The sequence below is a fragment of the Rhamphochromis longiceps genome, linkage group LG22 (assembly GCF_057381845.1).
Source record: "Rhamphochromis longiceps isolate RC_006_pf linkage group LG22, R_longiceps_female_GT1.1, whole genome shotgun sequence".
Classification (NCBI taxonomy): Eukaryota; Metazoa; Chordata; class Actinopteri; order Cichliformes; family Cichlidae; genus Rhamphochromis; species Rhamphochromis longiceps.
This window is the reverse complement of record NC_140577.1, coordinates 28,867,174-28,939,262: the sequence shown is the minus strand read 5'-3', so window position 1 is coordinate 28,939,262 and position 72,089 is coordinate 28,867,174. Positions and strand designations below refer to the sequence as shown.

Here is a 72,089-nt window from a genome sequence, read left to right as displayed (position 1 = left end):
AAAGTACACATTATGATATTTGCTGTTGGCTGATGCTGATCACTAGTGTGATAACTGTGTGAGTTATCTCAGGCTTGCAGAATATACATGATATTTAATGTTAATTTTATAGATATCAGAGGAGAATTTTATTGATATTTGTATATATATTTGACCATTTCAGCCCTTTGGTACTCCTTCCATTATAGCAGTTAGAGTAAATCATTTAAAGTGCCATTGAATTGGCCTTGGATGTGTACATTAATTCCATTTTTAATTTTAAACTTGAAAGAGTTTATACGTTTTGCAATAGGGTATTATTTTTGTCAATTCTACTTTGTTTACTTGTTGAGTCACTGGATATAAGCTGCTTAGGTGAGGTCTTTATTTTTACAATCATCATCAATCTAATGGCAGCAGCTGTGCTTTGAGGAAAAGAATGTTGACAGAGAAGGTGTGGACGCAACATGTCAGCACATGAACTGTCAGTGGTACAGATAAAAGGTGTGGTATAGAATAGAATAGAATTCAACTTTATTGTCATTGCACATGTCACAGGTACAGGGCAACGGAACGCAGTGTGCATCCATCCAGAAGTGCTTTAGTCATGATATAGATATATTACAATACATATTGTGTGCCGGGTGGCGGCCAGGAGCGGAGGCCCTGGCGGACTGACCCCCGGCTGCCAAGACTGGCAATAGGGACATGGAATGTCACCTCTCTGGTGGGGAAGGAGCCTGAGTTAGTGCGGGAGGTTGAGAGGTACCGGCTAGATATAGTCGGGCTCACCTCTACACATGGCTTGGGCTCTGGAACCAGTCTCCTGGAGAGGGGCTGGACTCTGTCTCAGTCTGGAGTTGCCCCTGGTGAGAGGCGGCGGGCTGGGGTGGGCATCCTAATATCCCCTCGGCTTGCTGCCGGTACGTTGGGGTTTTTCCCGGTGGACGAGAGGGTTTGTTCCCTGCGCCTTAGGGTCGGAGAACGGGTCCTGACTGTCATCTGCGCTTATGCGCCGAGTGGCAGTTCAGAGTACCCAGCCTTCTTAGAGTCCCTGGGGGGGGTGCTGGAGGGTGCTCCACCTGGAGACTCTGTTGTCCTGCTGGGAGACTTCAATGCTCACGTGGGTAACGACAGCGAGACCTGGAGGGGCGTGATTGGGAGGAACGGCCTCCCTGATCTGAACCCGAGCGGTGCTCTGTTATTGGACTTCTGTGCTAATCACAGTTTGGCCATAACGAACACCCTGTTCGAACATAAGAGTGTCCATAAGTGCACGTGGCACCAGGACGCTCTAGGCCGTAGGTCGATGATCGATTTTGTAATCGTATCAGCAGATCTGCGACCATATGTTCTGGACACTCGGGTAAAGAGAGGGGCTGAGCTGTCAACTGATCACCACCTGGTGGTGAGTTGGATCAGGTGGCGGGGGAAGACGCTGGACAGACCTGGTGCACCTAAACGTGTAGTGAGGGTGTGCTGGGAACGTCTAGCAGAGGCCCCAGTCCGCGAGATCTTCAACGCACACCTCCGGCAGAGCTTCAACAGCATTCCGAGGGAGACTGGGGACATTGAGTCCGAATGGACCATGTTCAGCGTCTCCATTGCCGAAGCTGCTGCATTGAGCTGCGGCCGCAAGGTGGTTGGTGCCTGCCGTGGTGGTAATCCCCGAACCAAATGGTGGACACCAGAGGTGAAGGGAGCCACTAGGCTGAAGAAGGAGTCCTATCGGGCTTGGTTAGCCTGTGGGACTCCGGAGGCAGCCGACAGGTATCGACAGGCCAAGCGGAATGCGGCTCGGGCAGTGGCTGAAGCAAAAACTCGGGTGTGGGAGGAGTTCGGAGAGGCCATGGAAAAAGACTTTCGGACTGCCTCGAAGAGATTCTGGCAAACCGTCAGACGTCTCAGGAGGGGAAAGCGGTGCTCTACCTGCACTGTGTATAGTGCTGGCGGAGCGCTGCTGACGTCGACTGAGAAAATTGTCAGGCGGTGGAAGGAATACTTCGAGGACCTCCTTAATCCCACTGACACGTCTTCCGAGGAGGAAGCAGAGTCTGGGGATGAGGGGAATGACCCGCCAATTTCCGGGGGCGAGGTCACTGAGGCAGTTAAACAACTCCTTGGTGGCAGAGCCCCTGGTGTTGATGAGGTCCGCCCCGAGTTCCTGAAGGCTCTGGACGTTGTAGGGCTGTCCTGGTTGACACGCCTCTGCAATGTTGCGTGGAGATCAGGGGCAGTACCTGTGGACTGGCAGACCGGGGTGGTGGTCCCCATCTTTAAGAAAGGGGACCGGAGGGTGTGTTCCAACTACAGGGGGATCACACTCCTCAGCCTCCCTGGGAAAGTCTATGCCAGGGTGCTGGAAAGGAGAGTTTGTCCGTTAGTCGAACCTCGGATACAGGAGGAACAATGCGGTTTTCGTCCTGGTCGCGGAACACTGGACCAGCTCTTTATCCTCTCCAGGATACTTGAGGGTGCATGGGAGTTTGCCCAACCAGTCTACATGTGTTTTGTGGACTTGGAGAAGGCATTCGACCGTGTCCCTCGGGGTGTCCTGTGGGAGGTGTTGCGGGAATATGGGGTGTCTGGCCCATTGCTACGGGCCATTCGATCCCTATACAACCGTTGCAAGAGCTTGGTTCGCATTGCCGGCAATAAGTCGGACTCGTTCCCGGTGGGTGATGGGCTCCGCCAGGGCTGCCCTTTGTCTCCGGTTCTGTTCATAATTTTTATGGACAGGATTTCTAGGCGCAGCCAAGTGGCGGAGGGCTTTCGCTTTGGTGGCCTCAGAATCTCATCTCTGATTTTTGCAGATGATGTGGTTCTGTTGGCTTCATCGGGTGTGGGCCTCCAGCTCGCACTGGAACGGTTCGCAGCCGAGTGTGAAGCAGCGGGAATGAGGATCAGCACCTCCAAATCTGAGGCCATGGTTCTCAGCCGGAAAAGGGTGGAGTGCCCACTCCGGGTCGGGGATGAGTTCCTGCCCCAAGTGGAGGAGTTCAAGTATCTCGGGGTCTTGTTCGCGAGTGATGGGAGAAGGGAGCCGGAGATCGACAGACGGATTGGGGCTGCAGCTGCAGTAATGCGGACGCTGCACCGGTCCGTCGTGGTGAAGAGGGAGCTGAGTGTAAAAGCGAAGCTCTCAATTTACCGGTCGATCTACGTCCCTACCCTCACCTATGGCCACGAGCTGTGGGTAGTGACCGAAAGAACGAGATCGCGGATACAAGCGGCAGAAATGAGCTTCCTCCAAAGGGTGGCTGGCCTCTCCCTTAGAGATAGGGTGAGAAGTTCGGCCATCCGGGAGGGGCTCAGAGTAGAGCAGCTGCTGCTCCACATCGAAAGGAGCCAGCTGAGGTGGTTCGGGCATCTGACAAGGATGCCCCCTGGGCGCCTCCTGGGTGAGGTGTTCCAGGCATGTCCCACCGGGAGGAGGCCCCGGGGCAGACCCAGGACACGCTGGAGAGATTATATCTCTCGGCTGGCCTGGGAACGCCTTGGTATTCCCCCGGATAAGCTGGAGGAGGTGGCTGGGGAGAGGGAGGTCTGGGCCTCTTTGCTTAGGCTGCTGCCCCCGCGACCCGGCCCCGGACAAAGCGGATGAAGATGGATGGATGGATGGACAATACATATTAGCAATAATATAGATATGTAAGTATATTACAGAAATGGGTCTATTACGGTATGTAATATGTACACGGTATGAAGTATGTTATGAATATGCTATAACTATAAGTATGTACAGGCTGTAGTAAGTACAAGCTATGCACAGGCAATGAACAGGATATAAATATGAAAAAACTATACAGAATATGAAGGAAATCCATATATGAGATATACAGCTATACAGAAATGGGAACTATGCAAGTTGTAAACAGTTATAGAATTAAAAATTATCGTATGATTATTTACACAGAACTATACAGTAGTGCAGTTAAGAGGCTATATAAAGTGCTAGTGGTTGTGAGTGGTGGTTCAGTCCATGTTATTATTGTGTGTTTGAGGGTACTGTTGTCCACTGTGTGTGTGTGTAGGCGGTTGTGGGTGTGTGTATGTCCAGTCAATGTGTTAACGTGGGTCAGATGTCAGGAGGCAGAGTTCTCAAAGACCGCTGAGGCCGGAAGTGTGAGGCTTGTGAAATGGGATGGTCTAGCCTCCGTCGCGCTGCCCGGGTTGCCTAGGAACCATGATAGCTGGAAACTTGTGGTTGACAGAAATGAAGGAGAACATATTTTGTTTGTTTGTTTGTTTCTAAATGAGCTTTGTGTGATTTAATACAGTGGGGCAAAAAAGTATTTAGTCAGCCACCGATTGTGCAAGTTCCCCCACCTAAAATGATGACAGAGGTCAGTAATTTGCACCAGAGGTACACTTCAACTGTGAGAGACAGAATGTGAAAAAAAAAAAAAAAAAAAAAAAAAAAAAAAAAAAAAAAAAAAAAAAAAAAAAAAAAAATCCATGAATCCACATGGTAGGATTTGTAAAGAATTTATTCGTAAATCAGGGTGGAAAATAAGTATTTGGTCAATAACAAAAATACAACTCAATACTTTGTAACATAACCTTTGTTGGCAATAACAGAGGTCAAACGTTTACTATAGGTCTTTACTAGGTTTGCACACACAGTAGCTGGTATTTTGGCCCATTCCTGCATGCAGATCTTCTCGAGAGCAGTGATGTTTTGGGGCTGTCGCCGAGCAACACGGACTTTCAACTCCCGCCACAGATTTTCTATGGGGTTGAGGTCTGGAGACTGGCTAGGCCACTCCAGGACTTTCAAATGCTTCTTACGGAGCCACTCCTTTGTTGCCCGGGCGGTGTGTTTTGGGCCAGAGTTGTCTCTATTTTTTGAGGCGACTGAGGTCCTTCAACATCTGCCAGAAAATGCTCAGGATTTTCTATGAGTCTGTTGTGGCCAGTGCAATCCTCTATGCTGTTGCATGCTGGGGGAGCAGGCTGAGGGTCGCAGATGCCAACAGACTTAATAAACTAATCCATAAGGCAAGCAATGTTGTGGGGATGGAGCTGGACTCCCTCAAGGTGGTGTCGGAGAGGCGGATGCTGTCCAAGATAAAGACAATGTTGGATAACACCTCCCACCCACTCCATGACATGCTGGTCAGTCACAGGAGCACGTTCAGTGAGAGACTGAGATTACCGAAAAGCACCACTGAACGACACAGGAAATCTTTCCTGCCTGTGGCCATCTCCCTGTACAACGCATCCACTTAACACACTGTTTGCTACTACAGCTACACATGTTTCTTTTCCAACTATTTATTTATGAGTGACTTAGAATAGTAATATATATATATATATATATATATATATATATATATATATTATACTATTCTTAGTTAGTGTATTGTCCGTCTTGTCTTAATGTTGGTTTAAAATGGAGCACTGTAACAAAAAATAATTTCCCCCAGGGATCAATAAAGTATTCTGATTCTGATATAACTCTACAAAAAGTAATTTCCAGAAACTTAAACAACAAAGTGAGACACAACTTAACTCACAAACTGACCTAATTACAAAGACACATGAGGGTAGCTTTTATAATGATTTGGCCAAACCATTTGAACACAATAGGGGGGAAAAAAACAAAAAGCACACACTAATATTAACTAAGCACAGAATAACCTAACTAAACCTAAAACACCCCTGCTCCTGGTAAGCCCATGGTTGGTCCTGCTGAGCAGCCACGCCTTTTGCCCAGACAGGAAACAGCCACCGCCCAAACCCAGGTAACTCAAAGAAAGAGAAACATAATTAATATAACAAAACATTTTAGAAAAACCACACAATGTTACTATGTGCGCGCCTCATAATACCAGTGTTAGGTTTAACCAAATGATTAATGAAGAAAACTGCAAAGCAAACTAATAAAGTGAAAAATGGACTAATTTACCCCTGTGTGGCTGATGCCATCACACTCCCACAGTTGATTTTTTCACACCAAGCTGCTTGCCTATTGTAGATTCACTCTTCCCAGTCTGGTGCAGGTCTACAATACTTTTCCTGGTGTCCTTCGAAAGCTCTTTGGTCTTGGCCATGGCGGAGTTTGGAGTCTGACTGTTTGAAGCTGTGGACAGGTGTCTTTTGTACAGATGATGAGTTCAAACAGGTGCCATTCATACAGGTAACGAGTGGGGGACAGAAAAGCTTCTTACAGAAGACGTTACAGGTCTGTGAGAGCCAGAGATTTTCCTTGTTTGAGGTGACCAAATACTTATTTTCCACCCTGATTTACGAATAAATTCTTTACAAATCCTACCATGTGAATTCATGGATTTTTTTTTCACATTCTGTCTCTCACAGTTGAAGTGTACCTCTGGTGCAAATTACTGACCTCTGTCATCATTTTAAGTGGGGGAACTTGCACAATCGGTGGCTGACTAAATACTTTTTTGCCCCACTGTAAGTATCTGAGGCTGAGACCACAGGACTGTGGACATGTCCTTCAATGCACATATTAAACAAATATGTAAGACTGCGTTCTTCCATTTGCGCAACATCTCTAAAATTAGAAATATCCTGTCTCAGAGTGACGCTGAAAAACTAGTTCATGCATTTATTACTTCCAGGCTGGACTACTGTAATTCATTATTATCAGGATGTCCAAACAACTCACTGAAAAGCCTTCAGCTAATCCAAAATGCTGCAGCAAGAGTACTGACAGGGACTAGAAAGAGAGAGCATATTTCTCCTGTTTTGGCTTCCCTTCATTGGCTTCCTGTTAAATCCAGAATTGAATTCAAAATCCTGCTCCTCACATACAAGGTCTTAAATAATCAGGCCCCATCTTATCTTAATGACCTTGTAGTACCATATCACCCTATTAGAGCACTTCGCTCTCGCTCTGCAGGCCTACTTGTTGTTCCTAGAGTATTTAAAAGTAGAATGGGAGGGAGAGCCTTCAGTTTTCAGGCCCCTCTTCTGTGGAACCAGCTTCCAGTTTGGATTCGGGAGACAGACACTATCTCTACTTTTAAGATTAGGCTTAAAACTTTCCTTTTTGCTAAAGCATATAGTTAGGGGCTGGACCAGGTGACCCTGAATCCTCCCTTAGTTATGCTGCAATAGACATAGGCTGCCGGGGGATTCCCATGATGCATTGAGTTTTTCCTTTCCAGTCACCTTTCTCACTCACTATGTATTAACATACCTCTCTGCATTGAATCATATCTGTTATTAACCTCTGTCTCTCTTCCACAGCATGTCTTTTATCCTGTCTTCCTTCTCTCACCCCAACCGGTCGCAGCAGATGGCCGCCCCTCCCTGAGCCTGGTTCTGCCGGAGGTTTCTTCCTGTTAAAAGGGAGTTTTTCATTCCCACTGTTGCCAAAGTGCTTGCTCATAGGGGGTCATATGATTGTTGGGTTTTTCTCTGTACCTATGAAGCGCCTTGAGGCGACTTATGTTGTGATTTGGCGCTATATAAATAAAATTGAATTGAACTGAATTGAATTGAATTGAATTGAATTGAATTGAATTGACTGTAAAACATGATTGTTGGGCTTCATATCTGTACTGAACATTCATATAAGATTAGCTAGTAAATAACAAATAGTTAATGTTGTTCATGAGACTAAAGTCAGTGTAAATATGATATGGCCAATATTATAGTTATTATATTAACCATTATTAGTTATTACAGCAGTGAGTTTGAACTCTCAAATCAAATCACTTCTATTGTCACATCACATGTGCAGGTACACTGGTACAGCACATGTGAGGGAAATTCATGTGAGTGAACTCTGTGTCAAATACCGAGCTGCAGTAAAGATTCAAGTTGCAGCTATTTATATGTCCTATCACCTTCACTCAAAGACACTCAAGTATCTTTGACAGTGTAGATGTATTATATATAAGAGACAAATGTTGTTCCTTCAGTATGTTGGCATTACTAAATTTAGCTCAATGCTTACATATATGTATAAAAAGGAAATGTACGAGCTGTGATAACTGTGTCTGATAGAATGAAGAGTAGACTGATATATTAAATATTCCTTTATTGGGTCAGAAAATCATACCATGTCATAACTGCTTTAAGTCATACAGAATAGATATCAGAGCCTTAAACAGGGTGACTCCTGCTAAATGGGTCAAACTGGACAGAAGGTATCCAAACACATAACATCCTTACAGAATATGATGTGACACTATAGATCAACTTACCGCAGAATGTATAAAGCATATAAACAATTACAGCAATATGATGCAACAAACACAGCAGTGCTACTAATCCAAAATACTCAAAGCTTCATAGAACTGAAACAAACATTTATTTTTACTGATTGTGAAGCACTATGGTCAACACTGTTGTTTTAATATGTGCAATATAAATAAATTTTGATTTGATTTGATTTATTTTTAGCTCCATTCTGCTGCTGATACATACTTTAGGTTTCTGAACATGAAACTTGTTGCTGCCTTTCATAGTGTGTAACTTGAAGGCCCTGAGTACTTTCTCCCACACTGAAAACACTGGGATGACAAAATTATTTGAACATTACCTAACAAGACTGATTCAGGACAGACAATTAGTTATGTTAAACTTTTCTAGCAGTCCTTCACACACAGGGAACAGTTTGTCTATTCTCTCCATCTGTCAGCTGCTGCTGGCTCTTCCTCCTCCTCTTCCTCACACACTGCTGAGTTTGTCCTGGTGGATCATCAGGGGTGCAAAGCCTCACAGATGATGTGCAGCAGTGGGTCCCTCAGTCTGTCCTCACTCTGGACACTTGCAGTTGTCACACATGGAAATCAAATGTGTGATAAGCTGCAGGATTCAAACACAAGTGTAACTTATAAATACATGTTCATACTTTTATTCCACTATCAGAGAGAAAGAGAGAGAGAGAGAGAGAGAGAGAGAGAGAGAGAGAGAGAGAGAGAGAGAGAGAGTGCAGGACAGACAGACAGGTGACAGTCTCAGGTGTAGACACTGCTACAAAACAGCACAAGAGAAGGAGGATTTAGTGTTTGTGTTATTACGAGTGCTCAACAAGAAGAGTTCCCAGCTGGTACAGTCGACACATGTGCGACTCCTGTGATTAAAGCATCTTTCTTTCAGCTTAACGAGTGAACCGTCAGCTCGTTCAAACACACGTTAAAGTCCGTTTTGCTCGACACCACCGAACAGAGGCAGCAATATAACATAGCTAACATTAACTGTCCAGTGAATCCTGCTTGTGCCGTGATATTCAGGACTGCAAACTGTCACGGGGTGGAAAGGGACAAGTCATCTAAGTTTGTCTACTGTGCATGTTTTGCTGCGTTTTACCTTTTTAATGTTTTGATATTGTACACTGGTTTGTTTTTATGAGTTTTACTGCATGTTTTAATGGTATTTATTTGGTGACTTGTCCTGGAAAGACTCCGCCCCTACCTGATAATAAACTGATCACACCTGCGAGAGATCCGAGAGAGGCCAATAAGAGGGCCTGACAGACCACAGGAAGGAGTTGGACCGAGAGGCTTGAGAGACGGCCAGGAGTAAGTGGTGCCAGGCGGCGGCGGCGCCTGCAAGCCGAAGGGGCTGGTGGAGCTTGGCGTTCAAGAGGAGGACGGACAGCACCAGCGACTAGGGACGCGGAGCGAACAGGCGGACGGCAGTAGTAACGAGAGCCCAGCTTGTGCACTGCGGGAGAGCAGAGGCGGCGAGACAGCTGGTGCCGATTTGCAGTTTTAAAGAAGCGGCGGGCGGAGTTGAGAGCTCTGCCCACCTGGGGTAAGTCTTCGACTTAGCCCCTTTTATTGAATGAAAATTGCCGAAAAGAATAGTGACTGCCGCTCCCTCCCTTTCTTCAGCGTACCAGGACGCGGAATGCGGGGAGGAAGGCGAGGACTCCGCTGGGTTTCCCTTTTACATCACTTCGCTGGACTTTGTTAGTTCTTTGTGACTTTTATATCGTGGCGGATGCCACTGGACTTTTAATGTTGTGTTTTATTGCTTTTTATTGTGTTACCCCTTTTAATTCATTTTACATTTTTAACTATTTAAATATAATAAATTATATTTTTAATCTTACAGTTTAAATTGTGTGCTTCCCTTGGCAGCTCCACTGCTCTGCCCGTTTTGAGGAAGGTTTCCTTCCTTTTAAAAACACAAAACATCTTGGAAATAAAATCAGCCTTTCCGCTCCGTTACAAAACCAAACAGCATTCACTGACTTTCAGCTTGTTGTGTTTGTGGATATATGCCTGACTTTAATTATCCATAAAATCATCACATTCTCTGTAAGATAAAGGTCAACTATTGAACTGCATATATTTTAAAGTATTTTAAAGCCAATTCCATTTTCCAACAATAGCGGCCACTTTTAAGTTTTAATATTACTCTTATTATTCTTTCTGGGTGACAAAAGAAACTTTTAACATATTTTCAGGCAAGAATGTAGTTGTGCAAACTTCAAGTATCTGCTTGGTTTATCAAGACATTGCATATTTGCAAAAGTGCTCCGACGTTTTCGGAGACGTCTGTTATCTACCAGCTCGATAGCTAGCCGGGAGCTCAAGGTCTACCTCACTCCAGTCTACCTGAAGGTCTACCCGACCTTCTGAGGACCCAGCCCACGTAGACCGCAAAGGATGGGTCCTCAGGAGGATGCAGCCTATGAATTTGGACACCCCTACCCTTCAAATTGGGACAGCCTTCATCACGTCACTGGGACGAAACCGGCCTTAAAATGCTTGATCTCGGGGGTCCGCTAGGGGGCGCGTTATGGAGTAGACGCGCAAACCACGAGATCTCATTTATCTGTTAAATTACTTTATGGTTCACCTATTGTGGCCCAATTCAGAGATTTCTTAAGCTCTATTAAGAAAGTCAGCATTGTTTTAGCTGTTGTTCTTTCCGTCTTTTTGCCTTATCTCTAAGTGAAATGCCTCCTAAGCAGTCTGCTAAAGGAGCGCAGGCTAGCTGCTCAGGGACCGCTAGCAAAACTACCGTTGACCCAGCGACACTGCTAGCTTTCCGCGACATTGTCAAAGAAGTGATTCAAGAGGAAAATGACAACCTACGGGACGAAATTAAACGAGCCATTTCGCCCATCCAAACCACTCTTGACGAATGTACTGAGAAGTTGGGCGAACATGAAGAAGGCTTCAATAATCTGGACAAGCGGCTAGAAGTTATGGAGACATGTTTCGCAGATCTGAGTAACCAATACAAGAAGTTGCTGCTGAAAACGGACGACTTGGAGAAGCGGAGAAGACGATGCAACTTGCGTATATTAGGAGTGCCGGAGGGAGCCGAACAAGGGAATCCCACTAAATTTGTTGCTGATCTGTTGCACGTTGTACTGGGTGGTCCCGGCGGTTTGGAGCAGGCTCCGATCCTGGACAGAGCTCACCGGGCGGCGGTTGCGTTGCCGACGGAGGGAGGACGACCGCAGCCGTTCATTGTTCGCATTCATTACTACCAGGAGAAGGAGCGGATACAGCGCTTAGCCAGACAGAAAGGCTGGCTGGAGTTTCAAGGGAAGCAGATCTTCATCTTTCCTGACTACAGCGCCGACCTGGCCAGACGCCGGGCTGCTTTCAGCGAGGTGAAGGGACTACTACGGAAAAAAGACGGAGTTCGCTATGGTCTTCTTTATCCTGCCCGGCTTCGGATCTCGTTTAATGGAGAAACACAGGTATTCGACTCTCCTAAAGCAGTGAAAGATTTCATTGACTCCAAGTTTGAGTCATCTCCCGAATGACATTTCATAAGAACCACCGGGACTTTCGTACCATCGTGACTATATTTTTGTCAATCAATAAACGGACGATCTTTGGTTTAGCTTAGTTTCATGTTCAATGTTCATTTAGAAATCTCAGATGTTGGTGAGTTTGCCCTTGTTTCCTGGGAGGTTAACTATATTCCAGTACTTGTCACTTAAAAGGGACTCCGGGGTCAGCTTTGATGAGAAGTGAAACAGGTCCGTTTTTCGGTTACGGGTAAATGCGACGTGGGAGTTTTTCTCTTTCCTTCTCTTAATTATTTTACTCTATTATGTTGGACTTTGTGACTTTCTAATTTGAATATATTTTGGACTACATGTGTGATTCATAGTTCAGATGCTTCTGCTCATGTGGGGCTGTGGTTATGAATAAGGTGAATAGGACTCTTAATAGAAGCTGGGGAGCTTTGGGAAATTGGTGTGTGTCGTTTGGGGACAACACTGAACACGGGGAGGTGGGTGGGAGGGACTTATCTACTTCTTTTTTTTCTTTTGTTTTTTTTCTTTTTTGTTGTATATTATTTGCTCAGATTATTGTTAACAACAACATTTCAGTGTGCACCCATGATAGGATTGGTATTTGCGTTTGGAACCGCCTTTTTCATCATGTACTTATATGGTGATGACTTCTGTTGATGACACTTCAACTGCTGTGAGTAATGGCTGCCATGTTAACTTTATTAGTGAAGGGATTGAACCGCCCAGTGAAACGAAATAAGGTACTCTCTCATCTTCTTTATCTTAAAGTACATGTAGCGTTTCTTCAAGAAACACACCTTAAGCATACAGATCATGCCAGATTAAGACGAAATTGGGTTGGACAAATTTTTCATTCCAAATTCAATGGTAAAGCCAGAGGTGCAGCAATTTTGATTAATAAGAATACTCTGTTTATAGTCTCTCACACAATAGCTGACCCAAATGGTCGCTATGTAGTTGTGACAGGGTCCCTGTTTAATACTTCACTTATTTTAGCAAACGTATTGGAATGACTCAACTTTTTTCAATGACTTTCTTAATTCCCTTCCACAGATCAATACACACCAATTGATCCTTGGAGGGGACATGAATACTGTTATGGATCCAGTACTAGATCGCTCCTCAGATAAAAGACTTCCACTCCCTAAATCCTCATTAGTGTTACAGTCATATTTACAAACCTATGGGGCTGTTGATGCGTGGCGATTTCTCTACCCCTCCACTAAACAATATTCCTTTTTTTCTGCAGTGCATCAAACGTATTCTCGTATAGACTACTTTTTTGTTGACAAAAAATTGCTTCCCAATATCAAGACTTGTAAATACAATAGCATAGTAATATCTGATCACAGTCCACTTGTTTTGGAACTCGGCTTCCCGGATGAACCCTTTGTGCACTCCTGGAGACTCAATCCTCTTTCTTTGTCAGATAAGGAGTTTGTGGAATATCTTTCCAAACAAATTGATATCTTTATAAGAACAAACATTACGCCTGGCATGGCCTATATTACGGTTTGGGAAAGCTTAAAAGCATTCTTACGGGGCCATATTATATCATACTGTTCATATACTAGAAAACAGAAACGGAAATGTCTTTCTGAATTGATACACCTTATTTCGCAATTGGATGAGCAACACTCTACAACCCCCTCTCCAGATTTGTATAAAAGACTAACGTTACAGACTGAATTTAATTTAATCTCAACCCAGCAGTCAGAGTCTATGATTCTTAAATCTAGAGGAAGATGGTATGAGCACGGAGAAAAAGCATCTAAAATTTTAGCACATCAGCTTCGTAAATCAGAAGCAACTCGTATAATCCCTGAAATTAGGACTGAATCTGGACATGTCACCACTACACCACAAAAAATAAATGAGAGTTTCAAAATATTCTATTCCAGTCTCTATTATTCTGAATCTTTAAACATGCCTGGACTGTTTGAGGCTTTTTTTTGATGGAATGACAGTTCCGACTTTAACCCCGGCATTCAGAGACCAATTGGAGGAGCAAAATACAGTGGAAGAAATTAAATTGGCGATTAGCTCAATGCAGAATGGCAAATCCCCGGGTCCGGATGGGTATCCGGTTGAATTTTTCAAGACCTTTAAAGACAGTTTATCACCTTTATTACGAGACATGTTCATTGAGTCATTGGTTTCAAAATGTCTTCCCCTAACGCTTCGACAAGCGACCATCTCACTCCTATTGAAGCCAAATAAGGATCCATTAGAGTGTTCATCATATCGTCCTATATCACTCTTAAATGTAGATTTAAAAATACTGTCAAAAACACTTGCTCTCAGGCTAGAGCAATATCTACCATTGTTAATTTCTCCAGATCAGACAGGTTTCGTGAAGGGTAGGCATGGTTTTTTCAACCTGCGCAGGTTTTTAAACATATTACACACCAAGTCAACTACAACCCCTGAAATTGCCTTATTACTCGATGCTGAGAAGGCATTTGACCGGGTGGAGTGGGATTATCTGTTTTATACTCTACATAAATTTGGATTTGGCCCTAATTTCATTTCATGGATTCAGTTACTTTACTCCTCACCTATGGCACGTGTTAGAACAAATTCGTTATTCTCTTCTTATTTCCCACTTCTCCGTGGTACGAGACAAGGTTGTCCCTTATCCCCTCTTCTTTTTGCATTATCAATTGAACCACTGTCGATTAAACTGCGAGCTGACAGTTGCATTAAGGGCATCTTCAGAGGTGACCAGGAGCACAAAATATCCTTATATGCTGATGACCTCCTGCTGTATATGTCAGAGCCTTTATGCTCTCTTCCCTGTGCTCTTGCCATTTTTGAATGTTTTGGTAATATTTCAGGTTACAAGTTGAACCTGCATAAAGTGAACTTCTCTGTGTCAACTCTATAGCCAGAAAGATTTCATTTTCGGATTTTCAATTGAACGTTAAATCAGGGTATGTGACCTATCTGGGGGTTGAGGTTACCCACTCATACAAAGATCTTTATGAAAGAAACTTTGTCCTGCTGCTTAAAAATACTGAGACAGATCTTCAGAGATGGAACAATTTACCACTGTCATTAATTGGCCGCATCAATTCTATCAAAATGAACATACTACCCAAGTTCCTTTATTTATTTCAATGTATCCCATGCTACTTACCCAATAAGTATTTTATAACACTGAATAAGCATATCTCTGCATTTATTTGGAATGGCAAAAGTCCACGAATTCGTAAAGATTTCATGCAGAGGACTAAGCCAATGGGTGGATTAGCCTTGCCAAACTTTCAGTCTTATTATTGGGCAGCAAATATTCGTAATATGCTGTACTGGATGAGTAATGTTACTACAGAGACTCCAGCTTGGCTCCAAATTGAGTCATCCAATTGTGGCGAAATTTGCCTATCAGCTTTGTTGAGTTCAGCTCTCCCATTAGAACTATACACCTATAAACGTAACCCTTTGTTGTATGACTCGCTCAGAATCTGGGTGCAATGTAGGAAAAGGTTGGGGTTACACTTAATGTCAATTAAAGCACCTATCTGCTCAAATCATATGTTCCCACCCTCCATGATGGACTCGGCCTTTAAAATATGGGAAAGTAATGGCCTTAGAAATATCAAAGACCTTTTTGTAGATGGGATTTTTGCCTCATTCACGCAGCTCCTGAAGCAGTTTAATGTTCCTCGGCAACCTTTTTTCCGCTATTTACAAATTCGTCACTTTGTAAAGAGTCGATTTCCTTCATTTCCGGAACTACCTGAGGAAACTTCTTTGGATAAAATTATTAATATAAACGTTCATAAGAGAGGGGCGATTAAAGAAATCTATGCTATACTATTAAATCTTCAATCTCCTTCTCTCTTCATCCTTAAAGCACAGTGGGAGAAAGACCTTGGGATGACTATAACAGATGAGCTCCGGCAATCTTTTCTCCAGAGGGTACACTCTTCTTCGATATGTGCCAGGCATGGGCTCCTTCGATTTAAGGTCCTACACCGATTACATATCTCCAAGGAAAAGTTAGCCAAGTTCTATCCAGGAGCTGACCCTCTGTGTAACAGATGTAAAGCAGAAACAGGTTCGCTCCTTCATACCTTTTGGACATGCCCCAATCTTCATAACTATTGGGTGTCTATATTTAACACTCTGTCAGAGATGTATAACGTTAAATATGATCCTTCTGCTCTAACGGCTATCTTTGGGGTGATACCTCAAGACATCACTTTGCCAAAATGCTATTCGAATTTTATTGCCTTTGCTTCACTTATCGCAAGGCGCCTTATACTTTTAAGATGGAAGCAGGAAGCTCCTCCCACACATGAACAGTGGCTTGCGGAGCTCATGAGGTTTTTACATTTAGAAAAGATGAGATATACACTGGAAGGTTCAACCGCCAAATTTCTTAAGGCATGGCAGCCATTCCTGATGTACATGGAAACATTTAAAATGACCACCTTATCATGACCGGATGCCATATCTCTATATCACTATCATAGTTAACTGTACACTGAATGTCCCTTATACATTTTATTTTTATATTTGTTTGTTGTTGTTTGTTTGTTTTTTGTTGTTTTGTAGGGGTTTCTTTGGTTTGTTTGTTTGTTTTTTCCTTCTCTATTTCTATTATCTTTTGGGGTATTGTAACTACTGAACAGCAAACTACTGTATGTTCAATGTTTTGTTGTTAACATGCTGCTGTGACTGAAAATAAAATTTATAAAAAAAAAATTAAAAAAAATGCTTGATCTCCATTGCTTGATCCTTTGAGGAATTTCCTCTACTCTACCACATGGTATAGTCAATGTAATGTAACACAAGGACCCGTGCAGACAAAACAAGCAATCCCAGCCATAAACTGCTCATAAAGGAATTGAAAAGGTGAAAAGGAAAATAGCAAAAATGATTGTTTTAGATGCCAGACATCAAGTATAAGGTAATAAATGAAGCTTATGCGTAAGTTCAGTGAGGAAGATCTATGGCTACACATCTGTCCACTCCCAAATGCTGCTGGCTAAATCTAAGCTTTATCACTCTGTCAAGCTGTTTGTGTCATCACTGGTCCAATCACCTTCTCCCACACCTCTCCAGGCCAGCATTCATGGCAATACTTTAAATCTCACTGCACATTTGTCATTCTCCATTGCAGATGCCCTTGTGTAACCCATGTTCCCATCTCCATCTCTCTTCACTCCAGCTCCATGCAATCCACCTACATCTCATCGTACACCAACCCACCCAACCAACATCATCGTCAAGTATGCTGATGACACCACCGTGGTTGGGCTCATCTCTGATGGAGATGAGACAGCGTGCAGGGTGGAGGTAGAGAACTTGTCCTGCTGATGCTCAGAAATAACCTGAAGATGAACGTCCTTAAAAAAAACATAATGGTCCACTGTCTGGGCCGGGTGGATTCTGTCTCCACCTTCAGTTCTGGGCAACCCCCTCTCTGCTAATGTCACCCCAACCCACAACACCAACACCCTGGTAATGAAGGCCTAATAGCAGTTGCACTTCCTCTGTGACCTGATGAAGAATCATTTGTACCGGAAGCTGCTGCTGGCCTTCTACCACTCCTCAGTGGAGAGTGTGCCCTTCACATTCCCGGGTGTTTGGTAAGCATGGGCAACTGAGAACTGGAAGACTCTACAGAGGGTAATTAACACTGCCCAGAAAAACACTGGCTGCCCTCTGCCACTGCCTCCTGCCTCAGAAAAACCAGGTCCATCCCAGGTGACCCCACCCACAACCTGTTTGACCTGTTGCCCTTTGGTTGGCACCTCATGTTAATCAGGTCCCACACCTCCAGACTCACAACAGCATCTTCCTTTGGGCCACTCAGACTGTTAACAAACACTATCCCCTCACACCCCACCCACCTCACCTATCTGAGCCATGGTCTAAATAACCCTCAGGCCACTCACATACGGACTCTATACTCAGACTAAGTCCTTTTACACTGTTTCCAAGCACTTTTCCCTCCATAGTGTGCTTTACTCAGGTTATGTATATCTTCCTCTAGACTGTATATATTATAGTTGGCATGGATCACACATAATTTCATTGTACATGCACAATGAAAATAAAGGGCTATTCTGTTCTATTCTACATGGAATTATTCTATATGATATGTATCTTTACATTTAGAGAATCAAATGTCCACAAATTAGATTTTTATTAACATTTAAATTACTAATTAAACTAGAGGCAACAGGCAAGCTGCTTTCACCTTTAAAGAAAGAAAACAACACAAAACCCTAGGAGTTGGTCACTAAACTGAAAAATAAGTTAAAAGGTTAAATCAACAAACAAACAAAAAAGAGCAAGCAGTCATCACACACACAGCTCACTAGCTGCAAACCAACAAGGCTCTTTGCACTTAGGTATTCCATGTTAATTGCTGAGTAGAGTCAGGTGAACAAAAAGTGTGACAATTGAGGCAGGAAAGATGCTGGGACACACTCTCACAAGGTCAAATTCACAGGAGGCCCTGCTACAGCCATAAACAAATGAAATGAATTTTTTTGCAGTACTCTCTCAGTGCTCTCCCAGTGTTATGTTTGAATGTGTTTTGTTGCTTTGTTTTTGTTGTTCTGACCACCTGTTATCCACATAAAGGATAAACCAAACTAGACAGGACCACTTCTTATGCTGGCTCAATTCAATTCAATTCAATTCAATTCAATTCAATTCAATTCAATTCAATTCAATTCAATTCAATTTCTTTATTGTCCCACAAGGGGAAATTAGTTTAGCAGCAGAAGGATAAAAATAAACAGAACAATACTATAAAATAATAATAACAATATTAATGATAGAAAGTTCAAGGACAATTATTTGCCATTAAGGAGACAAGTCGCAGTAGGGATAAAAGAGACCTGGAGTCTTTTGGTCCTCCTCGGAGGTACTCTAAAACGGCGGCCAGAAGGCAAAAACTCAAACTCACTGTGAAGTGGATGGTTCACACAATTAATAATAGAATGAGCCTTTCTAAGCACATTTCTATTGTAAATGGCCAAAAGTCCATCTTGCCAGCGCCCTGAAATTTTGCTAGCAGTTGTGGACAAGAGATATTTTATTTTGTATTCTTATGGTGACAGTTTATAGTCAGAACTATCATTAATCAATCATTTAGCATTGTCGAATCAGTTGACAGAATAATCTTTGATTTATATCTATGTCAATCTGAGCAAGATATTAATGTACACAGATTATCATCACTTTAATCAGTCTATTGTTGTTCTGTATCATTCTTTCTATCTGCTTAAGCTGTTGCACATCATTGTATCCACACCACTCGAGCTGGTGGGTCCAGTAGGGCCTATTCCATTCACTTGCACATATTCAGGCGAATAACAACATGCACATAGTTATGTAAAACAAGCACATTCACACACACACTTATTAAGGACAGGGAGGTCGTCTCAGGACAGTCTCTCTTTGCACATACTTTCACAAAACTGCACAACATAATACACACTTGTTTGTTTCTAAAGTAGCAGTTGATGGCCATATAAGGAGAACTTCTTGAGTTCTGAGAACTGACTGATACTTATCATGTGACTTGACGTCATCATTGCAATAAAAGCCTTGTGACATGGTTGTTCGGGGGAGATCAGCTCTGAAAGGTTTATGATGCTCATCTTCCCCACATATATATGTGTATAATAAAAACCACTATTTTGACATCTACTGAGGACCATGCAGTCGTTTGTCTCCTCCTCAAAAACTCGAACCATGACACAGTTTTTACCAGAAGTCCCAACCGATTCTTATTCTTCACCGTCAGGTTACCAAACCAGGCAGCAATACAAAAAGACATCACAGATTCGATAAAACTTCTATAAAACAAAGACAACATCTCAGATGAGACTTTAAAAGATCTCATTTTCCTTAAAAAGAACAGTCTTTGTTGAACTTTTTTAGTAGTGGCATCAGCATGAGATTCAAAACACAGTTTATGGTCAAGTACCACACCTAGATATGTATAACTCTCAACGATCCCAATATCGGCAGTTTTAATGATAGTAGGTAATGAGCAATAAGAGGACTTCCTAAAATCAATAATCATGTCTTTAGTTTTTGACACATTAAGTGAAAGGAAGGACTCATCACACCAATTCACAAAATCATCTACAACCTGTCCATGGCCTGACTCATCCCCCACTAGAAGACTGACGATTACTGTGTCGTCAGCAAATTTCAGGATGTGTCTGTTTGTGAAATTGCTGCGACACTCATTCGTGTACAGAATGAACAGAAGAGGAGAGAGGCAACAACCCTGGGGTCATCAGAAAATACATGATTCACCCTCACACATTCTGACCTATTGATCAGAAAGTCTGTCACCCAGCCGACCAGACTAGTGTCAAGCTTGAAATGATTGTAAAGCCTGTCCGCAAGTAAGAGGGGTTGAATTGTATTAAATGCAAACGAAAAGTCAGCAAATAATAATCTTGCATGGGTGTGGGGGGCCTCAAGATGCTTATACAAGAGATGCAGGAGTATGACAACAGCGTCCTCCACACCTCTCCCTGCTCTATAGGCGAACTGGAAGGGGTCAAGATGGTGTTCAACCTGCATTAAAATCTCCTTCTTAATTATCTTCTCAAATGTCTTCATCACTAAAGAAGTCAGAGCCACAGGCCTAAAATCATTCAGTGCCTTAGGAGAACTGCCCTTAGCAACAGGAACAATCATAGCATGTTTCCAAATCTTAGGTACTGTCTGTAGCTCTAAAGAAAGTGAGAAGATATGGTGAAAAATCCCACACAGCTGATCAGCACAAGTTCTCAGTAGCTGTCCACAGATGTTGTCAGGTCCAGGACTCTTGCTTTCAGTGTGTCTAAAAAGATTAGCTACCCCCTCTCATCAATACAAATAGATGGGGGAGTGATAGTCTTTTCCCTCAGTGTGCTGGTCTGCCTAGAACAGTCAAAGTTCTCAAAACGAAGGTAAAAACTGTTAAGACTGTCTGCCAGATGTTTGTCAGAGGTAAACCCCTCTAAGGTAATGCTACTTTTACCTTTCGTGTGTAGCCCTGCCATTATTTTCATACCAAGCCAAGCTCTTTTCAGGTTGTTACTGCTGAGTTCTGCCTCAATCTTATTTCTGTACCTCATCTTAGCGATCTTTATTGCAGCCCTCACCTCCTTCCTCAATATTCTCATAGTGGGAACGTCTCCCTCGTTAAAAGCAATTTTCCTTTTAAGAATCAGATCCTTAATATCTTTAGAGAGCCATGGTTTGTTATTAGGGAAAGTCTTAAATTCTCTGACTGGAACCACAGAGTCTTTGCAAAAAGAGATGTAGCTACACACCACATCGGTGAGTTCATCCAAATCAGAAGTGCTCTCTTGAAACAAGGACCAGTCAGTGCAATCAAAACACCCCTGAAGGGCAACACAACTGTCTTTTGTCCAGACATTAGTCCGCTTCACACAGGCCTTCTCCCTCCTAATCACAGATCTGTAAGCAGGGAGGAGGTGAATAACATTGTGATCCGAAGAACCAGGTCCAGGTCCAGCCACAGACTTATATGCCGCCTTAATTGGTCCATAACACAAATCCAGCGTTTTGTTATTCCTTGTAGGACAAGTGACATATTGAAAGAAATTGTTCAGTGATTTCTTAAGATTACAATTGTTAAAATCACCAAAAATAAAATTAGGAGCATCCGGTGAGAGAGTCTGCAGATTGTGTACCACTTTAAAAATGGCATCGGCAGCAACTTTAACGTCAGCCTTAGGATGAATGTAAACAACAGTGACAAAAATTTGAGGGAACTCCCTCGGTAAGTAAAAAGGCCTGACAGATACTGAAAGGAGCTCGATGTCAGGAAGACACAACCGCTCCCGCACAGTAAAATTATTACACCAGCCCTGGTTGATATACAAACAAACCCCTCCTCGGTGAGATTTGCGTGTTACTCCACAGTTCCGATCCAATCTGACAGGGGTCCCAAAGCCGCTGATTCGCAGTGAAGTGTCACTGTCCATATCGGTCAGCCATGTCTCGGTAAGTGCCATCAGACAAGCCTCCCTGTAGATGAAGCACATTTCCTTGTAATTCATCCGTTTTGTTCCTAAGAGATTGGACATTGGCCAGAATCATAGAAGGCAGAGGAACACGATTCTTCCTCCGAAGTTTTCTTACATGCTGACGCACGCCGCCTTTCTTTCCGCGTTTTCTCAAGCGGCGGGGCTTTCCAAAATTAGTCTTTGACCGGTAAAATAAATCCTCACCAAGAATCACATCTGTCCGAGCATTAGAAGAGTCGTACATTGACAAACAGGACCACCGTAATCCAAGTAGTTCCTCGCGTGTATAAGTGATTGTCAGTGAGAGTGAATGACTCCAGGTGAATATCGCCAACAACAATAAAACTAAGGTGACAATGACTAATGTTTGGAGTTTAGTCTGTTACTGTTACTATTTTTACCATTTCTTCTTGGAGCAACTGCAATCCACGTTATTTCCTTGGGGATTAATATTAAAGTATTCTGATTCTGATTGTTTCAGGATACATGCCATTATCCAATGACACATCTGCTTACCTGCATCTTTTGCTCGTTTCTCCTCCTCTTCTTTTCTCTTTTTTCTAAACTGAGCACCTGATGGGTTTCAACTTTTCTTGTCCATCTTCCATTGGTTTTAATTTCGCACTTCAGTATGAATATAAGTCCCCCAACTCGACGATCACCACAACGTAACCTAACAGACCTACACCTTAGTTCACAGATTCGCTTTGTCTAAGGTGTATTTCTGGGATTCCACACAACCCAGGATTCAAATCATGAATCCATAATGGGCTTGGATTTACAACATTATAAATGAAATGTGCTCTATTTATTGTTTGTTTTCTTGCACTGCTGTAACTGGAGCCTTATCATCTCGTCTCTCTATATACTGGACTGTATGTAGCGGAGATGACAATAAAGTTTACTTTGACTTCAGCAGCAAGCAGGCGCACCGAGGGCTCTCGCGCTCACTTTTCGCGTAAAGAATTTCGAAAAAACATCGGTCCAAATTATAAGTCTGTATTATAATGTTTATGTTTTAATGTTTTATTATTATCTGTAATATTAATGTTTTTTCCGCCGATGCCCGTGATGCCGTGAGGCTGGCATGAGGTTGCAGACAGAGTCAGGTTGAGAGTGGATGCAAGGCAAGCTTTAGACACAAGGAGACGAGGTAAGAATGCAAAAAGCAATAGCTAAATAACAAGGAATTGTGGCCGTGTTGTTACCATGGGTACCTGATGGACTAACGAAGGAGAGATGACCATGCCGAGCTTAAATGCAGCCATGCTGATTGTCACTGAATGAGGAAGAGGTGAGTGTCCAGGATCCCACCCAGGAATGGAAAAACACCAGCCGCTCACTCAGCCCTTGACAGTATTTAATCAAAGGTGTGAAATATGTACTTTTTTGAGGGGACCAAGCTTTAAGGGGTTTGCCGGTTTGATCCCCTGCTCTGTCTGTCTTGGACGTTGTGTCCTTGGGCAAGATACTTCACCTACCACCTACTGGTGTTGGCCATTAGAGGCCGATGGCACGATATGGCAGCTTCTGTCAGTCTGCCCCAGGGCAGCTGTGGCTACAACTGTAGCTTGCCTCCACCAGTGTGTGAATGTGAGAGTGAATGAATAGTGGAATTGTAAAGCACGTCGAGGGTCTCAAAAAGCGCTATATAAATGCAATCCATTATTTTCGACTGATGAATGATCTATTATTTAATAAAATTAACGAAATGGTTATAAAACATAATTTGTGCAATAACATGTGCCATCTGTATATATCTGTAAATATGGGTTTTTGTTAAGCATCTGGTTTAAAGATGGTAACAAATGCCTAACATTTGCTTTCTTTTGTCACATTATTACATTCAACTCAAACTCTGTATTGGCTGGACTATTAATTTTTCATAGGGTCAGGGTTGGATAATTTGTTTTTTGCTTCCTTACCAAATTAAATCATCATACACAAAATTTGCATTTTGCATTTACTTTACTGTCTAATATTGAAATTAGTTTCACAATCTGAAACATATAGCATGTAACAAATGCAAAAAGAAGAAAGATAATCTTTCATGCCACTGTTTATGTACAAGGTTGTTTACTGCAGTCTGACCTTTGACCCTCATTGTAAGCTAGAGTATATGAGTGGTTGGTCACAGGATGAAAAACGTGTCATATCAGACAGCAGTATCAGTCAGAATCTGGAATAACTCTAAACCAGTAAAATATAAGAAACAGATTAGCCTGAAATTGGAATTGATTAATTAAATGCCATTAATTTAATGTAAAACACATCAAATACATTATTTATTTCTGATTTTATTTATATTATATATTATAATTATATTATATATGTAATTAATTATAAAATCATGAACAGGATATATGCAGGTAAACTGAGGGTCCGTCGAGCTGTCATTGAATGCCAAAATTAATTAAATAACATGTCATTAAATAATTAATTGTGGTCAAATAATAATAATATATAATTAATTAAAACATGCAAAAATATGGCGATCGTGGCTCAAGAGTTGGGAGTTCGCCTTGTAATCGGAAGGTTGCTGGTTCAAGCCCCGGCTTGGACAGTCTCGGTCGTTGTGTCCTTGGGCAAGACACTTCACCCGTTGCCTACTGGTGGTGGTCAGAGGGCCCGGTGGCACCAGTGCCTGGCAGCCTCGCCTCTGTCAGGGTGGCTGTGGCTACAATGTAGCTTGGCATCACCAGCGTGTGAATGGGTGGATGACTGAATGTGTAAAGTGCTTTGGGGTCCTTAGGGACTAGTAAAACGCTATACAAATACAGGCCATTTACTAATAATTAAATAAAATTTGATATGAATAATTTATTAAATGTCTTCAGAGTGGCCATTTATTTAATTATTCAAATATTATTTAGGTGATTTGCATTTTAATTAATTAATAAAATGTTTAATTATTTCATGGCATGTTTATTTAACTAATTGGTACCACTTTACAATAAGTCTCCCCTTATAGATGCTAATAAATAGTTTATAGCTATATTATTAATTAATCTGTAAATGCTTTATAAACCATTATTAATGGTTTATTATGCATTAGTTAAGGGTGAGAAAAAGAAAAAAAACTGACCGGTTTCTTGCCAAATAGTGAGCCAAATGTGTTCACCTATATATTTCATCTAGAGTTGCTATATTAAACATTTCAGACTAAGTTACTATCCTGTAAGCACAATCAGCATTTGTAAACATATTTTTTATCATATAAAATTGTACTTCATAAATGCATTATAAATATCCACAACTATCAATCGGAGCTTTGTTGTACAGTGTAAAGCATAAAACCATTTATTAATGAATAATAAATATTTATAAATGCCACATGGGAGACTTATTGTAAAGTGTAAAGCATAACACCATTTATTAATGAATAATAAATATTTATAAATGCCAAATGGGAGCCTTATTGTAAAGTGTAAAGCATAAAACCATTTATTAATGACAAATAAACATTTATAAATGCCAAATGGGAGCCTTATTGTAAAGTGTAAAGCATAACACCATTTATTAATCACTAATAAACATTTAATTGCCAAAAGTGAGTCTTAAATGTATAATGTCACCATTTATAACACTTAGACCTAAATTACAATCAGTGCTTGAAATAACATTTAACTACTGTCAAAAATGTATTGTAAGAGTAACACATGTAACATTAAATGTGTTTTTTAAAACACCAAACAGTCACCCACTCCAAAAAAAGTTCATGCCAGACTGGTTCAAACTGGAAATATTTTTTGTATGTCCTTAAATAAGCGTCCCAGTGGTCCATCAGGGTGTCGCGAACCAAGCCAAGATGACCACTCAAGAACCATCAGGTGTTCCTCCAGCAACTTCTCAGTGCGATTTGCTCTTAGTCTACGGACATGTCCTTTGATGGTCATCCAAGCCCTTTCGATATGCTGTGTATGACTGCCAGATTGAGGATCTACAAACCACCTGCTGTGATTTACAGTGTAATGTCTGTACCCTATGTTTGTCAAAACATTCTTGTAGGCTCTCCACTCATCACTGATAATGGCACTACCCAACTTAACATGCTGTCTGATCAGAGGAACAAGGTGGCGCCTTGATCGTTTTTCAACAAGTTTTAACACAAGCCTTCGCCTTTTGTCTTTAATTCCCATCATTCCAAATACCCATTTCTTCCTTTTCCATGCATTTCGAAAGCGTCCACGTGCATACTGAAAACAAAAAGAATAAAATTAAACAGAATATCTACAAAGAAACATTCAAAAAGATGGTTGCTTCTACTAATTTTTTTTACTTATGGTAAAGGTTTCCATGTTTAGAGGACACATTCAGATCTGCATTGATTCTAACAAACCTGTCTGAGAGTTTACCAACCTTTCGCTGATGACGGAGACAGCTTTCATCTATAACCACAAATTCTCTGTCACCACCAAGACGGTGTCCATTGTTTATTCTGTGTCTTTTAATTGCACGTATACAAACATGTCGAATGTGTCTTGCCATGCTACTTAGTGTTCTGGAGCTGCCAGCCACTTCATCATCGATCATATCTATTTGTCTGAGCCTGAGCCCTTGTGAAAATCTGTGATAGAAATCCAGGCAATTATTACTTTCTGAGGCCCTAATTTTATTTCACAAGTCTCGTATTGGTGTTCAATTATGAAAGGTGCATTGCTATTAATGTCTACATCTACATATACCTGTAAATGAACTTCATCCAACTGAAAAGAGATGTTTTTGATTTCTCAAAGAGGGAGCCAGTTCTAATTGTTCTGGAAACTTTCCTATGACTTGCTCTTTTGCAGCACCTGAGAACATACAAATGAGTTAAGTAAAGAAATGGACCCTTAAACAAGAGCATTAATTGAAAAGATAATCACAAAATTAAGTATGAAGAAAATAATAATGAAAAGAGGTTAATGCTCCCTCTTGCATTGATAACCGAAATATTTTGTTATATTTACTACATGCACTACATTATCATGCATTATACATACCACATATATTGGTCTTTCTTCACCACGGAAATCATTTTCATCTTATGGTGACAAACAGGACATCTAAGCTTCTTTTTTAGCAGGTGTTTCTTCTGCAGCCATTTAATGAGCCTTAGTGCCTTATATTTAGTTTGTTTTCCTTCTATTCTGGCGCGCAATCTCATTCCCAGAGACATTCTGGTGGGAAAAAATGAGTAATTTATTTTATTATCACCTCGAAACACCGTAAAATACTCTATGGGAGTCTAGTGCAAATCGGTTCAGAGTTAAAGAACTTCACATGCTATATAAAACAAGCCCTATAATCAAAAATAGTCCCACGCAAAAAAGAGGATTGTCTCACCTGTTATAATGTATCTCCGACTAGAGCTGGGCGATATATCGAGTTTTTAAAACATATCGATATATTTTTATACGAGATATAAGATGTGACAATATCCTTTATATCGATATAGTCTATGTTACGTTATAATTATAGTTGTGGAGCCGCAAGTTTGCCTCTCTTTCGTCTACTTTTGTCTCTACGCAACATTACTCCTCCTCGCCTCTATCCTTCACTGAACACAACTCCCCCTCCTCCCCCATCGCTTCACGTGCAGGCAGCGACAAGATGGACACGGCAAATCTCCGTTAACGAGTTACTGCGCATCGCCCCATGCGTGGGGCTGGACGGCGTCAACGTGTTAACGAGCTAACCATGCTAACGAGCTAACCGCGCTAGTCCCTACGGGCTGCATAGTCTAAAATCCTTTCATTCTCTCAAAAGTTGACAGCGCGCCTTATGTATGAATTTTGGTTGTGCTTGATGGACGCGAACCGATTTTATGTGGTACGCGGCGCTCAGCAATCTGTCAAAAATGTTTGAGTACGATTTTGGTCAGCTACGGAGCTGCACCGCTTGATAGATTGTCGGCGCATTACGGCTACCGAGGAGCCTCGCGGAGTGATACGTACTGTGCTTCAACGTAATATTACCGTATTGTGTGTGTATAAGGACCATAAATAGCACCTGTAAGAGACGTGGTTATGAAGTGGATTTCAAACTCCAGGCTGTCAGTCACGCAGTAAAACTTGGAAATAGAGCTGCTGTGAAATCTGTCTGTCTTTGTTATTACGCTCAGCGTCTTTTAGTTTACATTTTGACTGCCCAATTGTGAGCTCTTTGTTATGCACAAAAACAACATTGTTTTATTTTATTTATGGAGCATTATTATTTAATGAATGCTCATAATTTATTTTTGAGTAATTTTTCATGTACATCTGTGCTGTATGTTAATAAAAGTGCCTGTGTGACATCTGGGACACAGCTTTAACTAAGAACTCTCTTTTTGTTCTTACTTTATGGCTTAAAAAAAATATCGAGATATATATCTTATATCGCCATCCAGCTAAAAAATATCGAGATATGAATTTTGGGTCATATCGCCCAGCCCTATCTCCGACTTTGTTATGTAGATCTAACCCGCTGGATTCATGCTAAAGAAATATGTTCTGCCGCCAAAGGGAGGGAAAACAAATTTAATTTAAACGCAGAGGAGCTTATACAACCATCCAATCACAGTTAACTTTATTAAGGAAAGCCCCTCCTCTCAGAGCGCGACAGGCAGTGGAGCGCTCTGGAAGGTCAAGCCAAAGGGGCACGAACAGAAACACTGAAGGCGCTCGTTCAAGTTCTTGCGCCATGGATGGAGCAGAAGATAAAAATTTGTGTGCGTCTGCGACTTACACAGTTAGCACACGTTCGAAGAGATACAAAAAGCAGAGACTGGATGATCTAGATTGCACTAAGCCAACGACGTCAGCAGTTAGACATGAAGGTGAGTATAATGCTAGCTAGCTAGCTACCGAGCCATTTGGCTGCTAGCTACAGTGGCTAACTAACATCACATAACATGTGAATAGCTCTATTACTATTGGTTACTCCAAACGATTTATATCACTTAGTTGTACAGTATATTTTTAGTTTTGTTTATGTGCATCATTAAATTTATATTAAACACCCTGGTAAGGCAGTACACATAAGAATTATTTGCCTTGTTTTAGAAATGCCTGAACCACCACAGGTGTATATAACATAATTTTTACAAAGTGGCTTTTTATAAATTCAAGTTGTAACCGTTTTTAATCAATATTTTATTTGAGTTTCCCAAGTTTAGATTATAAATTATTTTAGTATTGTAATTTAATAATTGTTTGTTCTTTAGATTCTTCTTCTAATCCTGCCCCTACTGCAACTGCCCTTCTTAACAAGGAGCGAGAGAAACTGACTTTTCTTAAGGAGAAACTGGAATGGCAAAAGAAGAGAATTGAAGAACTGGAAGGAGAGAGAGATTTTCTCCGAAGTCAGCTATCATCCCTTACAAGTATGAAACTAGACTTGTTCCATGAACATTGTTTTTATTTTACAGTCTTCAAATAAACATTAGATAATTTATCAATCCCAGTGAAGTTCCCTTATTGTCATTGTGTTGATTAAAAGATTTTAGTCAGTTAACTTTAAGTGTTGTGCTAGTTCATTCCTAAAGAGATCTGGTTCCAAATTCAGTTCAGCCAAGTCTAACTTGACTGATTCAATTTCATAGTTCATAAGATCATAACTCCAACTTGAACTAGTAATGTAACAGCCTTACAATCAGAATTAATATAGGTTTTATATATATATATATATATATGTATATACATATATATATATATATATATGTGTGTGTGTGTGTGTGTGTGTGTGTGTGTATATGTACACCTTATTCACATGATGATTTTCTATAACAAAATCCTCATTCTCTTAAACAGGGGACTTGTTTCTAAAACCAGCCATTTTGTTGTTTACATCCTGCAGAGCAACCTAAAGACGAACCATTCAATGATCCATTTTCCTCGAAGGCTTCTGAAAACTCAGATTCATCTTTCGCATCTTCATCTGTATCGTCTGTGTGGTCATCCTCATCTTCATCCCCAAAGAAGCGAAAGCACAAATACAACGAAAAGCATTCAAAAGCCAAGAAACCCAAGAAGGAGCAGAAGAAGCTCCAGCAGCGTGGTGAGCAAAAGATTTTGGAAGAGAAGATTTTACAGAAGAGGATACTATAAATGTGACATAAAAGATAGTATTATGATTTTAATTTGTTCTAAAAATTACTCTGTGTTCACTACGTCATATATACATATCTATCTATCTGTCTGTGTATATATATATATATATATATATATATATATATATATATATATATATATATGTATAGATTAGTATGCTTTGAGCATTTGCTTTTCTAATTATTGTGTGGATGTGGATGTTTCTCTTTATTCTTTATCCTTTATTATTCTTCAAGTTGCCACTTTCTTTGCCGCTTAACTACTCCCTCAGTTTTCAGCCGTTTTTCACCATTCAAACTCTAAACTGTTCAGCTCTTTCTCCTGATGCCTGCTATGACTTTTGGTAGTCATAACTTTTATACTTTTTCAGATATTAAGCTTTTTATGTCATTTTTTGGCCCATTTTGCTGAATAGGACCACATTATCAGTGTGATCACAAGTTTTGCTTGCTTGGCTGAGCCATGTTTTAGCTCAGTGAGATAAGCAGCCGTTCTCAGAGTAGGAGGCCCGGGTTTAAATCCAGGTTGTGGCAACATTTCTTTCACTTAACAGTTAAACTTTTTTAACTCTTTTCAACACAAATTTCAGCTTTTTCACCGCTTATCAGCACAATTTTCAGTTTTTTCTGCTGTTTTCAGCACAAATCCAAGCTTTTTAAGCTGTTTTCAGCAAAAAACCTCTTTTCAGCAGAAATTCTGCTCATTCAACTGTTTTCAGCAGAAATTCTGCTGATTAAACTCTTTTCAGCAGAAATTCTTCTTATTCACCTCTTATCAGCACAATTCTCAGCCTCTTCTGCTCATTTCAGCACAATTATCAGTCTCTCCACCTCTTCTTTGTCAGAAAGATGTTGGCGCAGTGAGATGCGAACCTGCCTTGAGTACCAGAAGGGCCAGGTTCGAATCCTGCTCAGAGCAATATTCTTTGCTTTTTTTTTTTTTCAATTTTTTCAGCTTTTTTCAGCAGACATCTTCAGCGTTAAGGCATCCACACAGCATTTTCGCAGGAAATGCAAATTTTTCTAGTTTGCTTTGTTTTCATTTTTAGTTCAAACGCCAAATGACATTGTGCAGCGATACAAATCCCTCCTCAAGACATTTCCAAAGACGAAGACCATGACCAAAGCTTTTCAGAAGCATGGGCTCGACAGGAACACTGTTGTGTCCACTTCATCAGTTGGGGAGCTTGCTATTGCGGTCCCCAATGTCTACCAGGAGCTACTGTCCAACAGGCCTAGTGGAGAGACGGTACTAGCTTTTGCTAAGCGATGTGAGGCTGCAATTCAAGGCAGTGATGAAGTAAAAAACAAAATAGAAAGTATGAAGGCCGCTGGTACTTTGCTTCCAATTCAAAGAGGGAAATCTGTCTGAAACCCTAATTTGTTCTAAGTGGTTTTGTTTTTTGAGCATATTGAACTGAAGAAAAGATCTGCAAAACCAATCATTTTTCAAAGATCTGTTCACATATGTGTTGAGTTTCCACACAACTAAGAGATTTACCTGTTAGTTTATTTTATAGTTTTTTTTTATGTTTTGATTTGTATAAATGTGTGTAGAGTAAATAATACAGCTGTGCAGTTTCAGTTAAGGTATAATAATTTATTATATTATAATTATTATAATTTTCCTTTGTTTTATGCCAGTGGTGAATTTAGGGATGGGATTTGTTTCCTTAATATAGTTTTAGCTATCTTTAAAGGGCTTGTATATAAGTTTAGCAATGCTAAATAACTGTTGGTGCTTTATACTTTTTATAGTAATGCCCAGTAATACTTAGAAATGTTTGTTGATCATAAATAAATGTTGACATGTTTTAAACTTTACAACAAAACTCTCTTTTGTCATTTATAAATGTTTATTAGTCATAAATAAATGGTGTCATGCTTTACACTTTACAATAAGGCTCCCATTTGGCATTTATAAATGTTTATTTGTCATTAATAAATGGTGTTATGCTTTACACTTTACAATAAGGCTCCCATTTGGCATTTATAAATGTTTATTTGTCATTAATAAATGGTTTTATGCTTTACACTTTACAATAAGGCTCCCATTTGGCATTTATAAATGTTTATTTGTCATTAATAAATGGTGTTATGCTTTACACTTTACAATAAGGCTCCCATTTGGCATTTATAAATGTTTATTTGTCATTAATAAATGGTGTTATGCTTTACACTTTACAATAAGGCTCCCATGTGGCATTTATAAATATTTATTATTCATTAATAAATGGTGTTATGCTTTACACTTTACAATAAGTCTCCCATTTGGCATTTATAAATGTTTATTTGTCATTAATAAATGGTGTTATGCTTTACACTTTACAATAAGGCTCCCATATGGCATTTATAAATATTTATTATTCATTAATAAATGGTTTTATGCTTTACACTTTACAACAAAACTCCGATTGATAGTTGTGGATATTTATAATGCATTTATGAAGTACAATTTTATATGATAAAAAATATGTTTACAAATGCTGATTGTGCTTACAGGATAGTAACTTAGTCTGAAATGTTTAATATAGCAACTCTAGATGAAATATATAGGTGAACACATTTGGCTCACTATTTGGCAAGAAACCGGTCAGTTTTTTTTCTTTTTCTCACCCTTGACTAATGCATAATAAACCATTAATAATGGTTTATAAAGCATTTACAGATTAATTAATAATATAGCTATAAACTATTTATTAGCATCTATAAGGGGAGACTTATTGTAAAGTGGTACCAATTAATTTTATCACTCCTGGACCTCCATACCTAAGTGCTGTAAATTTCAGTAATACTGAAGAGTATGTTCCTTTTTTCCCCCCTGTAGAAAATCCTAGAAAGCCTGTAGTTAATCGGGCAGGAACTAGACTGCATTACTTTGCAAAGTATTAGAATACATATGACATCCACAGCTCCTTTAAAACATCCTGAGATCCACTGACACTACTGCTATTATTAACTAATCCTGTTAGTTAATGGGCAATCCACCCCCAGACCCAGGAGATTGTCCCCTTTCCTCTGGGGTGAAGACAAGTACACCTCCCTGGAGCCAGCTCCCCTGCTGATCCACATTGGCACTACAGAAGCTTACATGCATACCACCCTGAACAAGCCCGCTCCCATCAGAAAAATGAATTCTAATAACAAATATCAATTAATATCAATTTATTTATGGCTATTTGCGTGGCAGCACGGTGGCACGGTGGTTAGCACTGTTGCCGCACAGCAAGAAGGTCCTGAGTTCAATTCCACCATCAGGCCGTGGTCTTTCTGTGTGGAGTTTGCATGTTCTCCCCGTGTTTGCGTGGGTTCTCTCCGGGTACTCCAGCTTCCTCCCACCGTCCAAAGACATGCAGCTTGTGGGGATAGGTTAATTGGATAATCCAAATTGCCACTAGGTGTGAATGTGAGTGTGAATGGTTGTCTGTCCCTATGTGTTGGCCCTGCGACAGACTGGCGACCTGTCCAGGGTGTACCCCGCCTTTCGCCCTATGACAGCTGGGATAGGCTCCAGCGCCCCCCGTGACCCTGAAAAGGATAAGTGGAAGCGAATGGATGGATGGATGGATCAATTTATTTACACTAAAAATGTAACTGCAGCTCAGGTTTATCCAGAACAACAAAGTTACAGTAGTGGTATGAAATGCAGTAGTAATATACTCAGTGCATGGCGTCCACTTTGTTGGACATGTAACTAAATTAGCATAGGATAATTTGCACCATCTTTTATGAAAAGAAAGTAGAAAATGCTGTCGCCCAATTCTTTGTGCCGGACCATGCGACCATTGATTAAAACAACAGACAAAGTTGTGCAGATCTATAAATGTTAACTGTAACTGTGTTTTCCATTCCATGCCATAACTTCCTTATATATTTATAGCTCTTAACAGTTTTCTAAACTCACAGCTGAATTTTGAGCATTACACCGCTGGAACAAAACTATTTATTACTGAGTTGCTGCCTTCCATAAAAACACAGAATGCTTGATAAGCTCAAGATTATGATCTCTATTAACTGATAAAAATGTGATTAACTTTCTTTATAATCAGTGTTCATTAGTAAAGTCCTTTGCTGTATTGCAGTCTTAGGATTAATTTTTACTTCAGTAAAGTTCTGCTCGAATAAGTAATGGATGGAGGGTATTTTACTGCAGTCACAAAAATCCTAAACAGGGAGTAGGGAAGGAGTTATACAGAAGCTAAATATAATAAATACAATTTATGAAATGTTATATGCTATTGGACAGACTTACTTAAGTCAAACTCTAATGAATACATAGTGCTATTCACAACTGACAGTCACAAATTGACACTGTGCCTCTCACTAAACACAGTAGCTTTTAAATGTCCAGAGAAGGCTTTTGGCTCCTGCAGACTTCAGTAAATCTGACCCTTAATGGTCCTTATTGTTTATAATTGCAACCTTTGTATTGAATGTATATGTTTCATAGGCTTTTCTTCGTTAAATGTCCTGCATAAAACAACAGAGCATGGTGTGAAAAGTTAGATGGGTGTTTTGCAGTCCATCTTCTACTCAATGAAAATGTCATTGAGGTCAAGAAAAATAGGTTAGGAATAGGAGATAAGAAGAACTTTTGGCACTCACCCAACTTCCCACCACTGGCCAATAGGAAGCCAAAAACGTTGTGGTGACAATGACTCTGCAAAAGAAAAGAATATGGATAGAAATGTATAATCCTATGTTGCTGTTCATTTCTTCACTGCTAGCTTTGTGTTAGCATTAATAACTGTGTATAAAATAAATAACCTTTTTCCATACGGATTTATGTTTTTGTTCCCTGATTGATAAGACTTGGAACAATTTATTAACAATCAAACTTGCATATTCTGATTACCTGGGGCAGTGAATGTCAGCTGGTGGCCTGCAGGACACACACAGTAGCGCACAGTTGTGGTTTCAATAACATCAACAGAGCCACCTGGGCCAGAGGCATCACCTTCCTCACATTAGCTTGTAAATGGCTAATTATGCTTGGAGACTGTCCAGGCAGCCTGCAGAGATGTACTTGTTATCCTCTCTTGTTCATTTGAAGTTTGGTTAGTACTATGAGTATTGAGATGTCAGAGCAACAGTTTGGGCCTTTTCAGGGTATGCCCCCTAGTTGCTTGCTGCAGTACAGTTAATGTGAGTCTGTTAATGCTGACAAAGGCTAACATGCAATTGGTGCCCAAGATAAAATATAAATTTTATTTTACAAGAGCATCTGACCCTCACAGTATCTGCTGAGAAAATTTTAGCCCATGGACAAATATAGTGGATGACTCCTGACCGAGGGTCTAAGTTGGGGTTAGATATACACACCTATATATTCCATGAAAAAATGCGAAGTTAAAGGATAATTAGAATATATTTACATTATTATTATGCAAATATATTTATAATATATTCGGCTCAAAGGTCACATCACACTGTTCTCCCCTACATGGACATGAATACGCTGCTTTTATAAGTTGAAAGTGTTAGTTGAGTCTGCTCGACTCCAACACTGGTCCTGTCTTTACTTGGTCAGTACTAAGTTAGGCATCACTATACAGTGCTATCAGAGAGTTATGTAAAACTATTTCTGGCTTGACACAAGTGGGTAGCTCTGCATCTTTGATGTGGAAGAGCTTTTTATGTTGGATGCCCTTTCAGACAACCCCAAAAGGCCATGTGTATCTCCAGCTGGAATCAAACCAGCAACCTTTCAATTGCCAATCCAATGTGTTAACAACTACACAATCAGTGGTGCACTATCAAGTAATAACAATAAATACATTTTCATAAATTACATTTCATAAATACATTTCTTCCTGACATTGCTGGTTAGTCAGTGTGTCTTGGAGTCTGACTACCATGACTGTGAGTCAGATGCATAATGGACAAATACAAAATGTGTAAGATAAACATACCTCATCACACATTAATAAGCTGAGAACCACAGTAAGAAAGCCAGTAAGCAGCCTTCTTTCTCAGCCAGATGTCATGAACATATTTCATGAAAGCTGGATGAAGGATCGTCACCTGTTATGAATCAGACGAATCGTTAAATCCTAGTTTTATTATTAAAACTTCTCTTATCTTTTTGAAGTGAACGCACAATAAAATACTTTAAATCAGCACCACGGTGGCTAAAGGAAGCCACTATCTATTTTTGGTCGCATGGCTTTGTTCACGACCTTCCAAGCGCATAACTGTCAAGTGTGAGCGACTGGGAAAAACCATAACAATACCCGACAACGCCCAAAGTAAAAGTTTAGGTGCAGGTGGCTTGTGAAACGGCTTGCACATTTGTAGCAACGGTGGTTCGGCTAAAGCAGGTTAATAGTAAAACCAACTGTATATGAGATTTGCCAGTTCAATGAGTAAAATCAGCTGACTTTGTGGCCTGCCTGAATTAATGGTAGCTTAAAGTTATTACTGGATTTCTTTGATATCAATATCCCTGATTGTTAAGGTAAAACTAAAATACTCCTTGTTAGCTTTCTTTTTTGAGTTGGGAATACAATAACGTTAATTCAAAGCACAGCGTTATTTGCTGAATGGTAGTGATGGCCCGCTTGTATGGGGTTACAACGATGCAACCTTAAAACTAAACTGAAACAAATATTGAAACTGAAAAATAAAGTCCCACCGATCGTCGCACAAGCTGCTCCATCTGGCGATCAGGCAGCTGGTCCTTCTCTCTCATGCCTGGCTTCTACGTGCTCCTTCCTGGAGTCTGGGCCTCGCGCCATATGGGTGCTGAGCCAGATTTTTTAACAAGTCCTTTCAACAGGTGACTGCTATTACTCATTGTCTAACCAGTCCACAAACTGGGAGGGATTTGCTTGTCATGTCAGTAATGTTGGAAACTTTATTCCACCTTTCACTATCCCAAGCTCTCTTGCAAAGTCCAAACAGTCGGTTTTGTGCCGTCTAGGATTGTCCAGTGTCATGACAGACAGCCAATTGGATCCTCTGCCTCAGTGCTAGTGTAATTGGGGTCTTCCACTTGACTTTTTTGTTCCATAACCCCCGGGATCATTTAAAAAATTCCAAATGACTGTCTTATGGCGTCCCTGTATAAGGGCATGATCCATGGGGACGCTGCAGGGACACGCTGGAGCTGCATCAGTAATTGTGCCTCGCCTGCTTAAGAAGAATTAACTGGATTCTGAATTGTCGTTGTTGTTGTTATGTCCAGGACGCCGCTGAAAATCTGCGTCCATTGGTGTCTGTGAAGATGACAACCGGGAATACAGGAAAATGTGGTCGGGTCCATCATGCATAGTCGACAGTGGTGCTGAAACTCAGGATTGGGGCATGGCGGAAACACGAGTGAGCCAGCAAGAGGAGGCGCTGGCCCAAACGGTAGCCAAGCTTGCGAACATTTGCTACCACAGTTTAAGCATTGCTTTCAATAAATTGCATTCTCAAAAAAGTGTTTTGTCCCTCTCCCATTTCTTCTTGTTGCATGTTGAAGCTCTACTTGGAACCTTGTTAAGATCCAACCATGCAAAATATGATTTATTTATTTATTTATTTATTTTCACCATTTTTCAAGTAGTCTTACACTTTTGATCTGGACTGTATCAAAGTACTTCAGCTTCCTACCATCGCCACACCATGTTTTCTGCAGATATTTATACATGCAAAGGTTGGACATAGACACCATGACATAATCCATTCATTATTATAAATCTGATTGTGAAGTGTTGTAGAACATCTCCAAACCTTCTGTTCTGATGGAAGCATCCAGTATGAGTGTAGAATATATTCAATAACTTTTTAGCAACAAACATATATACATAGTTTCTTGATAATGAACAAGTTACAGGAGTTTAATGTGAATGGCATGAATTCATGATTGATACTAAATGGCACTGTACCCATTCATGTCTAATCAGGTAATGGAGTGAAAAGTGACAAACTGAAAGCAGCATTGCATTTTGTATTCATTTTATTTTGGAGACAAAATGTAGACATGCTACATAGAAGAAATATTCACCAGCAATTTTTTTCAAGTCCAAGTCAAGTCTCAAGAGTCTAATGGATGAAACTGATATTCTATTGACCAATTAGTCTCTCTAACACTTGTAAAATGTTATGAATTATCTTATATGACCTTTGCTTTATTGATGTACAACAGCATTTAAAATGATAAGTGCATACTCACTCAGGGTTGTTGCAATAAACAGAATTTTGGGTCTAATCCTACCTGCCTCACACAGCAATTCATGACAAGGTCTCAAGACTCGAATCCCAAAACTTTGGTTTGGTTTTTGTTTTGGTCAGGTCTAACTTGCGATTGCAAGTCGCCATCTCTGCTACATAGTGCTTAATAATTGTCATAGATTAACACAGAGGTTCCCAAAGTGTGGGGCCTAGATGTTAGCTCTTTATACAGTAAAGTTACAGTGGGATACAAATAATATCAGTCTGAACCACAATTTGTTCCCCCAGTTCAAATCACGGACAAACAGTATCCCACAGCTGTTTATGTTCTTGAACCCATTTTGCACAGAGAGGCATTTTTTAAAAAATGTATTGATGGCAATGCTGAATATTATTACACAGGAAAAAAAAAAACTACACGTGAAATAATTACACCATGACGCCTTTCTAAATGGAGTTACTGTCCCTCCATTTAGAAAGGGTGTGTGTAAGCATATAAAAACTCAACATAGTTAGATTAACAGTAACAGTATTTTGTCTATATCTGCCAATAAAAGTTTGGGAACCACTGGATTATCTCTTGAGGTCTGAGTCTTCATTACTAACAATCCCAAACCGTGCATGTCAGTTTCAGTAATTGTGTTTTTTGCTGTTTGGTTTTGCTGGTCACAGATTTTTTTTTTAGAACTAAATTTATTTATTCTTACGGAGTTATGGTTATCACTGACGATGACTTGAAAATGATGAGGAGACAAATGAAAAAGTAAAGGAAATTACCATCCTTTAAAAAAAACTATTTTCTTCTTCATGTGTAATTTAACAATCATTTTATATTCTTCTTCTCCTGGGTGGCCTCCTGTTTTTAACCGTTTGTTTTTAAGGATTTCAAAGTAATGGCTCCAGTTTCCCTCGCTGTCTGCTCCAAACCCAAAGACATTAACCTAAAGAAACAAAGTTTTTACAGTCATTAAGTCTTTAGTATTGAACTTAAATAAATGTTGCCACAAATTGCACAGGAATTATGAAAACCTCAGTCATGGAAAAAAAACTTTCCAGAGTTTTTTTTTATTCCTCTTTAGGCATAAAAACCCCCCAATGTAATTGAAATTTTCTTTATGAACCATTTTTTTCATGGAGTTACAATTCAAAGAAACATGTAAATATACTGTATATATGTCAAAGCACTGACAAAAATGTTGAACCTAGTTCTGGAACACTAAACTACTATTTTCTACAATTGAAAAAACAAAAAAAAAAAACAAAGGCATAATGGAGGCATGGGGCACACGACACAGGAGCTCTAGTTTTCCACTACAACTTTATTCACCTCCACACATCAACTCAGGATATCGCACCCAAACACAACAGAACATCTCCTCCAAGCTTGGGTGGAAGTGAAGCCCTCTAGTGGGTCACTACACATGCCCACCCCCCACCCCTGCCCTCGCAAAAACCCAAAGAAAATGTCCACTAGTCCAGGACCCAGGGCTTAAACAGTCCAGAACGGCTGAGATGGGGAGTCAGAGAACTGGCTGTGGGCTCACCGGGCCGGGAAAGACAGGCTGAACCTTCCATTGGCTGGACGAGCACTGGGGGTGCGGAGCAATCTCCGAGGAAGGGTCAGAGTCCAACTGTCCGTCAGCAACCCTGGGGCCCGGGCCGGCATCAGTGGAGCTTCCTGTAGAACATGAAGTCCCCCGAATTCCAATAAAAAATGCTTGGGACTGTTTCAATAACCCAAAACGGGCCGTCATAAAACGGACGTAAGTGGGGCTGATGGGCATCATGCCAAACAAAAACGAAACTAGAAGAGCCCAGCAACAGCGGAACAAAAATGTCTGGTAGAGAGTGGTGCGCGGGGCCAGGCACAGAAAAGGTGCACGATGCACAGCAACCATGGATGACTGTCCCACACTGGCGTGTCTTCCAGCACGAGGCCCGTCTGCGAGGACCGAAGGGCAAGGACGGCCGGGTCGGTGCACTGCTCCGCAGCCATGGCAGCGTAGTCGTCACCGACTGTCTGTCCAGCCAGCGCGCGGGACAGACAGTCAGCGACCAGGTTGGACTTGCCAGCCACGTGCTGAATGTCCGTAGTAAACTCCGATATGGCCGCCAACTGACACTGCTGGCACGTGCTCCAAGGATCAGAAACCTTGGACATGGTGAAGGTCAGAGGCTTATGGTCAATGTACGTGGTAAAACTGGGACCCTTGCGGAAAAATCGAAAATGTTGTGTTGTGAGATGGAGAGCCAACAACTTTCTGTACGTAACACTGTACTTACGCTCAGCATCTCGGAGCGTGTGACTGAAAAAGGCAAGGGGCTGCCAGACGCCGGAGACCCGCTGTTCCAACACGGCGCCCAACGCTACATCCAACGGGTTGATGGCCAATGCGATCTCCGCTGATCGGGACAGGTGTGCCAGCAGAGCAGCATTGGCCAGTGCTGACTTCCCCACAGAAAACACACAGATGCGGTCTGGAGACCAGTCAACAGGGTCTTTAGACGTTTTACCTTTTAAAACGGCGTAGAGCGGTTGTAACAGGTGAGCGACCCGGGGAACGAAACGATTATAAAAATTGACAATACCCAGGAACTCCTGCAACACCTTAACTGAGGTGGGACGCGGAACAGCTGTGACAGCCTGAACCTTGTCTGACAATGGGACCACACTGTCAGCGGAGATGCGGTGCCCCAGGAAATCCAGGACCGGCAAACCAAACTGGCACTTGGACGGGTTGATGATCAGGCCATGTTCCACCAAATGCTGAAAAACCTGGTGCTGGCCCACCGACCTGCTGGCCACCAATATATCATCCAGGTAGACGAAAACGAAAGGCAGCCCCACAAAACAGAGTCAATCAGGCATGGAAACGTCTGAGCGGCACCTTTCAACCCAAATGGCATGCGCAGGAACTCCAACAAGCCAAAGGGAGTGATGATGGCGGTTTTAGGAACATCCTCAGCGCGTACCAGCACTTGGTATTACTGACCCCTGCACCAAATCGATTTTGGAAAAAATCGAGGTCCCAGCGAGATGGGTGGAAAAATCCTGGATGTGGGGAATCGGGTAACGTTCGTTCTCCGTAACGTTATTTAAACGTCGAAAATCCCGGCACGGTCACTACCGCCTGTTCGACTTGGGCACCATGTGAATGGGAGAGGCCCAGGCACTGTTCGAATGCTGCACAATGCACAGGCACTCCATGGCCGCGAACTCCTCCCGGGCAACAGACAGCTTCGCAGGATCGAGGCAATGCATGTGCAAAAACACCGGAACCAACCATGGGATATGGGAATGCTCAACCCCTTGTTTCGCTGCAGAAATTAGGAGTTAACAGTGACGGAAACACAGCAAACGCTGAAACACGTCCCCAGGGGCTACCAAATTGGCCAAGATGAGGGGGTTAGCGGCCCGGATAAAACAGGGCAGCGAAAAGAATGACAGAGCGTTAATCAAACGTCTGTGAGCAAAATCGACTAACAGCCCGTGAGCAAGAAAATCAGCGCCTAAGATAGGCACTGAGCTGGCATCAACAACAAAGTTCCACTGGAATTCCCGACCGTGGAAACTAGCAGTCACTAACCTTTCCCCATAAGTTGCAATAGGAGAACCATCAGCTGCGGTCCATGTCCTTACTTGCGATTGATTTAAGTTGTTACCATGCCTAGATATTGCTTTACTCATCCAGACAGTTTCTGTTACTTGTCTGGTTTATTCACGATGAAAGCACAATGTCACCCAATTACAACAGACCTTAAGAAGATATGCAAATTGTACTCTGACTGTCCACTGGGTGACCAGGATAAATTTGGGCTCCACATGTTATCTACAACAGTTGTTCCAATGGACTGTGTTACTAGCTAAATCTGTGGCAGCAATGGCATTTGCAATCCTGATGGTGTGGTGGGAACCGCAAGATCATCTCAACGGTGGCTATTTTTGTCACGTGAATACAACAGGATTCTCAGCCAAAAATAAGCACAAAACTTTATATCCCAGTCTGGATTCTAAAATAAGGCCTGTTTCTCATGATAACTAATTGCCTGTTCTTGTACTGTCACATGATGCATTAGATTCTGTAGAACATTACGAGGAACACAGTCACGGTGCATCTGGTTACAATCCAGAGTCATCAGATCTTTATTACGTGCCTGATGACTATTTAGAACCAGAGACTTTTGCACAAGCAGAGCTGTACAATATCGTTCATGATCTAAATCTGTCAAAAGACATAGGAGAACTTCTTGCCTTTGAGGCTTAAGCTGAAGCATTTGCTTGCCAAGGATGTTACTGTAAAGAGGTCAAAGTCATAACTTGACAGCATTCTTCACTGCTGATGACTCACTGTGGTATTGTCATGACGTCAACGGACTCTTCAGCAGTTTGTCACAAGAGCATGTTCCAAGACACAAGAGCTGAATGTCATCTCTGCAATGATTCTTCACAAAAAAGCTTGAAGGCAGTCCTACTCCATAATGGAAATGCCAGACCAAGTGTGCCGATTGCCCATTCGGTTCATCTAAAGGAGTCCTATGACAACATGAAGACACTGCTTGAGTCAGTTGCATATAAAACTCACCAGTAGTGATCTGTAGGTGACTGGTATGTTGATGGGAATGCAAGCTTTTGGGAAGGCAAATCACCAAATACTGCCGTTTCCTGGGCCTGTGGGCAGTCAATCTACTGTGTCAAGCGTAACTGGCAGCCACTAGATGCCTATGTCAAGTTTCTGCCTCTGGTTGAACTGCATAAAATATTTTTGCCACCTCTCTATATCAAGAAGCTTAATGAAGAATCTTGTCAAAGCCACGGGCAAAGTGAACTCACTACATTTTCAGTACTTTGCTGAAAAGTTTCCAAACATAAGTGCTGCGAAATTGAAGCAAGGGATATTTGTAAGTGCGCAGATCAAGTCAGTTTTGCAGAATGAATGCTTCAAAAAAACTCTCAACAGCAGAGTTTGAAGCTTGGGAGGCATTCAAGTGGCTCTGCGAAAACTTTGCGGGCATCCACAAGTCTGCTACATACAAGGAAGGAGTTCAGCATCTGCTTGATTCCTACCAGAAACTGGGCTGTCGCATGTGAATGAAAATACACTTCCTACACTCACACTTCTGAATCCTTTCCAGAAAAAGCGCCTTGAGGCATAGCTGGACTAGCCATTGGGCATACCGGGCATTTGCCCGGTGGGCCGATGGTGATTTTTCGTTTTTATTGGCCGATGATTTTTTTTTTTTTTTAACGGTATAAACAATGAATGGTGGTGGATTGGCCAGATGCTGGCCGATGTGTAAAAATAACTCAGTTGTTTGGTGGTGGCTATGGTGGAGTTTCCACAGAGGCCAGCAGGTGGATGAGGGTCCAAGTGTCAAGTTATGACCTGCAGTCTATCTGGGTCAGATATAAACCAAGTTTAGGTGTAGTTTATTTTCGGTTTGCTGACTTTTTAAATTTAGTTACAATAACTGGTACTGCGTACTAGCTAGCATGACGGAGTTTCTATGCTGCTGGGCTGATAGTGAAGTTTATTTTGTTCATAAGTTTAGTTAGTAGAGTTGCCAACCGTCCCGTAAAAAACTGAATGGTCTCGTATTCAGAGAAAACGTTTCGCATTGAGCTGAAAAGGAACGCAGTTTGTCCCGGATTTCAGCTAGAATGGAAAAAGACACAAAGCTGGAGTTACTCTGTCTTTATGCTGTAAGCTGCTCTCATTCTCTCTCCCTCCCTTTCCTGTAGCTACTTTAATCATGAAACTGACCAATGATCAGCTGATCGGCTTTTCTCTCTTGTTTGTTTATCTCCCACTTTGCGCCAGAAAGAAGAAACCAGCGATGTCGCGCTATAAACAACAGCATGATCAGCTGTTGTTAGAATTTATTTAATATTTCTTAGTATCAGCTGATGTTTGCTGGAGTCACAGCAGTAAAAGCAGCTGGTCATGATATCGGTTTGGATATGTGGTGAGAGGGAAACATGAAGATGAAACCAGGAGAGATCCCTGCTGAATCATCAGACCTGAACAGGTGACAGAGAAACAGGTTAATCTTTAAGGTGGCATGAATGAGTTGATGGGAAGTTATGAACTGTTTCTGAGAGACAAATAACACCAGGATCCTTTTCTAAGTAGCTGACAGCTAGTAACTGTGCCGGGGTGGGTCCAGCAAAGTTTTGCCAGGGGGGCAGGTAGGGCATTAAGAGGGAAATGGGGGAGGGGGGCACAAAGAAATACTTTTCTTTTGTATTCTCATTTAAAATGTCAAGCTTTTATTAAATAATTATCTGAATCTTACAACCAAAGTTTTTATCTGATGTAAAATGTATAGAAATCATACATATACCAACAGGACAGTGTATATCACTGTCACAACAGTGTTTGTTTTCATTCAAAGGCTTTATGGCTTTAATACCTGGTGGGCCGGTACAGTACAGTGGTAGCTGACTGACACTGGTCATTATATCTATGACACAGTGTTTGCCTATCTGACTTCGCACTGAAAATTTACTTGATTGGTGCCCGCCGTTTAATAAAAAAATGCATCCAAGTCTATTGCAAATGAATATTACTAATAATTCAAAAAGTTCATGTGACTGAAGTCAGCATGAAAAACTGGTTTAGAAAAGTGTTTTGTGCTTTCTGATGATTACAAAAAAAATTTTGTTGACCTATGTCTTTTGTCTGACATAAAGAAGAGGAAGGTTACAAATGTTCTTTAACCCCTCTGATTTGCTATCATCCTCTCACATCATAACACCCCTTATCTCCACTTCCAATCTATGTTGCATTAACAACAGAGATGTGCAGTATCGCATTCCGGATACTTTTTTCAAGTAATGAGTAACGTAAGGGATTACTATTACAAAAATGTAATTAAATTACTGTTACTTTCCTGTAAGCACGCTGTGTTATTGCGTTACTAAACTGTCATGATTTTGTTTGTGAAAGTGTCTCATGACAATGCCGTAAGCATGTGCGACACCCGTGGCAGCAATAGACGTGTGTAGATCAACAATAGATCATAAGGAGTGTGGGAGAGACTATGACCTTGCAGCGTTTAAAGTGTGGACATACTTGCATTACTTTAAGTTTTATTCTGTAAAAAGTGACAAAAACATTAGTGTCCGCTGTACACTCTGTGTGGGAAGAAAACTTCTTTCTTCAGCGAAAGATTAAACCTCGAATCTGAGCAAGCACCTAGCACGCTGCCACAGGAATGTTAAATTCACAGAGAAACCCCCGGATCCTCCCACTGACATGACCGCTGCGGCACCTGGCAAACCTCCACCCGCCATACTCCTGCTAAACAGGTGACAATAAATTTAAGAGCGACAGGACTCAGTGCTGCTGAATCTTTGATTTTATTTATTTTTTGCTGTGTTTTACTTGCATTCCTTGCAGTCAAATTTAAGTTTTATTTTTTCTAGCAAGCCCTAAATTAATCAGGCAAAAGCTAGATGCAACATTTTTGCACTGCTTTGAAAAGTATTAGAATACTGTATGTTAAAATATTATATAAATGATAACTCATTTTTTACTGTTAAATACATATTTCTTAGGTTAACCAGCTGAGTGAACATGTTTGTAACTCCATGAAAAATTACCTGACATCCACAGCTCCTTTAACATCCCGAGATCCACTGACGAAACTGTTAGTATTAAATAATCCCCATCCTCCTTTTTGTTTTATCACTGCCACTGGCATCATCTCTAATCGACTCAGATTGTAAATGCACCAGTATACTGTTGACAGTATTTCTATCACAAGTTGAACTTGAACTTTACAAAATATAACGATATTAATACATATGACGGCATGCTTTGCTGGCACATCAGAATATATTATTTCGTGAAAGTTACAGCTTCATAGCAGTTACAGCAGTATAGAAACAGTATTTCTATAAGTTGGCAATATGAATACATATTTACAATAGCATTCTTCATTAAAGCTGCATCAACCTTCCACTTAAGGAGCTTCAAGATTACCATTTTTCATGCTTGAAATATATTCAGAAGTGCTTTCTCTTGCAAGTGTACTCCATAAACTACAGCTTCTTAATCAGTTTTTCTTCAAGTATGTCTATAATGTAGAAGTAGATTGTGTAAGGTGAACATACCTCATCACACATTAATAAGCTGAGAACCACAGCAAGGAAGCCAGTGGATGGATAAGCAGCCTTCTTTCTCAGCCAGACATCATGAACATATTTCATGAAAGCTGGATGAAGGATCGACACCTGTTATGAATCAGACAAATCTTTAAATCTGAGTTTTATTAATTGTTCTTTTATGAAGTATATGCACAATATACTAATATACAAAATACTTTAAATAAGCACCACTGTGGCTAAAAGAAGCCACTATTAGTGGCATGGCTTTGTTCAGTGACATGCATGACCTTCCGAGCACATAATTGTCAAGTATGAGCAACTGTGGAAAACAATAACATACCGGATGCAGAACAGAGTAAACAACAAATACTGCAACAAAGTAAAGGCTGAGGGGTGGGGAGAGCCATTGTGAGGGGGGGGGGGCATTACTGGAAAATGTGATGAAGCATATCTTGCCTTAGGCTTCACCTACTCCAAAGGCATTGGGAGCACCCGCTGGGCTGTCCAAATCGCCGACAAACAGTATCCAACATTCTTGATTTTTAGTGGGAGCATACATAATTCTTATTTTAAAAAATTACATTTATTCCAAATGACGACTTTGATGTCGGGATTGGTTTGTGAGAGCGTCTGACGCCTCTGTCTTTCTAAATGGGGGACAGTGACTGCGTGTGTCTATGTAAGCATGCATGCCTGAATTAATGGTAGCATAAAGTTATTATTGGACTTCCTGGGCATCAACATTTGCCAGTTTTGTTAAGGTAAACCTAAAATACTCACCAAATCTTTGTTAGTTATCTTGTTAGAGTTTGGAGCACCGTTTTCCCTGTTGAAAAGAAAATATATTGTTGAATTTGTTAAAGAAATTATTGTTTAACAAACAAATGCTAATAATTACCTAAGACTTAAGAATCACAATAAGATGTTCAGTTGTTCATAAAACAATTTATTTAACTTTTTTCCATGTAAAAAAAAAAAGAGTTGCTGCTAGCTATGTGAAAAACCAGAATATATCATAGGAATATATTTTAATATCAAACAGCTCTTGGGGAGTGGGGTGTCTCAAAATTGTGTTTTAATATTTCCTGTTTATTAGCCCACTAAAAAATGTGCAAATTGTTAAAGAAAGTGGATATGCAGCTAAAAGTAATAGTATTACTGCTTCAGCTGTAAGTTAAATTACTCCCAATGGTCCCAACGGCAACTAGAGAGCAGATTTAATGGGGAGATGCAGTGCCTGTTTTAGGGAAACATGGTTTGAAGCTAGGCAGCACGGTGGCACGGTGGTTAGCACCGTTGCCGCACAGCAAGAAGGTCCTGAGTTCAATTCCAACACCAGACTGGGATCTTTCTGTGTGGAGTTTGCATGTTCTCCCCGTGTTTGCGTGGGTTCCCTCCGGGTACTCCGGCTTCCTCCCACCGTCCAAAGACATGCAGCTTGTGGGGATAGGTTAATTGGATAATCCAATAGGTGTGAATGTTCGAATGAATGTGAGTGCGAATGGTTGTCTGTCCCTGTGTGTTAGCCCTGCGACAGACTGGCGACCTGTCCAGGGTGTACCCTGCCTCTCGCCCTATGACAGCTGGGATAGGCTCCAGCGCCCCCCGCGACCCTGAAAAGGATAAGCGGAAGCGAATGGATGGATGGTTTGAAGCTAACATTCTGTCAAAGGCTTGACCACACATACAATGGGACAATGCAAGATGTTCAATTCATGACCCTTAGGAAATCAAGGCATTTTTGTATGCAGAAAAATGAAGTAGATTGTGAGAAAATGAATCAAAGATGAGCCTGGTAGAAGAATTGATGAAGAACACGTTTGTGTTTTCACTCTTTTTTTCTTATCTTTTTTTCTTTTTTTGCCTGTCCCGTTTGGCTCTTTTGCCATCAGGATTGTTGTCTAAAGGCGAGGAAAGATGCCCAACGGATTTACTTTATCAAATTGACCATCCCAGCCTTGCCGTAATGGTCTATTTGATTCACCTTTTATTGTTTATGGTAAATGGCCTGTATTTATATAGCGCTTTACTAGTCCCTAAGGACCCCAAAGCGCTTTACATATCCAGTCATCCACCCATTCACACACAGGTGATGGCAAGCTACATTGTAGCCACAGCCACCCTGGGGCGCACTGACAGAGGCGAGGCTGCCGGACACTGGCGCCACCGGGCCCTCTGACCACCACCAGTAGGCAACGGGTGAAGTGTCTTGCCCAAGGACACAACGACCGAGACTGTCCAAGCCGGGGCTCGAACCGGCAACCTTCCGATTACAAGGCGACCTCCCAACTCTTGAGCCACGATCACCCAGTTTATTTTATTTATTTTTTTATTTTCACTTGCTAGATACGGGACAGACTTGAATGAGGAAAAGAAAAGGGAGAAAGGAAGAGGGAGAAAAAGCAGCGGAGAAGAGGGACGGGGATAAAGGGCAAAAAAACAAAAACCAACTAAATAAGCAGACAAAAAAATACATATATCAATCACCCGGATCACTTGTTGAGAAAGAAAAAAGAAAACAAGCAGAAGAAAACGAGAGCAATACAATAAACAACATCACGATGATATATGGGAATATAACAGTAAATACTAAATATTAAACATTATTGTGCAGCACATAATATTGACAGCGCACAGTGTGCTTTGAGGTAAGAGCCAAAAAGGGTGTAGTTTGTGTGTGTGAGCACCCGTGTGTACACCTGTGAGCATGGACGTGCTTGTTTTTAAAAGGTTCCTTCATGTAATGATCTGCTAGAGGGTGTGGGTGTTTCCACTCTTTAAAGCAAGTTTCCCCATGAAACAGTTGTGGGAACACCCCAGGAAAGACACAGAACCACATATAGTTTCTTTTTTGAGGGTTCAGTTACCCATACATTAGGCTGGGATATGAGATATAGGCCTGATATTGATATCTCCTAATAGCTGCAGCATTGCTCATAAACTTGAGTCATCTGTGTTGGAGTAAACAAAGGATTTGTGTAGGAGATTATTTCACTGTGTCCAGTGTGTTTACCACCTTCAAATGCCTTCGCCAGTGTACATTTGTTTTCAAGCCTACAAATTACAGTGGCACTATGATCTGGATCCACTGACACCGTAAAATCCCCACCAGGGCAATATTGTTGTTTAAAGCACTTAAAAGTCTGATCATCAGCATTAGGTGGATAGATACTACCCCAAATAATCTTTTTCCCCTTTATGTCAGCCAACAAAACAATGACATTTTTTTAACATTTAGTTAAGTTATTTGAAGCATTTAGGATTTATAACATTCTATACATTTTACAGCTAAATGTATGGTGGCCCTGAGAGCCCAAACGGACTGGAACTTAAGGAAACACAAGCAATAAAAACACTGCAAAAGCATACAGAACACAACGGAAATAGGAAAAACAAAACAGAAATAGGAAAAAAGAAATCACAAATGGGAAAAACAAAAACAGAAATAGGAAAAAACATGATTCATGTAATACTTATGATGGATTATTAGGCTAATAGTTAGGGTAACACACTTGCCTTTCATCTTTTCTTTCCTCACAAAACCGATAGATCCTCCACTTCTTTTAAGTATCTCCCAGTGCAATACTTAGCATATTTTGGTTACTGCAAATTGTCTCCCCAGAAACACTTCCCTGGTGCTTTTGGAAATCTGTTTTTTCCTATTTCTTTTTTTGTTTTTTCTATTTCCGTTGTGTTTTGTTTGCTTTTGCAGCGTTTTTCTCATTGCTGGTGTTTTCTTAAGTTGCAGTCCGTTTGGCCTGTTGGGACCACTGTGTAAATGAGTTTAAGGGCCAGGAAAGAAAATTAAAATATATAATTTCAATGCCAAACAAAATATACACCATTGATCTGAACCCTTTAAGGTTTAACTAAATTTTGAACCTTGTTTAATTTGCTTGTTCAAACAGACGAACCTGGTTTGCACCTTTACTTATAGTTAGCTAAGACTGTGTTGCAAAGATATTAAAATCTGAAATTTCATAATGCCATTCCAGTACAGTAGCAGTACAGTTTCTAGCAACATAAGTTTTAAAAGAAATTGAAATATAATTAAAGTGAAGACAGAAGCCATGTTTGGCCTACCCTGGAATTAATGACTTCAGAAGCCACAAAAAGTCAGGTGTTTTGAATGGAAAAAACAAAAGATGAGTTTTGTTGTCCAATCTAGTAGAACTTTCTGGATACATGACACGATGAGTTGTTTTAGTTCCAACATCTCTTTCAAAACCTTTGGTCATCCCACGGTTGACTCTAAATAGTACAGAAGGATATATAAGTTTACATATTTAGCATTTTAGACACATTGTAATTTACATCACATTATATGCATAACAAAACATAACAAAACTTAGATTTTTTTGTGACATGAATCTAGGCTTTTCAGGTTTTGTCAGTGAACAGTGCTGTTGAAATTAGCTTTTGTGTTTTGTTTTTGTGTAATGATGGTTATAATGTGTGGGGATTATATCATTTTATATCATGTTGATTCCTTTCTATCTTTTTATTAAGCTTTGAGCAATGGCATTTGATTAAACATTTATTCCATTTATTAAACATACAGTTTCAATCATGTTATTAACACACATTTCATTTGTGCTCATGATAGAGTTAAGTATACAGTCTAATGAAGGTTAAAAATGTCGTTCAGCGTTATGTCTGAACTGATATATTGATGAAATGACTTGAATGCTGTGAATGAATGCCTAACATGCTTACATACACATAGACATGAAGTATAATTTCTAGGGTAAAAGTGAAAGACATCTTGCTTTGTCTCTGCTTGGCAACTAGTGATCCGAGGTCTACAGGAAGCATCTGGAGGAGCTGGACAACCATATAGGGAAAAATGCTGTTAAATACGGAAACTTAATGATAACCTATACATGTGATGTTTTGTCTAACGCGAGAAGGGGTGTTTACCCTGACATAATAAAACCATGCTGAAGTATGTTTTGACGGGAGATCTGGGTTGACAATATCGAGCTGTGTATCTTTCCACACATGTGTTTAATAAAATCATTGTTTTGACGCACTTGGACCAGTAGTCGTTTGTCTCACACCTCAATCACGAATCGGGACAAATGCCATTAAATTATTATTACCTTATCACAATATCATGGAAATCAATCAGGGGTCCATACTGGGATCCTCTCAAATTTCCAGAATTCCCCACCACTGCACATCTCCTGCAGCGATCAGGGCGAGGTTCTTCAACATCTGCAATGGGTGTTATTGTCTGAAACACACGTTCTAGTGTTTTATTGTAGACAGTGAAGTTTTGTTTTTCCCCCTGTAAGGGCTGAGAAAAAAGAATAAAGTTTTGCAACCTCAGATCACATCTCTTGTTCAAAACACATTTCGTCTTTAACATTATCCCTGCTAATGACAAAATATCTGCATTGTCTTGGAGCAACTGTGCGCAATAGTGTAATTCCCTTAGGGATTAATATTGTTCTGATTCTAAGTATTCCAATCATACAATATACGTACTTTCTGACTTTTGTCACTGTCAAAGGAAAATTTTTTTTTATATAATGTGATCAGCTCCATGAAATGTATTCTTTTATTGATCACTAAGCAAATGTCTACGTGACTTTTGACATGTACTTTTTCTGTGATAAACAACTAATGCTTCCTCTTTCTGTAAGAACATACAGATTTAGAAAAAGGGGAACCTCAGCTCAGAGTTCTTAGAATAAGAAGCTATTTGTTCACACACACACACAGACATACAGACAAATAACCCTAATTTCCTTCGGGATTAATAAAGTATTCTGATTCTGATTCTGATTCTGAAGTATAAATAAAGAACGCAGACAGTGATGAGACGCAGGTCGCAGGTTTTGCGTTCATGACTGCCCTCGCGAGTAAAGACAACTGCAGTGTTTGTGTTTTCTAACTCAGGTGTCTTAGCTGAAGAACTACGGGGTGATTTTTAGAAATCCCCTGTCAGTCACAGAAACACAATATTCTAAAAATCATGAAATCAATTCAGTTTGATTCAATTTCAGTTATTTGATAGATAGCACCAGCATCTATTTCTAAGTGTCTTCAAGGATCAAACGTATTCACATTTGTGTTATTAATTATTGAGATATGTCTGTGAAGGTTCTCAATCATCCAGGTCATCGTAGTCTAAGGAGCTTGGGGGGGAAAAGCGTCTTCGATTTCTTTGAGTTGCTTGAAAACATTTCACTTCTTATCCGAGAAGCTTCTTCATTTCTAGGGTTAAATGGTGGAGAGTCCCAGATTTAAGACCCGTGGGAGTGTCCCCCAAGAGGGACATGGACCCCCTACTGATCCTCTACCTAATCACATGAGCCAAGGTGTGAAAACGGGTGTAGGTCACAATCAGCCAAGGTTTCGGGTAGCTCATTGTGAAACCTAACCCCACCCTATCATGTGATTTCCTGGGTGGGCGTTAAGGTGTCTGGGAAGGGATCTCAAAACTGGATTATAGATGGTAGACAGTTGGTGTCGTGAGCCACCGCCTCTGTTCAAAGATGGTCGCTCATAGTAGACATAGTTTTCCTGTGTGGTTTTCCCGAGTCTCCCTGCATCTCCCCTTTAAATGGCCTGTATTTGTATAGCGCTTTACTAGTCCCTAAGGACCCCAAAGCACTTTACACATCCAGTCATCCACCCATTCACACACACATTCACACACTTTAGGTATCACCTTTAGGTCTGTTGTTATTAGTTGTCTCCAGTTTAGGTTATCCTCAGGTTCTGTTTCATACCCACTGTATTTATGTTTATTTCACTTCCCTAATGAAACTCCCTTGCATCTGAAAGCTGTCTGCATCTTGGGTCCTTCATTAAAATCCACATGGCTTGCCCCATGAGCCATGACAGTAGGAACCAGCCACTGTGGACCCCGCTGCATTTAATCCATCCGAGGAGCTCCAGAGGGACGTCACCTACTCCGTGGAGCGGCTAATCAATCTGTCCCCGCAGCATAAGGGGAAAGCTATAGCTAATCGGCTACAGCGATTAGTTCCCGGTCTCCCCTGATTGCTCAGCTCACTTAATCCGCTCGCACAGGATTTTATTCTGAACGAGCTTCACCTTCGCTCCCCGGGCACTACCACTCACCCAGCCATTACCGCTTCGCTGCTCGGCCCGTCGGTCCAGCCTTCAAATGGGAAGTGGTGCTCACGCCGTTGTTGCCCCTCACCACAGTCCGACCCCGGGATTTTAGAGCAGCCGGCTTTGGTGAGTAAAAAGGACAATTTTTCTGTTTCAGACTTTGGACTATTTATTCGGGGGCTGTGTTTTGTGTGACAGGGAACAATAATAACTGTGGATTTCCTGGTTTCCCTGCGGCTGAGATTACTGAGACTGCCTTTTGGGGGCTACATTAAATTCTAATGACTGTTTTTGCTCTGTTTCCTTTGAGCCTGGAGCTATACTAACTAGCACTGCTAATTAGGGATGGGTATCATTTACGTTTTAGGTTTTATACCAGTACAAAAACGGGACTTTTGAAATGGTGCCGGTGCTTAAACGGTGCTCGAACCGGTGCTTAAAGAATGAAGAACACAAACTTTGTCCAAAAACCTCTCATGTTTTGCTGTTTTTTTGTAAAAAGACAACAATGTTAACCTTTTCTGCAGCTATAGGGGATTTATGGTATCACTCTTGGCTGGAAGCAGTGCTTAATCAATGGGGGGGAAAAAACACCAACTTTGTCTAAAAACCTCTCATGTTTAGCTGTTTTCTACTTTTCTTTGGTCATTTTAGCTTTTTTGGCCAGGGTGAAGGGAGTATCTGCCTTCAAACAACTACGACGGTGTAGTTCACCTTACGTGCATTAATTTAATAACATGGTTAGCCTACTCAACGTAAATTACACACGAACAACATTAAGCTACTGACCCAGAGAAGAACGGCTGCTGCTGCCATCATAATCCGTCATCATTTCTGTTACACTGGCAGGGCTACAGGCCAGGACTCACCTCTTCGGGTTTTTTGGGGATGTTGCTAACTCCGGGACTGATAACAGGCACTTCACGCGCAGTAGATGTGCTCGGTGTGAGGTCTCGCAGCAAGCTATCAAATAGGGTGCATTTGTCTGATTTTAAAAAAACGCTATGCGTCGCCAGGTGTTTCATCAGATTCGAGGTGTTACCTCCTTTGCACAGTATCACCTTAAAGCACTTGTTGCTGGCTGCTGAGTTTGCATCTTTTGCATCCCTCAGCTCAGTCTCCAGAAATCTGAGGTGATGTTGGCGTTCATGCCAAATTTCCTCAGCCTCCTCAGGAAATAAAGCCGCTGGCGAGCTTTCCTGATAGCAGTGTCTGTGTGAAGAGTCCAGGAGAAGTCCTCGGTGATGTTGACTCCAAGGAATTTGAAGCTGCTGACCCTTTCGACCTTGACACCGTTGATGTGGATGGGCTGGTGTTCCCTGACTGGTCGTTTCCGGTAGTCCACTATCATTTTTCTAGTTTTGCTGATGTTGAGAGTCAGGTTATTTTCCAGACACCACTCGTACAGTGCCATCACCTCCTCTCTATACGCCGTCTCGTCGTTGTCTGTGATGAGGCCTATGATGGCTGTGTCATCCGCAAACTTGATGATGATGTTGGACTCATGTTTAGCAACACAGTCGTGTGTGAACAGGGAATATAGGAGGGGGCTAAGCACACAACCCTGTGGCGTACCTGTGTTTAGGATGAGCGATGAGGAGGTGTGCTTACCGACTCTCACCACCTGGGGCCTGTTTGTGAGGAAGTTTAGAATCCATCTGCAGATTGGTGTTCCCAGCCCAAGGTCGACGAGCTTCGTGGCAAGTTTTGAGGGGATGATGGTGTTAAATGCCACACAAATATGTGGAACCAAATAAGCTCAGCATTTTCTTAGCAAGAGATCACACCTCAGGAAACCTGTCTTTGTCTATAGCTGCCGATAAAAGTCAACAAGAGAACACTGCCGGTGTTTTCCGCGGCACTCATCGTCACACTGCAGCTCAATGAGCTCCCGCTGAAGCTGCGGAGGAGCATCATCAGGTTCCATGGAGAAGGGAGATGAGAAAAGCAGCATGTCTTTTTCGATAGCTGCAAAGTCCTGAAAGCGTTTGTTAAATTCTCCAGAAAGAAATGCGATAGCTGTTGCGTAACTCTTCATTTGGACATTAATGTCCACTGGGAAACTGTCAATAACCTCTTTCAAAACTGGGAAGTGTGCGGTACAGGGCTCTGTTAGGGACAAGTGTCTTTGGAAAAGTTGCAGTTTGGTTCCAAAGACCTTGATGTGAGCATATAGTTGGCTCACCACTACGTCTTTTCCTTGAAGATTAACATTCAGCGCATTCAGATACTTCGTGATGTCAACCAAAAAAGCCAGATTTGCTAGCCATACAGGATCAGACAGTTCTTCCATTGGTTGTCCCTTCTCATCTAAAAACTGTCTGATTTCCTCTCTGAGAGAGAAAAATCGCTGTAGTGCAGACCCCCGACTTAGCCACCTCACATCATTGTAATAAATTACGTCACCATATTCAGCCAGGATGTCATGCAGAAACTGCTGAAACTGTTGGTGGTACAGAGCTTTAGAGCGAATACAGTGTTGTGTGCCAAGCAAACACTCAGAAATTCTTGCTTCTTCTCTGGGCAAATGTTCTCCACCATTTTCATGACACAGTGTTAGTGTCACAGAAATGGTTTATGTATAAAGAAGTTTAATAGATGGTTCCAGCAGTTAAAATGTTCTTGCTTGTACATTTCTGTGGACAATATTGTAAAGGTGCGTTTATCTTGTCACAAAGAACAAGTTTTGTTACACCGCTATTATCGCAAGGTTTTGGGCGTGATAATATAGGCTGTGAGCCCACGTTTAATAATCACGCTAAGGAGTTCAGCGAGCTATCTGCAAAGGCCTGGTTAGTCTACTAACTGTACAAGCTATTTGTCATTTGCTATAACTGTATTGTAATATTGTGAAAATTTGTAATGTATGGTGTTCTAATTATTTTATGTTTTAATTTAGAATGCACAGTAAGGTTATTGTTCTAGGACCTCCGAAGTGGCAGGCGGCCACGAGGTAATTTCTTGTTGTTAAAGCACAAGTGTTACTTTTGATAGACTGAAGCGCTTAAAGCCTTTGTGTTTTATGTTTGTAATTTTTTCACGGCGTTCAATAAATGCAGCGAAGCGCCCGTCTTGAAGAAGCCGTGCCTGTGTTGTCATTTCGGAGTTACACACAGTCTTTGACAAACGTACCTTCAGTGAAAGGTTTGCCATGTTTAGCTATTAACATAGCCACTTCGTAGCTGGCTTTCATGATATTTTCATGTGTCTCACAGACCCGCATGAAAAATCGCTGTTGCGAAGCCAGAGCAGCTTGGAGTTGCTTCACTTTTTCAGCGCGCTCACTCCCTGTTACCTTGTTATATGTTGCAGCATGTTTAGTCTCGTAGTGTCTCCTAATGTTAAAATCCTTAAACAAGGCAACAGTCTCTTTACAAATCAGGCAAACACAATTGCCTCGAATTTCAGTTAAAAAAAACTGCAATTCCCACCACTCCTGAAAGCGGCAGCTCTCACCATCAACCTTTCTCTTTTTTTGTACAGTCGCCATGGCAGAAAAGAGCAGAGAAAGGCGGGCTCGCAGCACAGGTGCAAGTAGCGGGGGGGGGGGGGGCAGTGCTGCCACCATGTGGTGAAAAAAGAATTACACCTTTAAATTCATGATTTATTTATTCAGACTTAGAAAGTTATAATTAGACTGAAGCTGTGGGCCACTTGGAATCTGACGGACTTTGGACATGCCTGGTTTATTAGGTGGTATTGTGGTGATTCTCTGGTTGGGAAATGGGTGTTCATTAGTGGTGTAACGGATCACGGTTGATCCGTAAGATTGGAAAAAGAAGAAAAAAAAGTATGTGTATGGTGCGCGTGGTGGGTCTGTCAAGCATTAGTTATGGCCAGCGCTAGCAGAGGAGTTTGCGGTATTTAAGCAGCCCTTTGCTGCCCAGTCCGACCGGGCTAAAGCTATTACAGAAGCTATTGGGGTGTTTAGCTGCAGACGTTGTGCAAAACAAGGGGTTTAAACTATGATGAATGTGCTTGAGCCACGCAGTGATATCCCGTTGCACGTCCGCTTTAGTGGCAAGATCGTTCCAAGCATGTATGAGCAGGAAAAGATTTAAGTTATGGCTGAACTGTCCCAGGCATCTTTTGTTGCTCTAACTACTACAAATGGGTGGACCTCCAGGGCAACGGAAAGCTACGTGACCGTGACAGCTCATTATATCACAGCGGAGTGAGATATAATGAGCGGTGTGTATTATTGTAGGGTCTACCTTACAATATAAAGCACCTTGAGGCGACTATTGTTGTGATTTGGTGCTTTATAAATAAAATTGAATTGAATTGAGTGGTAGATACAAAGCCCTATACTGCCCTATACTGTATTATAATGTTTTTTTTAATAATTGCGTGGAATGAGTCTTGAATTGAATGTTTTTAACAGGCAAAAAATACTTCTGACATAAACGGTAGTAACCAGACCGAAAAGCAGTGCACATTTCAGGGCTTTATTTCGGTGCTTTTTTTTTTTTACTGAGATGTCATACACTTTGGATTCTAGCCAATCATTTTACCTTAGCAAGCATAGTAGGTGGGGCCAGGTACGTACGTTCTTTTAGAGCAGAGCTACAGATTAAAAATGCCCAAGTCAAAAGTCTGGCTGTACTTCACAGCAAAAGATTCAAACTCAGCAGCCTGCAACAAGTGCTTTAAGGTACTGTGCAAAGGAGGTAACTCCTCGAATCTGATGAAACACTTGGCGATGCATAGCGTTTTTTTAAAAGCCGAGAAATGCGCCGTATTTGATAGCTTGACCTGCGACACCTCACACCGTGCACATCTACTGCGGGTGTGGTGCCTGTTATCGGACCTGGAGTTTGCAACATCCCTCAAGAACCCGAAGAGGTGAGTCCTGGCCCCTAGCCCTGCCAGTGTAGCAGAAATGATGACAGATGATGATGGCAGCAACAGCGTTCTTCTCTGCATCAGTAGCTTAATGTTGTTCGTGTGTAATTTACGTTGAGTAGGCTAACCACGTTATTAAATTAATGCATGTAAGGTGAACTAGCAAACACTGCCATAGTTACATGCGGCTGTCTTCTTGTTTGATGGCAGATACTCCCTTCACCCTGGCCAAAAAGGCTAAAATGGCCAAAGAAAAAGTGGAAAACAGCTAAACATGAGAGGTTTTTGGACAAAGTTTGTGTTCTTCATTCTTTAAGCACCGGTTTAAGCACCGGCACCGTTTCAAAAGTACAACAACCAGGACATCAAGGGCCAGATAAGAGCCATCACTGTTCATTATTTTCAATCTTAAACTCAGTTGTGTGTCAATTAAATCCAGGTAATGCAAGCCATTTCCAGGAATGGACTCTTCAGTTATGGCTGAAACATGGAGCATCTCCAATTGAAAACTGGGTGAGGGGGCTGTGAAGAGATCCTTTTAACACATTTTTACACACACACACACACACACACACACACACACACACACACACACACACACACACGCACGGGTCCCCAAAAACAGTTGTCTAAAAAGGATGAAATTTTTTTGTCAAAAAAGTAAACCTTTTGGCTTTAACATGGGTGGGTGGCTGTAGCTCAGGTGGCAGAGCAGGTCAACCGCTAATCAGAAGGTCGGTGGTTCGATCCCAGGCTACCTCCTGGTTGCATGCCAAATATCCTTGGGCAAGATACTAACCCCATGTTTGCCTACTGGTGGTGGTCAGAGGGCCCGGTGGCGCCGGTGTCCGGCAGCCTTGCCTCTGTCAGTGCGCCCCAGGGCAGCTGTGGCTACAATGTAGCTTGCTGTCACCAGTGTGTGTGTGAATGGGTGAATGACTGAATGTAGTGTGAAGCGCTTTGGGGTCCTTAGGGACTAGAAAAGCACTATACAAATGCAGGCCATTTATCATTTAACATCCTATTTATCATCCTATTACATCACCATACTTCCATGATGATATATTTTGGGTCATATGATTATTTATATTGTTTATTATATAATTTTATGATATTCATAAAAATTATGACTGTCGTAAACCTTTATTACTTCCTTTATTACTTCTTCTGTCATACATCATTTGACGGCGGGTCATAAATCACTGGTTTGATACAAAGTACCTATTATCCCTCCAATTGGATACTTCCAATAAGGTTCAGATCTGGGACTCTCCACCAGTTGCTCTTAGAACTGAAGAAGCTTCTCAGATGAGTGGTGAAACTTCTTTTTTTTTCTTTTGTCATTTTAAAGCAGTGGTTCTTAACCTGGGTTCGATCGAACCCTAGGGGTTCGGTGAGTCGGTCTCAGGGGTTCGGCAGAGCCTCCACCACGGCTCATTTTGTGCACCAGTAAAAAACATATCTATGTCTTGAATTTGAAAAAAATCATATTTTATTTTTCACTAAAGAGGGGTTCAGTGAATGCGCATATGCAACTGGCGGGGTTCGGTACCTCCAACAAGGTTAAGAACCACTGTTTTAAAGATGTCTATATAAGTAATTGTATTTTACAATTCTTCAGCCAGTTAGAAATACGGGTTGCAAGGATAAAGAGTTGAGTAAACATAAAAGAAAGAAAGATAAGTATCAAACAAGGTTTTTTAAACTTATCTAATCCGTAGCTTAACTACGGAGGAATATTTGTGTTGGTTTTTTTTGGTGGAGGTAGCACACACTTGAATATACTGCTCTTGCTATACCAGTAAACACAGGTGTCATAAAATAAACAAGGGATGGGCAGTTAAAACAACTTTAACATGGCCACAGTGGGACAAAGGTTTATTGTAATATGTTTTCATTATTTACCTTCCACCAGTTGAAATCTTCCTCCAAGGGTTTATGTTTCTGTGACATAAAAGGTTTAGGAGATTCACTAATGATGTCATTAAACCAAGGATCACTGTCTGTTAGACATTTGTGACAGGCACAAAGTCTTGACTCCTGATGACAGAAGGTATATCCAGATAAATTCCATAAAAGGATGGAGACCAAAACAATTGCTGTGATACTCAGTAGTGGGGAAATGTGCACTCTGAATTTTCCCCTTTTGAAATACATCTTGATGGAGTTCCAATCTATGAACAAATACAATGTGAGTGAATGTGAAAATTAGCACTAAGCCTTTAAGAAAACAGTAACAGAAATGATAACTCTTTAATTAAAATTATTTATAGTTGGCAACATATTAAGAGCACTGCACTGGAAGGCAGAAAAATCAGATAAACATAGAAGGTTTAATGTCCTCTTGTATTTATGGTATTTGCACAGATAGCATTTACCAGCATAAACCAGCTGCTACTCCTGAGCACATCACGGTGTGTTGCCTAAAGTTGAATCAAATAGCATGACAGCCAACAGAAAGGAAAACACAGAACTTAAAATACTTTCAGAGTCTGTCATGTAATTGCATGAATTACTTGTGCCATTGTAGTATTAACTCTATTGCTGATGAATAACCTAAAATATCATCTCTAATACATATATATATATATATATATATATATATATATATATATATATATATATATATATATATATATATATATATATATATAGACACACACAAACACACACATATAGTGAGAGAAAAATACATTTGGGAAACTTAATGACTGGAGGTTCAGTACAGATTAGTGTGAGATGAGACAGAGTGTAAATTTAAGGTGTCTTACCAGCAAAAAGATGAAATTACAAAAGCAGGAATATGAGTCAAGAAGAACCTGTATGATACATCTACCAAGCTATCTATGTAGCTATCAACAAAAGAGGAACTTTTCAAAAGGAGAGGGAGGGAGGGGTTATGGACTATGTGCAAACAGTTATTGGGGTTGTGTCTGACTTGTGAATTGCCACACAACTGTTGCACACAATTTAAATGTTTTATGTAAACCCACAAAACATACACAAACAAATATGCATACATACGTATAAATATATAATCTATTAGCCTGTTACTCAGCAGTAATTAGCTGAAATTTGTGTCCATGCTTTGCACCATAACATTTTATGAATACTTCTTACTAGAGGATCTTTCTCATTAGCTGAAAATAATTCCACCCTCATATATGGTCATATCTCTAAAAAAAAACTCTAACTAAAAAAAACCATATAGAACATTGTGGGTTAAAAATATGCAAAAAACACTGAAAATTCAATGAGGCTAAAAGAACGCATATGACCAAGTCAAAAAGTAAGAGAAGCTGTATAAATAAAGCTACCACTTTCTGCCAAAACAGCTAAAGGTAAGTAGAGAATGTTATAAACGAACCATAGTCTTTAATCTAGAGCATAACAGATAAATATTCAATTACACTACTCGTAAAAAAGAAAAGAAAGACAAAGTTAGTACAAAAATAGTGATCCTTTGTCGCACCTCAGCCGCTGTCTTAAGTTGAAGCTTTCGAGATGAAAATATTTGCATAAAGTACACATTATGATATTTGCTGTTGGCTGATGCTGATCACTAGTGTGATAACTGTGTGAGTTATCTCAGGCTTGCAGAACATACATGATATTTAATGTTAATTTTATAGATATCAGAGGAGCATTTTATTGATATTTGTATATATATTTGACCATTTCAGCCCTTTGGTACTCCTTCCATTATAACAGTTAGAGTAAATCATTTAAAGTGCCATTGAATTGGCCTTGGATGTGTACATTAATTCCCTCTAAAGAAATTTCAGATCTTTAATTTTAAACTTGAAAGAGTTTATACATTTTGCAATAGGGTATTATTTTTGTCAATTCTACTTTGTTTACTTGTTGAGTCACTGGATATAAGCTGCTTAGGTGAGGTCTTTATTTTTACAATCATCATCAATCTAATGGCAGCAGCTGTGCTTTGAGGAAAAGAATGTTGACAGAGAAGGTGTGGACGCAACATGTCAGCACATGAACTGTCAGTGGTACAGATAAAAGGTGTGGTATAGAATAGAATAGAATAGAATAGAATAGAATAGAATAGAATAGAATAGAATTCAACTTTATTGTCATTGCATCACAGGTACAGGGCAACGGAACGCAGTGTGCATCCATCCAGAAGTGCTTTAGCCATGATATAGATATATTACAATATATATTAGCAATAATATAGATATGTAAGTATATTACAGAAATGGGTCTATTACGGTATGTAATATGCACACAGTATGAAGTATGTTATGAATATGCTATAACTATAAGTATGTACAGGCTGTAGTGAGTACAAGCTATGTACAGGCAATGAACAGGATATAAATGTGAAAAAAACTATACAGAATATGAAGGAAATTCATATATGAGATATACAGCTATACAGAAATGGGAACTATGCAAGTTGTAAACAGTTATAGAATTAAAAATTATCGTATGATTATTTACACAGAACTATACAGTAGTGCAGTTAAGAGGCTATATAAAGTGCTAGTGGTTGTGAGTGGTGGTTCAGTCCATGTTATTATTGTGTGTTTGAGGGTACTGTTGTCCACTGTGTGTGTGTGTGTAGGTGGTTGTGGGTGTGTGTATGTCCAGTCCATGTGTTAACGTGGGTCAGATGTCAGGAGGCAGAGTTCAGGAGCCTGACAGCTGTGGGGAAGAAGCTGGCTGTATCCCAATTCAGGGTCTGCAGCCTTAAAGTACGCAGCCTCAACAGTCCTCAAGGGCAGCGTACTCAAAGACCGCTAAGGCCGGAAGTGTGAGGCTTGTGAAATGGGACGGTCTAGCCTCCGTCGCGCTGCCTAGGTTGCCTAGCAACCATGTGAATAGCTTCAGAAACGTGTGGTTGACAGAAATGAAGGAGAGCATATTTTGTTTGTTTATTTGTTTCTAAATGAGCTTTGTGTGATTTAATAAGTATCTGAGGCTGAGACCACAGGACTGTAAAACATGATTGTTGGGCTTCATATCTGTACTATCAGCATGTGCTGACCACTCAGTGCATTTTATCAACAACTTTAATATTTTTTGGGAACGCAGGCATCTGTTTAAAGCAAATGGATTTAATTTTAACAAGTCAGGGGTGAAACTGTTCACCTCCAACTTGTTTTATTCCATACGTCATCCATCTGTGCTTGGTGCCAAGGCTGAGATAAACGAGGAGTTATCTCATAAAGAGGAACAAACAGTACTCCAAGAACAGACAAAGCCCAGCAGAAACCTTGAGGAGGAGCTCCATCTGCCCCCACCCGGGAAGAGCCTCAGAAAGGAGAGGCATCTGAGGCAAGAAGAGGGGTCCCTATTTGCCTCCAACTCTTTCAACAACACGGACGACCAGGACCAGGACCAGGGACCACGATCTTCCCCAGTCCCCCAAACCCCTGACAGGCCATCACCCCCATCACCCTCCTCCTCCTCCCTTTCTCCCTCCTGCCCACACCTGAAATTCACTGAGGAATTGATGGAGCGGGTCAATGCTGGGCTCAGATCTACCCCCCGGCCCAATCCCTTTTTGTCCCCCATAAACCCCCCACCAGAGCAGCTAAAGGTTCGCCATCGAGCCCCACCCTCAACAGAGCAATCGAAGTCACATTGCCCAGCCTCGCCCCCCTTAGTTCCTCCTTACCACCTTCATGCTCTGTCTCCACAGTCTGATGTGTGATGTGTGGAGGGTCTGGGCTGCGAGGATTATGGCAGTGGAAGAAGCTGGGACCCTGTTTACTAGAAGGTTTTAAAATTTCTGTACTTTTAGGTGACAGGAGACATGTGGCCTGGTCAAAACACAGAGAGCTGCACTCTAAAAGATCTTTAAATATAGTAAACATACCTTGTGTGCCACAGACTGCTCCCAAACACGAGGGGACAAGTAATGCCTCTAAAACACTTAAGTTGGCTTTATTAAATGTTAGATCTTTAGCTGGGAAAACATTTTTAATTACCGTATTTCCCGGACTACAAAGCACACCTGAATATTAGCCGCACAAGCTAAAATCAGGGGAAAATCCTGTTTTGTACATACATTAGCCGCACCTGACCAAAAGCCGCAGGTGTTTCGATGTTGACTTATCATATGTCAGAGAATATGCACAAAGGGAATTGTCAGAAAAGAGATGGCTGTTTGGAGACACACCCCTTTTATTAATATTTTGAAAAACAAGTTATGGGTACATATTTGCACATGTAGTACATAACAGTAACCTACAGCACACCAGAAAAATAGATTCGGCCTACCTTTTAGGCTCAGGTGCAGTGACACAGCTTTAACAAGAAGAAAAGTCAGTCATTCACCACCATCTTTCTCTTCTTCCTGCGCACTAAAACCACCAAAGTCCTCTTCTCCAGTGTCGGATACAAACAGGCTCAGGATGGCTTCGTCATCCACTCTCCGCTTCTCTCCTTCGTTGTCACTTTCAAAACCAAAGAAATCCTCATTGTCAGTGTCGGTGTCCTCCTCTCCATCATGCAGCAGTCCAGCCCTTCAAAATCTGGTGGTGATCGCGGATGTTTTCACACTTTTCCACGCTGTCAGAATCCACCAGTGGAGTTGGGCATAACTTGCTTTTCGCAAGTTTATCGCCGCTCATCATCCACGCCTCCCGCTGAACGCGTAGCGCTACTTTGAAGTTTGTTTTTCGCGCTACTTCGTACGGCACTACGTTGCCTGGCGGACGGACATGTGACTAACATACCACTCTTTAACCCCGATCCTTCCGCCAGGCAACGTAGCAGAGGTGGGACCAAGTCATTGTTTTGCAAGTCTCAAGTAAGTCTCAAGTCTTTATCCTCAAGTCTCAAGTCAAGTCTCAAGTAATGTCAGGCAAGTCAGAGTCGAGTCTCAAGTCACTGGTGTAAAAGTCCAAGTAAAGTCACAAGTCTGAAATTTTGAATTTCAAGTCCTTTCGAGTCTTTAAAAAAAAAAACGAAAAAAAGCATGTTGCAGTTTTATGCTAAATGTAAATATTAGACCATGTAATTTTTAAATCTGTGTTTTTCTCAACACATGACAAAATAGTGAACTTAGAAAATATACACAAATTGTGAAATTGCACCTCTTTAAAATGCAGCTCAATTAAACCTAGCTCCAAGAATAATTTTCACCGACAGTTCTGAGATAAGCTGCATGTTATTCTTGGATGCGGTTGTAGGACTGGCTTTAAAATCGCATGACAAAAATATCATACATAAATAAATGATATTTTTTTTAAAATATCATTTAAAAAAAAACTGCATCACCAACGTAGCCTGGAAAACATTTGCTAGTTAGATGAAGTCAGCTATCTCATCGTAGCATATTTATATGCATATTTATAATTATACGCTTCTTGGAGTGAGTGCATACACTCATGAAGTTTAGTAACTTCCGGTCACTGCAACAAGCCCAGGTACAGTTTACCGACGGATGGGTGCAGGACCTTGAAATGCACCGTGTAGAAAGTAAAGACCATCGTACGTATCATAAGTTTACCAGTCTCACAAATCGTCGTCATAAATACACATTCGTTAACCGTTTATTAATAGGACCTTTGAGCTCAATGGTAATTAATTAGCAGTGGAAATAATTTCTGGTAGCATCACAGAAATGTAGCAGTGACAATAATATTGTATGCTGTAATCGTACTGGGCAATTAGTGATACAAAACAACTGTTTTATCCTGTGGATAAAAGTATATGTTTTTGTCAATGTACCATAATAACAGAAGCAAAACGCAATATTGTGTCAGGACAATTCACTATTTATGCACAATAAACAAAGGAGCATAGCGCGACAATTTCTGTTCAGCGCCAGACTTGCTTGTAACCTATATCACCAATTATGTTAAGAAAAATGACGTATTAACTACAACAGCAGACTGACCTTTGTGGAAATGCTTGGAGCAGACTAACCTGTGAGCTGGAGTGTTCTGGGACGTTATATTTGGTCTTTGAATGGCTGCAATCCAGTCGCCTCCTTGTTTCTTCGGAAACATGGCTCGAACAATTTCTCTTCAGCGACGTAATCCGATAACAACCGATCTCTTTACCCGTCGGCTTCCCGTGGCTGTCATGCGACCGGCTATTGCAGTTAATAATACAACAGCTTCTTGACATTTTTGTGTTTCTTTTTATCGCTGTATAACTGATTTTAATTGAAAGCCTGCGTGCGCTAGTACCGCTTGCCACGAGTTCCCAGAATCCTTTGCGGTTCTACCCGTGAATGACGTCACATTTTCAATCTCTATATAATATGCATGTTAAATTTTATATTTGGGGTAAAATATCAAGTCTTTTCAAGTAAACCGGTTCAAGTCCAATTCAAGTCCTAAGTCATTGGTGTAAAAGTCCAAGTCAAGTCACAAGTCTTAGAACATTTTTTCAAGTCAAGTCTAAAGTCATAAAATTAATGACTCGAGTCTGACTCGAGTCCAAGTCATGTGACTCGAGTCCACACCTCTGCAACGTAGTGCCGTACAACAGCAGAACAAACAAAACAAATTGTCTTATGATATGACAAAAATCATGGACAATCCATAGAAAAGCCGCACCTGACTAAAAGCCGCAGGGTTCAAAGCTTGTGCAAAAAGTAACGGCTTATAGCCCGACAATTACGGTAATGATTTAATCACTGAGCACAGCCTTGATTTTATGTTTTTAACTGAAACTTGGTTGGACCAAAGTAACAGTGGAGCTGTTCTCATCGAGACGACCCCTTCTAACTACAGTTTTATCAGTGAGGCCAGGGTGAGCAGGAGAGGAGGAGGGGTTGCTGTCTTATTTAATGAATCATTTCAATGTAAGCAGCTATCTCCTGGAAGTTTTCAGTCTTTTGAATATGTGGCTTTACAGCTGAAGGCCCCATCCAAAGTTGTGTTTCTTAATGTTTACAGGCCTCCCAAATACTGCACAGACTTTTTTAATGACCTCAGTGAACTGCTGTCTGTGATCTGTGTTAATTTCAACTGTGTAATTATTGTTGGGGATTTTAACATCCATGGGGACTACCCTCAGGACAAAGGGACTAAAGACCTGAGTAACACTCTGGGCAACTTTGGGCTGACTCAGCATGTAACAGAGGCCACACATAATAGAGGACACACTCTTGACCTACTGATCTCCAAAGGCCTGAGCATTTCAAAGGTTACTGTGTCTGATGTGGGCCTGTCTGATCATCACTGTGTTTTCTTTGAAAGTAAAATTTCAGGCCACACAAATATATCAACAGCAGTGATCACAAAACGGTGTATAACTGAATACAGTAGTGTGATCTTTAACCAGGTCTTCCCATTAACACCTGACCTGTCCAGAGGTTCAGTCAATGAGCTCGTCAATAGCTTCAATGCAAAAATGTTAAATGTAATGGATACAATTGCTCCCATTAAGGTGAAGGTTATCTCTGGAAGGAAAAAGTCTCCATGGAGAAACTCCACACTAGTGAAAAATGAAAAAAGAGAGTGTAGGAAAGCTGAGTGCAGATGGAGAAAAAACCTCCAGGTTCACTATGACATCTATAAAGAAAAACTTTACAATTATAATTTACAACTGGGGAGTGCAAGAAGGTCCTACTTCTCTGACATCATCACCAAAAACAGCTATAATGCTCGGGACTTATTTTCTACAGTTGACAGGCTAACAAACCCTCCTGTGCCAGTGGCAGCTGAACTTCATTCAACCATGGCCTGCAATGACTTTGCCAAATTCTTCAAAGAAAAAATCCAAAAGATTAGACAATCAATTGGTACATCAACAGCAGATCCAGAATATGTACTGTGCCCACCGAAAAACTGTTTAAACACCATAAAACAGTTTCACCCTATTAACAGCAAAGACCTGGAGGACATCTTAGGTCAACTGAACTCCTCCTCTTGCTGTTTAGATGTCCTGCCAACAAGTTATTTCAAAAAGGTCTCAAAGACTTTAGAGTCAGACCTGTTACAGATTGTCAACTTTTCTTTAATGTCAGGTATGTTTCCGGAACCACTAAAAACTGCTGTAATAAAACCTATACTGAAAAAGGACAATCTTGACAAGACACAAATGAACAACTACAGGCCGATCTCAAATCTCCCATTTTTAAGTAAGATCATTGAAAAAGCAGTTTCTCAACAGCTCAATTACTTCTGAAAACAGAATAACTGCGATGATGCCTTCCAGTCAGGTTTTAGACAGAACCACAGCACTGAAACTGCTCTGACCAAAGTGTTCAATGACATATGTCTGAATCCGGTTGTTCAGTCTGACGTCACTAGCCGTGTCTGGACCTAAACTTCGCTGCAGGGCCATATATCAAACGATCACTATGGCATTACTGAGAGTTGAAAAACTGTCTAAAGTCTTTCATCTTTAATAAAATGATCAGCGTCCTGCTCTACCAGGTGTAACAATTGAGTTTAACATCCAGGCATCCATGAAAACGGAATTTATGACATTTAACGGAGTTAGAAGTTAGCAGGGAGTTACCTTGCTAGCTTCTATCTAAATACAATATAGCATCTCCTGACTGTGGGGTTTTGGAAACAAATTAAAACGTACAGCTCTGTTATCACTTCCAACATAAATGAAGACAGAAAATTAAACAGCAGTGACATTTGTAGGGTTACTGAAGTTGGGCTAGCTGGTATATAATGATGTGCTACGTGACCGCTAGCAACACAGCTATGTTAGCATAATATAAACAAGCTAACTTTTTTTCCACTCGATAAAAGTTAACGTGAGCGTTCTCAGTGGTCAGGAACAAATGTAATCGCATGGCAGGATGCTGTAAAAGGACCAAGCTTCAGCCAGGAGAACAACTGAGATAATCCATCCATAATATGAGGTTAGATCCCTATTGCCAGTCTTGGCAGCCGGGGGTCAGTCCGCCAGGACCTGTGCTCCTGGCCGCCACCCGGATACGGCCCTGATCTGAACCCGAGCAGTGCTTTGTTATTGGACTTCTGTGCTAATCACATTTTGGCCATAACGAACACCCTGTTCGAACATAAGAGTGTCCATAAGTGCACGTGGCACCAGGACGCTCTAGGCCGTAGGTCGATGATCGATTTTGTAATCGTATCACCAGACCTGCGACCATATGTTCTGGACACTCGGGTAAAGAGAGGGACTGAGCTGTCAACTGATCACCACCTGGTGGTGAGTTGGATCAGGTGGCGGGGGAGGACGCTGGACAGACCTGGTGCACCTAAACGCGTAGTGAGGGTGTGCTGGGAATGTCTAGCAAAGGCCCCAGTCCGCGAGATCTTCAACGCACACCTCCGGCAGAGCTTCAACAGCATTCCGAGGGAGACTGGGGACATTGAGTCCGAATGGACCATGTTCAGCGTTTCCATTGCCGAAGCTGCTGCATTGAGCTGCGGCCGCAAGGTGGTTGGTGCCTGCCGTAGTGGTAATCCCCGAACCAAATGGTGGACACCAGAGGTGAAGGGAGCCACCAGGCTGAAGAAGGAGTCCTATCGGGCTTGGTTAGCCTGTGGGACTCCAGAGGCAGCCGACAGGTATCGACAGGCCAAGCGGAATGCGGCTCGGGCAGTGGCTGAAGCAAAAACTCGGGTGTGGGAGGAGTTCGGAGAGGCCATGGAAAAAGACTTTCGGACTGCCTCGCAGAGATTCTGGCAAACCGTCAGGCGTCTCAGGAGGGGAAAGCGGTGCTCTACCTGCACTGTGTATAGTGCTGGCGGAGCGCTGCTGACGTCGACTGAGAAAATTGTCAGGCGGTGGAAGGAATACTTCAAGGACCTCCTTAATCCCACTGACACGTCTTCCGAGGAGGAAGCAGAGTCTGGGGATGAGGGGAATGACCCGCCAATTTCCGGGGGCGAGGTCACTGAGGCAGTTAAACAACTCCTTGGTGGCAGAGCCCCTGGTGTTGATGAGGTCCGCCCCGAGTTCCTGAAGGCTCTGGACGTTGTAGGGCTGTCCTGGTTGACACGCCTCTGCAATGTTGCGTGGAGATCAGGGGCAGTACCTGTGGACTGGCAGACCGGGGTGGTGTTCCCCAACTTTAAGAAGGGGGACCGGAGGGTGTGTTCCAACTACAGGGGGATCACACTCCTCAGCCTCCCTGGGAAAGTCTATGCCAGGGTGCTGGAAAGGAGAGTTTGTCCGCTAGTCGAACCTCGGATACAAGAGGAACAATGCGGTTTTCGTCCTGGTCGCGGAACACTGGACCAGCTCTTTATCCTCTCGAGGATAATTGAGGGTGCATGGGAGTTTGCCCAACCAGGACTTGGAGAAGGCATTCGACCGTGTCCCTCGGGGTGTCCTGTGGGAGGTGTTGCGGGAGTATGGGGTGTCTGGCCCATTGCTACGGGCCATTCGATCCCTATACAACCGTTGTAAGAGCTTGGTTCGCATTGCCGGCAAAATGTCGGACTCGTTCCCGGTGGGTGATGGGCTCCGCCAGGGCTGCCCTTTGTCTCCGGTTCTGTTCATAATTTTTTATGGACAGGATTTCTAGGCGCAGCCAAGTGGCGGAGGGCTTTCGCTTTGGTGGCCTCAGAATCTCATTTCTAATTTTTGCGGATGATGTGGTTCTGTTGGCTTCAACGGGTGAGGGCCTCCAGCTTGCACTGGAACGGTTCGCAGCCGAGTGTGAAGCAGCGGGAATGAGGATCAGCACCTCCAAATCTGAGGCCATGGTTCTCAGCCAGAAAAGGGTGGAGTGCCCACTCCGGGTCTGGGATGAGTTCCTGCCCCAAGTGGAGGAGTTCAAGTATCTCGGGGTCTTGTTCGCGAGTGATGGGAGAAGGGAGCCGGAGATCGACAGACGGATTGGGGCTGCAGCTGCAGTAATGCAGACGCTGCACCGGTCCATCGTGGTGAAGAGGGAGCTGAGTGTAAAAGCGAAGCTCTCAATTTACCGGTCGATCTACGTTCCTACCCTCACCTATGGCCACGAGCTGTGGGTAGTGACCGACAGAACGAGATCGCGGATACAAGCGGCAGAAATGAGCTTCCTCCGAAGGGTGGCTGGCCTCTCCCTTAGAGATAGGGTGAGAAGTTCGGCCATCCGGGAGGGGCTCAGAGTAGAGCAGCTGCTGCTCCACATCGAAAGGAGCCACCTGAGGTGGTTCGGGCATCTGACAAGGATGCCCCCTGGGCGCCTCCTGGGTGAGGTGTTCCAGGCATATCCCACCGGGAGGAGGCCCCGGGGCAGACCCAGGACACGCTGGAGAGATTATATCTCTCGGCTGGCCTGGGAACGCCTTGGTGTTTCCCCGGATAAGCTGGAGGAGGTGGCTGGGGAGAGGGAGGTCTGGGCCTCCTTGCTTAGGCTGCTGCCCCCGCGACCCGGCCTCGGATAAAGCGGATAAAGATGGATGGATGGATGGAATATGAGGTTAGTCATTCATATACTGCTGCATGGGCTGGGCTGTAGTTACATCCTAAGGTTTTAAGAACTGAGCTTAAATAAATGATTAGCGGTAATAAAAGCCGAGGGAGGTCAACAGTGATCACTGACTGTTTTAGGAGCTTTTTGAGATCAAATAGAAGAAAATACTTAACATTAAACATGTTAACAACACAAAGGCCATATTAAACGCAGACTACTTTAGGCCCGGAAGTAGGATTCGTCGCGTCATTACTGAACAACCGGATACAGACAGTGGAAAAATGTCAGTCTTAGTTTTACTGGATCTCAGTGCAGCATTTGATACAGTTGACCACAACATATTACTCAAACGACTGGAGAACTGGGCAGGTCTTTCAGGAACTGTACTAAACTGGTTCAAAACATACTTAGAAAACAGGAAATACTTTGTATCAATAGGTAACTTCACATCTGAGCAGACAAGTATCACATGTGGAGTTCCCCAAGGTTCCATCTTGGGACCCCCTCTGTTTAACATTTACATGCTCCCACTGGCACAGATTATAAAGAACAACAAAATAAACTACCACAGCTATGCAGATGACACACAAGTATATATCACAATGTCACCAGGAGACCAAGGCCCTGTACAGGCTCTTGGTAAATGCATTGAGGAAATCAATGACTGGTTGTGCCACAATTTTCTCCAGCTAAACAAAAACAAAACTGAGGTAATAGTCTTTGGCGCCAAAGAAAAACGATTACAGGTCACCAGAGAACTTCAATCTATACACCTAAAAACCACA

General features: G+C 41.5%; 3 protein-coding genes across 3 annotated transcripts; 1 reads left to right on the top strand and 2 right to left on the bottom strand.

Moving 5' to 3' along the window:
• Positions 1-25,900: 25,900 nt before the first annotated feature.
• LOC146644269 (uncharacterized) lies at positions 25,901-27,051 on the bottom strand. Its single transcript, XM_085395847.1, has 4 exons — positions 27,037-27,051; positions 26,694-26,870; positions 26,397-26,504; positions 25,901-26,278 (listed from the first exon to the last, which is right to left on the bottom strand). The coding sequence occupies exons 2-4, from the start codon at positions 26,867-26,869 to the stop codon at positions 25,987-25,989; spliced, it is 576 nt and encodes a 191-aa protein (XP_085251973.1). The 5' UTR covers position 26,870; positions 27,037-27,051; the 3' UTR covers positions 25,901-25,986.
• A 1,308-nt stretch (positions 27,052-28,359) lies between these two features.
• On the top strand, positions 28,360-31,154 carry LOC146644268 (coiled-coil domain-containing protein 106-like). Its single transcript, XM_085395846.1, has 4 exons — positions 28,360-28,510; positions 28,898-29,056; positions 29,530-29,730; positions 30,832-31,154. Exons 1-4 carry the CDS (start codon positions 28,375-28,377, stop codon positions 31,152-31,154), a joined length of 819 nt encoding a protein of 272 aa, XP_085251972.1. The 5' UTR covers positions 28,360-28,374.
• A 7,558-nt stretch (positions 31,155-38,712) lies between these two features.
• LOC146644267 (CMP-N-acetylneuraminate-beta-galactosamide-alpha-2,3-sialyltransferase 1-like) lies at positions 38,713-60,140 on the bottom strand. The gene is made up of 6 exons (XM_085395971.1): positions 59,889-60,140; positions 51,152-51,348; positions 50,133-50,300; positions 46,830-46,875; positions 46,056-46,175; positions 38,713-38,880 (listed from the first exon to the last, which is right to left on the bottom strand). Exons 1-6 carry the CDS (start codon positions 60,138-60,140, stop codon positions 38,713-38,715), a joined length of 951 nt encoding a protein of 316 aa, XP_085252097.1.
• Between the last annotated feature and the right edge of the window lie 11,949 nt (positions 60,141-72,089).

Coding starts and splice junctions, on each gene's coding strand:
- LOC146644269 (XM_085395847.1), bottom strand. CDS start 26,869: ATGTCTCTGGGAATGAGATTGCGCGCCAGAATAGAAGGAAAACAAACT. Junction 26,505..26,693: donor AAGAAAGACCAATATATGTG/GTATGTATAATG, acceptor GTATGTTCTCAG/GTGCTGCAAAAGAGCAAGTC. Junction 26,279..26,396: donor TGGATGAAGTTCATTTACAG/GTATATGTAGAT, acceptor TTTCTATCACAG/ATTTTCACAAGGGCTCAGGC.
- LOC146644267 (XM_085395971.1), bottom strand. CDS start 60,140: ATGTATTTCAAAAGGGGAAAATTCAGAGTGCACATTTCCCCACTACTG. Junction 50,301..51,151: donor TTCCATGATATTGTGATAAG/GTAATAATAATT, acceptor TGTACTATTTAG/AGTCAACCGTGGGATGACCA. Junction 46,876..50,132: donor CTGAAGTCATTAATTCCAGG/GTAGGCCAAACA, acceptor TCTTTTCAACAG/GGAAAACGGTGCTCCAAACT.
- LOC146644268 (XM_085395846.1), top strand. CDS start 28,375: ATGGATGGAGCAGAAGATAAAAATTTGTGTGCGTCTGCGACTTACACA. Junction 29,057..29,529: donor TCAGCTATCATCCCTTACAA/GTATGAAACTAG, acceptor TACATCCTGCAG/AGCAACCTAAAGACGAACCA. Junction 29,731..30,831: donor GAAGAAGCTCCAGCAGCGTG/GTGAGCAAAAGA, acceptor TTTCATTTTTAG/TTCAAACGCCAAATGACATT.